Source organism: Vicia villosa, linkage group LG4 (genome assembly GCF_029867415.1).
Source record: "Vicia villosa cultivar HV-30 ecotype Madison, WI linkage group LG4, Vvil1.0, whole genome shotgun sequence".
Taxonomy (NCBI): Eukaryota; Viridiplantae; Streptophyta; class Magnoliopsida; order Fabales; family Fabaceae; genus Vicia; species Vicia villosa.
In genome coordinates this window covers 9,677,055-9,739,920 of record NC_081183.1, presented here as the reverse complement: position 1 = coordinate 9,739,920, position 62,866 = coordinate 9,677,055, and the positions used below count along the sequence as shown (strand labels likewise).

General features: G+C 32.8%; 4 long non-coding RNA genes across 4 annotated transcripts; 1 reads left to right on the top strand and 3 right to left on the bottom strand.

The window, feature by feature from the left end:
- Nucleotides 1–17,237: 17,237 nt before the first annotated feature.
- On the bottom strand, nt 17,238–17,748 carry LOC131598797 (uncharacterized). The gene is made up of 2 exons (XR_009282399.1): nt 17,518–17,748; nt 17,238–17,413 (listed from the first exon to the last, which is right to left on the bottom strand). It is a non-coding gene; the product is annotated as an uncharacterized LOC131598797 (long non-coding RNA).
- Nucleotides 17,749–26,062: 8,314 nt separating this feature from the next.
- LOC131598796 (uncharacterized) lies at nt 26,063–26,512 on the bottom strand. Its single transcript, XR_009282398.1, has 2 exons — nt 26,370–26,512; nt 26,063–26,270 (listed from the first exon to the last, which is right to left on the bottom strand). It is a non-coding gene; the product is annotated as an uncharacterized LOC131598796 (long non-coding RNA).
- An 8,076-nt stretch (nt 26,513–34,588) lies between these two features.
- LOC131598795 (uncharacterized) lies at nt 34,589–36,561 on the top strand. Its single transcript, XR_009282397.1, has 3 exons — nt 34,589–34,921; nt 35,386–35,479; nt 36,243–36,561. It is a non-coding gene; the product is annotated as an uncharacterized LOC131598795 (long non-coding RNA).
- A 665-nt stretch (nt 36,562–37,226) lies between these two features.
- Nucleotides 37,227–37,703, bottom strand: LOC131598794 (uncharacterized). Its single transcript, XR_009282396.1, has 2 exons — nt 37,492–37,703; nt 37,227–37,391 (listed from the first exon to the last, which is right to left on the bottom strand). It is a non-coding gene; the product is annotated as an uncharacterized LOC131598794 (long non-coding RNA).
- Nucleotides 37,704–62,866: the final 25,163 nt, after the last annotated feature.

The following is a 62,866-nucleotide window of genomic DNA, read 5'->3' as shown; positions in this document are numbered from 1 at the left end:
TAAACTAGCAAATTTTAATATTTTGGAAGATATTCATGTGCTATATTACATAAAAGTCACTTAGTTCATTAAACTTGGTTATAGTGGTATTTTGGAAGATTTCCGTGTGCTATACTACATAAAAGTCACGAAGTTCGTTAAACTTGCAAATTTTAATATTTTGGAATATTTTTGTATGCAATACTACATAAAAGTCACGAAGTTCGTTAAACTTGCAAATTTTAATATTTTGGAAGATTTTTGTGTACTATACTACAAAAAAGTCATGAAGTTTGTTAAACTGATAAATTTTAATATTTTGGAAGATTTTCGTGTGCAATACTACATAAAAGTTACGATGTTTGTTAAACTTGCAAATTTTTTATGTTTTGGAAGATTTTTGTGTGCTAAATTACATAAAAGTCACGAAGTTCGTTAACCTTGCATACATTGTTATTTTAATATTTTGGAAGATTTTCGTGTGCTATACTACATAAAAGTTACGATGTTTGTTAAACTTGAAAATTTTAATATTTTGGAAGATTTTCGTGTGCTATACTACATAAAAGTTACGATGTTTGTTAAAACTTGAAAATTTAATATTTTGGAAGATTTTTGTGTGCTATACTACATTAAAGTCCCAAAGTTCGTTAACCTTTCATACATTGGTATTTCGGTCTTTTGGTAGATTTTCGTCTACTATACTACATAAAAGTCACGAAGTTCGTTAAACTGGAAAATTTTAATATTTTAGAAAATTTCCGTGTGCTATACTACATAAAAGTCACGAAGTTCGTTAAACATGCATACATTAGTATTTTGGAAAATTTACGTTTGCTAAACCTACATAAAAGTTACGAAGTTCTTTAAACTTGCAAATTTTAATATTCTGGAAGATATTCGTGTCCTATACTACATAAAAGTCACGAAGTTCGTTAAACTTTCAAATTTTAATAATTTGGAAGATTTTTGTGTGCTATACTACATAAAAGTCACGAAGTTCGTTAAACTTGGTAACTATGGTATTTTGGAAGATTTTCGTGTGCTATACTACATAAAATTCTCGAAGTTCGTTAAACCTGCAAAATTAGGTCTTTTGGAATATTTTCATGTGCTATACTACATAAACTACACGAAGTTCGTTAAGCTTGCAAAAATTTTGTATTTTGGAAGATTTTCGTGTGTTATACTATATAAAAGTCACGAAGTTCGTTAAATTTATAAATATTAATTATTTTGGAAGATTTTCGTGTGCTACACCACATAGAAGTCACAAAAATCGTTAAACATGCATACATTAGTATTTTGGAAGATTTTCATTTGCTATACTACATAAAAGTTATGAAGTTTGTTAAACTTGCAAAATTTGGTCTTTTGGAAGATTTTCGTGTGATATACTACATAAAAGTCACGAAGTTCGTTAAACTTGCAAATTTTAATGTTTTGGAAGATTTTCATGTGCTATACAACATAAAAGTCACGAAATTTGTTAAACATGCAAATTTTTATATTTTAGAAGATTTATTGTTTGCTATACTACATTAAAGTCCCAAAGTTCGTTAACCTTGCATACATTGGTATTTTGGTCTTTTGGTAGATTTTTCGGTGTGATATACTACATAAAAGTCAAGAAGTTCGTTTAAAATTGCAAATTTATTATTTTGGAAGATTTTCGTGTGCTATACTACATAAAAGTTACGAAGTTGTTTAAACTTGCATACATTGGTATTTTGGAAGATTTGCGTGTACTATACTACATAAAAGTCACGAAGTTCGTTAAACCAACAAATTTTAATATTCTGGAATATTTTCGTCTGCTACGTAAAAGTCACGAAGTTTGTTAAACATACCAATTTTGGTCTTATGGAAGATTTTCTTGTGCTTTACTACATAAAAGTAACGATGTTTGTTAAACTTTCAAATTTTGGTCTTTTAGAAGATTTTCGTGTGCTATTCTACATAAAGTCACGAAGTTCGTTAAACTTACAAATTTTAATATTTCGGAAGATATTCATGTGCTATATTACATAAAAGTCACTTCGTTCATTAAACTTGGTTACAGTGGTATTTTGGAAGATTTCCGTGTGCTATACTACATAAAAGTCACGAAGTTCGTTAAAATTTGCAAATTTTAATATTTTGGAATATTTTTGTATGCTATACTACATAAAAGTCACGAAGTTCGTTAAACTTGCAAATTTTAATATTTTGGAAGATTTTCGTGTGCTATACTACAAAAAAGTCATGAAGTTTGTTAAACTGATACATTTTAATATTTTGGAAGATTTTCGTGTGCTATACTACATAAAAGTTACAATGTTTGTTAAACTTGCAAATTTTTATATTTTGGAAGATTTTTGTGTGCTAAATTACATAAAAGTCACGAAGTTCGTTAACCTTGCATACATTGTTATTTTAATATTTTGGAAGATTTTCGTGTGCTATACTACATAAAAGTTACGATGTTTGTTAAACTAGAAAATTTAATATTTTGGAATATTTTTGTGTGCTATACTACATTAAAGTCCCAAAGTTCGTTAACCTTTTATACATTGGTATTTTGGTCTTTTGGTAGATTTTCGTCTACTATACTACATAAAAGTCACGAAGTTCGTTGAACTGGAAAATTTTAATATTTTAGAAAATTTTCGTGTGCTATACTACATAAAAGTCACGAAGTTCATTAAACATGCATACATTAGTATTTTGGAAAATTTACGTTTGCTAAACTACATAAAAGTTACGAAGTTCTTTAAACTTGCAAATTTTAATATTTTGGAAGATATTCGTGTGCTATACTACATAAAAGTCACGAAGTTCGTTAAACTTTCAAATTTTAATAATTTGGAAGATTTTTGTGTGTTATACTACATAAAAGTCACGAAGTTCGTTAAACTTTGTAACTTTGGTATTTTGGAAGATTTTCGTGTGTTATACTACATAAAATTCACGAAGTTCGTTAAACTTGCAAAATTTGGTCTTTTGGAAGATTTTCATGTGCTATACTACATAAACTACACGAAGTTCGTTAAGCTTGCAAAATTTGGTATTTTGGAAGATTTTCGTGTGTTATACTACATAAAAGTCACGAAGTTTGTTAAATTTATAAATATTAATATTTTGGAAGATTTTCGTGTGCTACACCACATAGAAGTTACAAAAATCGTTAAACATGCATACATTAGAATTTTTGAAGATTTTCGTTTGCTATACCTCATAAAAGTTATGAAGTTTGTTAAACTTGCCAAATTTGGTCTTCTGGAAGATTTTCGTGTGCTATACTCCATAAAAGTCACGAAGTTCGTTAAACTTGGAAATTTTAATATTTTGGAAGATTTTCGTGTGTTAAACTACATAAAAGTTACGAAGTTTGTAAAACTTATAAATTTTAATATTTTGGAAGACTTTCGTGTGCTAAACTACATAAAAGTCACGAAATTTGTTAAACTTATAAATTTTAATATTTTGGAAGATTTTCGTGTGCTATGCTACGTAAATGTCACGAAGTTCGTTAAACTTGCATACACTGGTATTTTGAAAGATTTGCGTGTGCAATACTTCATAAATGTCACGAAGTTCATTTAACTCACAAATTTTAATTTTCTGGAAGATTTTCGTGTGCTAGACTACATAAAAGTCACAAAGTTCGTTAAACTTGTAAATTTTAATATTTTGGAAGATTTCATAAAGTTCGTTAAACATGCATACATTAGTATTTTTGAAGATTTTCGTTTGCTATACTACAAAAAAGTTATGAAGTTTGTTAAACTTGCAAAATTTGGTCTTTTGGAAGACTTTCGTGTGATATAATACATAAAAGTCACGAAGTTCTTTAAACTTGCAAATTTTAATGTTTTGGAAGATTTTCGTGTGCTATACAACATAAAAGTCACGAAATTCGTTAAACATGCAAATTTTTATATTTTAGAAGATTTTTGTTTGCTATACTACATTAAAGTCCCAAAGTTCGTTAACCTTGCATACATTGGTATTTTGGTCTTTTGGTAGATTTTCGTGTGATATACTACATAAAAGTCAAGAATTTCGTTAAACTTGCAAATTTAATATTTTGGAAGATTTTCGTGTGCTATACTACATAAAAGTCACGAAGTTGTTAAACTTGCATACATTGGTATTTTCGAAGATTTGCGTGTACTTTACTACATAAAAGTCACGAAGTTCGTTAAACCAACAAATTTTAATATTCTGGAATATTTTCGTGTGCTACATAAAAGTCACGAAGTTTGTTAAACTTACAAATTTTGGTCTTCTGGAAGATTTTCTTGTGCTTTACTACATAAAAGTAACGATGTTTGTTAAACTTGCAAATTTTGGTCTTTTGGAAGAATTTCGTGTGCTATTCTACATAAAAGTCAGGAAGTTCTTTAAACTAGCAAATTTTAATATTTTGGAAGATATTCATGTGCTATATTACATAAAAGTCACTAAGTTCATTAAACTTGGTTACAGTGGTATTTTGGAAGAGTTTCGTGTGCTATACTACATAAAAGTCACGAAGTTCGTTAAACTTGCAAATTTTAATATTTTGGAATATTTTTGTATGCAATACTACATAAAAGTCACGAAGTTCGTTAAACTTGCAAATTTTAATATTTTGGAAGATTTTTGTGTACTATACTACAAAAAAGTCATGAAGTTTGTTAAACTGATAAATTTTAATATTTTGGAAGATTTTCGTGTGCAATACTACATAAAAGTTACGATGTTTGTTAAACTTGCAAATTTTTTATGTTTTGGAAGATTTTTGTGTGCTAAATTACATAAAAGTCACGAAGTTCGTTAACCTTGCATACATTGTTATTTTAATATTTTGGAAGATTTTCGTGTGCTATACTACATAAAAGTTACGATGTTTGTTAAACTTGAAAATTTTAATATTTTGGAAGATTTTCGTGTGCTATACTACATAAAAGTTACGATGTTTGTTAAACTTGAAAATTTAATATTTTGGAAGATTTTTGTGTGCTATACTACATTAAAGTCCCAAAGTTCGTTAACCTTTCATACATTGGTATTTTGGTCTTTTGGTAGATTTTCGTCTACTATACTACATAAAAGTCACGAAGTTCGTTAAACTGGAAAATTTTAATATTTTAGAAAATTTTCGTGTGCTATACTACATAAAAGTCACGAAGTTCGTTAATCATGCATACATTAGTATTTTGGAAAATTTACGTTTGCTAAACTACATAAAAGTTACGAAGTTCTTTAAACTTGCAAATTTTAATATTCTGGAAGATATTCCTGTCCTATACTACATAAAAGTCATGAAGTTCGTTAAACTTTCAAATTTTAATAATTTGGAAGATTTTTGTGTGCTATACTACATAAAAGTCACGAAGTTCGTTAAACTTGGTAACTTTTGTATGTTGGAAGATTTTCGTGTGTTATACTACATAAAATTCACGAAATTCGTTAAACTTGCAAAATTTGGTCTTTTGGAAGATTTTCATGTGCTATACTACATAAACTACACGAAGTTCGTTAAGCTTGCAAAATTTGGTATTTTGGAAGATTTTCGTGTGTTATACTACATAAAAGTCACGAAGTTTGTTAAATTTATAAATATTAATATTTTGGAAGATTTTCGTGTGCTACACCACATAGAAGTTACAAAAATCGTTAAACATGCATACATTAGAATTTTTGAAGATTTTCGTTTGCTATACCTCATAAAAGTTATGAAGTTTGTTAAACTTGCCAAATTTGGTCTTCTGGAAGATTTTCGTGTGCTATACTCCATAAAAGTCACGAAGTTCGTTAAACTTGCAAATTTTAATATTTTGGAAGATTTTCGTGTGTTAAACTACATAAAAGTTACGAAGTTTGTAAAACTTATAAATTTTAATATTTTGGAAGACTTTCGTGTGCTAAACTACATAAAAGTCACGAAATTTGTTAAACTTATAAATTTTAATATTTTGGAAGATTTTCGTGTGCTATGCTACGTAAATGTCACGAAGTTCGTTAAACTTGCATACACTGGTATTTTGAAAGATTTGCGTGTGCAATACTTCATAAATGTCACGAAGTTCATTTAACTCACAAATTTTAATTTTCTGGAAGATTTTCGTGTGCTAGACTACATAAAAGTCACAAAGTTCGTTAAACTTGTAAATTTTAATATTTTGGAAGATTTCATAAAGTTCGTTAAACATGCATACATTAGTATTTTTGAAGATTTTCGTTTGCTATACTACAAAAAAGTTATGAAGTTTGTTAAACTTGCAAAATTTGGTCTTTTGGAAGACTTTCGTGTGATATAATACATAAAAGTCACGAAGTTCTTTAAACTTGCAAATTTTAATGTTTTGGAAGATTTTCGTGTGCTATACAACATAAAAGTCACGAAATTCGTTAAACATGCAAATTTTTATATTTTAGAAGATTTTTGTTTGCTATACTACATTAAAGTCCCAAAGTTCGTTAACCTTGCATACATTGGTATTTTGGTCTTTTGGTAGATTTTCGTGTGATATACTACATAAAAGTCAAGAATTTCGTTAAACTTACAAATTTAATATTTTGGAAGATTTTCGTGTGCTATACTACATAAAAGTCACGAAGTTATTAAACTTGCATACATTGGTATTTCGGAAGATTTGCGTGTACTATACTACATAAAAGTCACGAAGTTCGTTAAACCAACAAATTTTAATATTCTGGAATATTTTCGTCTGCTACATAAAAGTCACGAAGTTTGTTAAACATACAAATTTTGGTCTTCTGGAAGATTTTCTTGTGCTTTACTACATAAAAGTAACGATGTTTGTTAAACTTGCAAATTTTGGTCTTTTGGAAGATTTTCGTATGCTATTCTACATAAAAGTCACAAAGTTCGTTAAACTTACAAATTTTAATATTTTGGAAGATATTCATGTGCTATATTACATAAAAGTCACTTAGTTCATTAAACTTGGTTACAGTGGTATTTTGGAAGATTTTCGTGTGCTATACTACATAAAAGTCACGAAGTTCGTTAAAATTTGCAAATTTTAATATTTTGGAATATTTTTGTATGCTATACTACATAAAAGTCACGAAGTTCGTTAAACTTGCAAATTTTAATATTTTGGAAGATTTTCGTGTGCTATACTACAAAAAAGTCATGAAGTTTGTTAAACTAAAAAATTTTAATATTTGTGAAGATTTTCTGTGCTATACTACATAAAAGTTACAATGTTTGTTAAACTTGCAAATTTTAATATTTTCGAAGATTTTTTGTGTGCTAAATTACATAAAAGTCACGAAGTTCGTTAACCTTGCATACATTGTTATTTTAATATTTTGGAAGATTTTCGTGTGCTATACTACATAAAAGTTACGATGTTTGTTAAACTTGAAAATTTTAATATTTTGGAAGATTTTTGTGTGCTATACTAAATTAAAGTCCCAAAGTTCGTTAACCTTTCATACATTGGTATTTTGGTCTTTTGGTAGATTTTCGTCTGCTATACTACATAAAAGTCACGGAGTTCGTTAATTTGGCAAATTTTAATATTTTTGAAATTTTTCGTGTGCTATACTACATAAAAGTCACGAAGTTCTTTAAACTTGGAAATTTTAATATTCTGGAAGATTTTCGTGTGCTATACTACACAAAAGTCACGAAGTTTGTTAAACTTGTATATTTTAATATTTTGGAAGATTTTCGTGTGTTAAACTACATAAAAGTTACGAAGTTTGTAAAACTTATAAAGTTTAATATTTTGGAAGATTTTCGTGTGCTAAACTACATAAAAGTCACGAAGTTTGTTAAACTTATAAATTTTAATATTTTGGAAGATTTTCGTGTGCTATACTACGTAAAAGTCACAAAGTTCGTTAAACTTGCATACATTGGTATTTTGAAAGAATTGTGTGTGCTATACTACATAAAAGTCACGAAGTTCATTAAACTCACAAATTTTAATTTTCAGGAAGATTTCCGTGTGCTATACTACATAAAAGTCACAAAGTTCGTTAAACTTGTAAATTTTAATATTTTGGAAGATTTTCGTGTGCTATACTACATAAAAGTCACAAAGTTCGTTAAACATGCAAATTTTAATATTCAGGAATATTTTCGTGTGCTACATAAAAGTCACAAAGTTTGTTAAACTTAAACATTTTGGTCTTCTGGAAGATTGTCTTGTGCTTTACTACATAAAAGTAACGATGTTTGTTAAACTTGCAAATTTTGGTCTTTTGGAAGATTTTCGTGTGCTATTCTGCATAAAAGTCACGAAGTTCGTTAAACTTACAAATTTTAATATTTTGGAAGATATTCATGTGCTATATTACATAAAAGTCACTAAGTTCATTAAACTTGGTTACAGTGGTATTTTGGAAGATTTTCGTGTGCTATACTACATAAAAGTCACGAAGTTTGTAAAACTTATAAATTTTAATATTTTGGGAGATTTTCGTGTGCTAAACTACATAAAAGTCACAAAGTTTGTTAAACTTATAAATTTTAATATTTTGGAAGATTTTCGTGTGCTATTCTACGTAAAAGTCACGAAGTTCGTTAAACTTGCATACATTGGTATTTTGAAAGAATTGTGTGTGCTATACTACATAAAAGTCACGAAGTTCATTAAACTCACAAATTTTAATTTTCAGGAAGATTTCCGTGTGCTATACTACATAAAAGTCACAAAGTTCGTTAAACTTGTACATTTTAATATTTTGGAAGATTTTCGTGTGCTATACTACATAAAAGTCACAAAGTTCGCTAAACATGCAAATTTTAATATTCTGGAAGATTTTCGCGTGCTATACCACATAGAAGTCACAAAAATCGTTAAACATGCATACATTAGTATTTAAGAAGATTTTCGTTTGCTATACCTCATAAAAGTTATGAAGTTTGATAAACTTGCCAATTTTGGTCTACTGGAAGATTTTCGTGTGCTATACTCCATAAAAGTCACGAAGTTCGTTAAACTTGGAAATTTTAATATTTTGGAAGATTTTCGTGTGTTATACTACATTAAAGTCACGAAGTTCGTTAAACTTATAAATATTAATATTTTGGAATATTTTCGTGTGCTATACTACACAAAAGTCACGAAGTTTGTAAAACTTATAAATTTTAATATTTTGGGAGATTTTCGTGTGCTAAACTACATAAAAGTCACAAAGTTTGTTAAACTTATAAATTTTAATATTTTGGAATATTTTCGTGTGCTATACTACGTAAAAGTCACGAAGTTCTTTAAACTTGCATACATTGGTATTTTGAAAGAATTGCGTGTGCTATACTACATAAAAGTCACGAAGTTCATTAAACTCACAAATTTTAATTTTCAGGAAGATTTCCGTGTGCTATACTACATAAAAGTCACAAAGTTCGTTAAACTTGTAAATTTTAATATTTTGGAAGATTTTCGTGTGCTATACTACATAAAAGTCACAAAGTTCGTTAAACATGCAAATTTTAATATTCTGGAATATTTTCGTGTGCTACATAAAAGTCACAAAGTTTGTTAAACTTAAACATTTCTGTCTTTTGGAAGATTGTCTTGTGCTTTACTACATAAAAGTAACGATGTTTGTTAAACTTGCAAATTTTGGTCTTTTGGAAGATTTTCGTGTGCTATTCTGCATAAAAGTCACGAAGTTCGTTAAACTTACAAATTTTAATATTTTGGAAGATATTCATGTGCTATATTACATAAAAGTCACTAAGTTCATTAAACTTGGTTACAGTGGTATTTTGGAAGATTTTCGTGTGCTATACTACATAAAAGTCACGAAGTTCGTTAAACTTGCAAATTTAAATATTTTGGAATATTTTTGTATGCTATACTACATAAAAGTCATGAAGTTCGTTAAACTTGCAAATTTTAATATTTTGGAAGATTTTCGTGTGCTATACTACAAAAAAGTCATGAAGTTTGTTAAACTGATAAATTTTAATATTTTAGTAGATTTTCGTGTGCTATACTACATAAAAGTTACGATGTTCCTTAAACTTGCAAATTTTTATATTTTCGAAGATTTTTGTGTGCTAAATTACATAAAAGTCACGAAGTTCGTTAACCTTGCATACATTGTTATTTTAATATTTTGGAAGATTTTCGTGTGCTATACTACATAAAAGTTACGATGTTTGTTAAACTTGAAAGTTTTAATATTATGGAAGATTTTCGTGTGCTATACTACATAAAAGTTACGATGTTTGTTAAACTTGAAAAATTTTAATATTTTGGAAGATTTTCGTTAACCTTTCATACATTGGTATTATGGTCTTTTGGAAGATTTTCGTCTGCTATATTACATTAAAGTCACGAAGTTCGTTAAACTGACAAATTTTAATATTTTTGAAAATTTTCGTGTGCTATACTACATAAAAGTCACGAAGTTCGTTAAACATGCATACATTAGTATTTTGGAAACTTTCCGTTTGCTAAACTACATAAAAGTTACGAAGTTCTTTAAACTTGCAAATTTTAATATTCTGGAAGATATTCATGTGCTATACTACATAAAAGTCACGAAGTTCGTTAAACTTTCAAATTTTAATAATTTGGAAGATTTTTTGTGCTATACTACATAAAAGTCACGAAGTTCGTTAAACTTGGTAACTTTGATATTTTGGAAGATTTTCGTGTGCTATACTACATAAAATTCACGAAGTTCGTTAAACTTGCAAAATTTGGTCTTTTGGAAGATTTTCGTGTGCTTACATAAACTACACAAAGTTCGTTAAGCTTGCAAAATTTGGTATTTTGGAAGAATATCGTGTGTTATACTACATAAAAGTCACGAAGTTCGTTAAATTTATAAATATTAATCTTTTGGAAGATTTTCGCGTGCTATACCACATAGAAGTCACAAAAATCGTTAAACATGCATACATTAGTATTTAAGAAGATTTTCGTTTGCTATACCTCATAAAAGTTATGAAGTTTGATAAACTTGCCAATTTTGGTCTACTGGAAGATTTTCGTGTGCTATACTCCATAAAAGTCACGAAGTTCGTTAAACTTGGAAATTTTAATATTTTGGAAGATTTTCGTGTGTTATACTACATTAAAGTCACGAAGTTCGTTAAACTTATAAATATTAATATTTTGGAATATTTTCGTGTGCTATACTACACAAAAGTCACGAAGTTTGTAAAACTTATAAATTTTAATATTTTGGGAGTTTTCGTGTGCTAAACTACATAAAAGTCACAAAGTTTGTTAAACTTATAAATTTTAATATTTTGGAAGATTTTCGTGTGCTATACTACGTAAAAGTCACGAAGTTCTTTAAACTTGCATACATTGGTATTTTGAAAGAATTGCGTGTGCTATACTACATAAAAGTCACGAAGTTCATTAAACTCACAAATTTTAATTTTCAGGAAGATTTCCGTGTGCTATACTACATAAAAGTCACAAAGTTCGTTAAACTTGTAAATTTTAATATTTTGGAAGATTTTCGTGTGCTATACTACATAAAAGTCACAAAGTTCGTTAAACATGCAAATTTTAATATTCAGGAATATTTTCGTGTGCTACATAAAAGTCACAAAGTTTGTTAAACTTAAACATTTTGGTCTTCTGGAAGATTGTCTTGTGCTTTACTACATAAAAGTAACGATGTTTGTTAAACTTGCAAATTTTGGTCTTTTGGAAGATTTTCGTGTGCTATTCTGCATAAAAGTCACGAAGTTCGTTAAAATTACAAATTTTAATATTTTGGAAGATATTCATGTGCTATATTACATAAAAGTCACTAAGTTCATTAAACTTGGTTACAGTGGTATTTTGGAAGATTTTCGTGTGCTATACTACATAAAAGTCACGAAGTTCGTTAAACTTGCAATATTAAATATTTTGGAATATTTTTGTATGCTATACTACATAAAAGTCATGAAGTTCGTTAAACTTGCAAATTTTAATATTTTGGAAGATTTTCGTGTGCTATACTACAAAAAAGTCATGAAGTTTGTTAAACTGATAAATTTTAATATTTTAGTAGATTTTCGTGTGCTATACTACATAAAAGTTACGATGTTCCTTAAACTTGCAAATTTTTATATTTTCGAAGATTTTTGTGTGCTAAATTACATAAAAGTCACGAAGTTCGTTAACCTTGCATACATTGTTATTTTAATATTTTGGAAGATTTTCATGTGCTATACTACATAAAAGTTACGATGTTTGTTAAACTTGAAAGTTTTAATATTATGGAAGATTTTCGTGTGCTATACTACATAAAAGTTACGATGTTTGTTAAACTTGAAAAATTTTAATATTTTGGAAGATTCTCGTTAACCTTTCATACATTGGTATTATGGTCTTTTGGAAGATTTTCGTCTGCTATATTACATTAAAGTCACGAAGTTCGTTAAACTAACAAATTTTAATATTTTTGAAAATTTTCGTGTGCTATACTACATAAAAGTCACGAAGTTCGTTAAACATGCATACATTAGTATTTTGGAAACTTTCTGTTTGCTAAACTACATAAAAGTTACGAAGTTCTTTAAACTTGCAAATTTTAATATTCTGGAAGATATTCATGTGCTATACTACATAAAAGTCACGAAGTTCGTTAAACTTTCAAATTTTAATAATTTGGAAGATTTTTTGTGCTATACTACATAAAAGTCACGAAGTTCTTTAAACTTGGTAACTTTGATATTTTGGAAGATTTTCGTGTGCTATACTACATAAAATTCACGAAGTTCGTTAAACTTGCAAAATTTGGTCTTTTGGAAGATTTTCGTGTGCTATACTACATAAACTACACAAAGTTCGTTAAGCTTGCAAAATTTGGTATTTTGGAAGAATATCGTGTGTTATACTACATAAAAGTCACGAAGTTCGTTAAATTTATAAATATTAATATTTTGGAAGATTTTCGCGTGCTATACCACATAGAAGTCACAAAAATCGTTAAACATGCATACATTAGTATTTAAGAAGATTTTCGTTTGCTATACCTCATAAAAGTTATGAAGTTTGATAAACTTGCCAATTTTGGTCTACTGGAAGATTTTCGTGGGCTATACTCCATAAAAGTCACGAAGTTCGTTAAACTTGGAAATTTTAATATTTTGGAAGATTTTCGTGTGTTATACTACATTAAAGTCACGAAGTTCGTTAAACTTATAAATATTATTATTTTGGAATATTTTCGTGTGCTATACTACACAAAAGTCACGAAGTTTGTAAAACTTATAAATTTTAATATTTTGGGAGATTTTCGTGTGCTAAACTACATAAAAGTCACAAAGTTTGTTAAACTTATAAATTTTAATATTTTGGAAGATTTTCGTGTGCTATACTACGTAAAAGTCACGAAGTTCTTTAAACTTGCATACATTGGTATTTTGAAAGAATTGCGTGTGCTATACTACATAAAAGTCACGAAGTTCATTAAACTCACAAATTTTAATTTTCAGGAGGATTTCCGTGTGCTATACTACATAAAAGTCACAAAGTTCGTTAAACTTGTAAATTTTAATATTTTGGAAGATTTTCGTGTGCTATACTACATAAAAGTCACAAAGTTTGTTAAACATGCAAATTTTAATATTCTGGAATATTTTCGTGTGCTACATAAAAGTCACAAAGTTTGTTAAACTTAAACATTTTGGTCTTCTGGAAGATTGTCTTGTGCTTTACTACATAAAAGTAACGATGTTTGTTAAACTTGCAAATTTTGGTCTTTTGGAAGATTTTCGTGTGCTATTCTGCATAAAAGTCACGAAGTTCGTTAAACTTACAAATTTTAATATTTTGGAAGATATTCATGTGCTATATTACATAAAAGTCACTAAGTTCATTAAACTTGGTTACAGTTGTATTTTGGAAGATTTTCGTGTGCTATACTACATAAAAGTCAAGAAGTTCGTTAAACTTGCAAATTTAAATATTTTGGAATATTTTTGTATGCTATACTACATAAAAGTCATGAAGTTCGTTAAACTTGCAAATTTTAATATTTTGGAAGATTTTCGTGTGCTATACTACAAATAAGTCATGAAGTTTGTTAAACTGATAAATTTTAATATTTTAGTAAATTTTCGTGTGCTATACTACATAAAAGTTACGATGTTCCTTAAACTTGCAAATTTTTATATTTTCGAAGATTTTTGTGTGCTAAATTACATAAAAGTCACTAAGTTCATTAAACTTGGTTACAGTGGTATTTAGGAATATTTTCGTGTGCTATACTATATAAAAGTCACGAAGTTCGTTAAACTTGCAAATTTTAATATTTTGGAATATTTTTGTATGCTATACTACATAAAAGTCACGAAGTTCGTTAAACTTGCAAATTTTAATATTTTGGAAGATTTTCGTGTGCTATACTACAAAAAAGTCATGAAGTTTATTAAACTGATAAGTTTTAATATTTTGGAAGATTTTCGTGTGTTAAACTACATAAAAGTCAAAAAACTAGTTAAACTTATAAATTTTAATATTTTGGAAGATTTTCGTGTGCTAAACAACATAAAAGTCACGAAGTTCGTTAAACTTGTAAATTTTAATATTTTGGAAGATTTTCGTGTGCTATACTACATAAAAGTCACGAATTTCAGTAAACTTGCTAATTTTGTTGTTTTGGAAGATTTTCATTTGATATACTACATAAAAGTCACGAAGTTCATTAACCTTACAAATTTTAATATTTTGGAAGATTTTCTGTGCTATACTACATAAAAGTCATGAAGTTTGTTAAACTTGCAAATTTTAATATTTTGGAAGATTTCCGTGTGCTATATTAATGAAAATCACGAAGTTTGTTAAACTTGGTTACATTGGTATTTTGGAAGATTTTCGTGTGCTATATACTACATAAAATACACGAAGTTCGTTAATCTTTCAAAATATGGTATTTTTGAAGATTTGCGTGTGCTATACTCCATAAAAGTCACGAAGTTCGTTAAACTTGCAAAATTTGGTCTTTTGGAAGATTTTCGTGTGCTATACTAAATAAAAGTCACGAAGTTCATTAAACTTGCAAAATTTGGTCTTTGGGAAGATTTTCGTGAGCTATACTACATAAAATACACGAAGTTCGTTAAACTTACAAAATTTGGAATTTTTGAAGATTTGCATGTGCTATACTACATAAAAGTCACGAAGTTCGTTAAACTTGCAAAATTTGGTCTTTTGGAAGATTTTCGTGTGCTATACTACCTAAAATGCACGAAGTTCGTTAAACTTACAAATTTTAATATTTTGGATGATTTTCAGGTGTTATACTACATTAAAGTCACGAAGTTCGTTAAATTTATTTATAAATTTTAATATTTTGGAAGATTTTCGTGTGCTACACTACATAAAATTCACGAAGTTCGTTAAGCTTGCAAAATTTGGTCTTTAGGAAGACTTTCGTGTGCTATACTACATAAAATACACGAAGTTCGTTAAACTTACAAAATTTGGAATTTTTGAAGATTTGCGTGTGCTATACTACGCATCTTCATATCTTCAAGAGCTCACCCTCTGTTCAACTATCCTGCCGAACACACTCACGTTATCAGTATTGCTCCATTACATTAAATACTCACACAAAAAATTAGATGTTATAACATTGTGTCTGACAATAAAATACAGTTGTGCTGTACAGATTAGTACTACCAGTATATTCCATAAAGTCCATATCCCTTTCTGCAACAGATACTAGTCTACCAACTTATCTCCACCTTAAATGATCAACTGATGACCTCTTTACACTAGATGCACACACAGAGAGGTTGCCACAATCTCAACATAAGGAACTGCCACTTCTTGTACTTTGCTGAGCATAACCTTACCATGTTTATATCAGATCATGGTCTGCCAAGAAAATTTGAAATCCCTCCTGATATGGTGTTTCTCAATGTCACATAATGATTTACACTCTTTCTTACTTGAACTAGACGGATCCTCCTTATCTTCAGCTATGTTGATCAGATCACCAATCTTTTGTCTTCCTTGTCACACTCGCTTAGTGAAGTCTTCATCATGAGAGTAATCATGTATTGCCAGAACATATTACTAACATCAAGATCAGAACCTGCCCATTCTAATCCACATTAAGTCAGAACAGCCACTTCAGACAATAATGTTGCTTCTTCAAACTTCAAGTGCAGAATCCTAGACATTCTTCCAAGATAACACCACATTGTGATGTTGACATCATCCAAGACATAAGTTTGCCAGACACCAAAACTCTAAAACTCTGACTATCCATAGAGATAACATACCTCTATACTTAGAACATAAGAAAGAATTTGTGTTCATGACGCGAAACAAGACTCTATTCTCTACAAAACAACTGTAAAGAATGACCTTAGACTTAACAATGTCTGAACACTACCCTTATACCCTATGCTTGTCACAATTTGACAAACATAACCTAGACTCTAGACTTTACTCATATCCGAAAGAAGAACATGAGAGACTCAAAAAAAAAAAAGATGAAACGAAAAAAGACTCTAGAAACATGAGCAATTTATGCAACATACTTGGATTTTAACACATGTCTTGATCAAGAGATGTTATTTGAACTTCGCCAAATTGGACAACCATTTTCCCCTCGATTTCTAGCTCAATTGAGGTAATATATCATAAATAAAAAGTAAAATAAAATACACTAAATTGTAGTTGTTGGAATTCAAAAGGAGAGTTGATTAATGTTTTTCTCCTTGGTTGCTAACTAAACTGGGATAATAGGTTATTAACAAAGATAAACTAAAAAATAAGAGGTTAACAAGTGGTTGTTGGAATTCGAACGTGTCTCCTTAGTTACCAACTCATTAGAGATAATAGGTCATAAACAAAAATAAAAATAAAAATAAAAGAAAATGTGCTAAAATGCAATTGTTAAGTCATATATAAACAATAAAAAAATGAAAAGTTGTTAAAATATAATTGTTGGAATTCGAAGTCGTGTTTCTCCAAATACTTTTCTCTCGCTTGACAACTTAACCGAGAGAATGTGTAGCATTTTAAAAAAATACTAAAATGTAGCGCATCTTTGGTTTACACTTCGGTTATTAATTCACTAAGGTGAAAATTTTGTCATAGAATACATTATTTGAAGTAGTGCATGTAAGTGTCAGATATCCTTCTTTATTGATTTTTGACTAATAGATTAAACGAAAAATAATTAATGTGTAAGTTTAATTTGTTTAGTTAAGGGACTCAAATAACATATTTTAAAATTATGAAATCAAAATAAACCCAGAATATAAGAATCGAGACAGAAAAATGTATAAAACTTCTAAAATGACACACTTTTGAACTTATGAGGAAAACTGAAAGCGGAACATAAAATAACCTTTGATGTCAACTATATAAGTACAAATATTATGACCGTACAAATCAACACATTTAACATAGAATCCAATACAAACAAAAACCATCAACACACTTTGCTATAAGTTCTTCAACTCGTGGACAATCTTTTACAAATTTGCAGGGAGGGGCGATTTCTGAATTGTTCAGTAGGGAAAAATAAATATTATTAATATTCATAGGTGATAAAATCTTATGTATAACATAATAAGAAATAAAAATGGTGTGATAACTAACATACTTTTACTAGTTTCAACTAGAAATAGAGAAAGAAAGATGAACAAAGAGTAAACAAATATGAGTAATTGAGCCATTCTTGTCTCCTCTGTAATAAATAAATTTTTATTCCTTTATAAGTATAATTTCATGCTTTGTTAACTTCAATTAAATAACTTTTAGCACTAAAGTGTTGCAAAAAGCCAGTGTAAAATTGATATTAATGGTAAATACTTCTAATTAATATGTGTAGTGTATCCCCTTAGCTCCCTCAATTGATCACTTGAGCTAAGTAAAAATATATCTTATATAAATATCTCGATGATCCATAAAGTTCATTATTGTATTTTTTAAAATTTATTTAGCCTTTAGTATCTGATAGGGAAAGAATCATCAAAAGAGAAACAACTATAATAAATTATATAAAATAAATATATAAATAAAGTATGAAGTTTTGATTACATATTTATTTATAAATAAAATGGTTACACTATTACGGAAAAGGGCTACCAAAGCGCTTCTTTTAGGCTACTAAAGCGCTTTAAAGCGCTGCCAAAGCCTGTGCTGCCGTAGGTAACGAAAGCGCTTTTGAAAGCGCTCTGGTAGCCCCCTATAAGAGCTCTTTTTTCAGAAAAGCACTCTGGTAGCCCCCCCTATAAGAGCGCTTTTTCCAGAAAAGCGCTCTGGTAGCCAACCCTATAAGAGCGCTTTTTCCAAAAAACGCGCTCTGGTAGCCCCCCTATCAGAGCGCTTTTTCTGGAAAAAGCGCTCTGGTAGCCCCCTCTATAAGAGCGCTTTTCCAAAAGCGCTTTCGTAGGTTGCGTTTTTTTTATTTTTTATGTTTTTTTTAATCTTAGGCAGCGCTTTAGTAGGTGGCCCTTTAAGAGCGTTTTTTAAAAGCGCTGTCGTTGCTAAATGAGGTATTTTAAAGTGCAACCTGTAATTTTAAGCCTCCCAGTTCGACCTGTAATATTTTCGACCTGTAATATATTTTCAACCTGTAATATTTTCGACCTGTAATATATTTTCGACGATATATTTTCAACCATAGGTAGGACAATATATATATACAAATATAATACCATTATAATATCCAAAATTATATATATACATCATTATAGTTCCTTTCAAACAAACTAAATCATGTAAAGTATGATATATATACAGAAAGTTTCACATGTAACTAACTCATGTCAAACAAACTAAATCAGTAACATCAACAATATTATACTTCAAATATTGGCAACAGTATGAACAAAGTTAGTAACCATCCTAGAGTACTATAATATTATACTTCAAAAGTTTGATCGTTTCCCGGCTTGGTCCTGCAAAGTATGAACAGAACAACACGGTCAATTAAAGGCTCAACAACAACAAAAACAAACATGAACCAACATCCACCAAAGAAACTCAAACACAAAGTCATTATCAAAATAATGTATTCATAAAACTGTTCACACAATAATGTATTCATACCTATATGAATAGTTGCTGAATATAAAATTGACACAAATCCTCTTTGATTTCTTCCAACTTAAGTCTCGTGTAAGAAGTAGCATAGAAGTCGTCAAAGTACTACAGAACAAAAACATAATAGGAATGATTTAGTTAAATGTAATAAATTATAAGAAATTATCTTAAGTTATAAATTCATACCGTGATTGGAATCTCTAATTGATTCGCTTGAATGATTTCTTTCATAAACCTCAAAACATAGTATCCGCAATCTGAACTGTTTCGCTGTATCGGACACTACATAGAAAAACAAATAAGATTTTATAGTTGTCTTGTTTTATCAAGTAGCATAAATATTATAAGCAATATTGTGAAAAATAATGTACCTGCACTTTGATCCAAGTAATGTTGTTTGATTTAGTCTGGGATACCTGTGCGTCTCGTTGACTTCGGAACACTTGTATTGATCTAACAAATATATAAAAGCATATATTTAGATCAATCTCACAAATAATTAAATATATAAGTATACATGAATATTTAGAACGACCCCACTTACGTAACAATCATTGTCTTCATAGCCGGATAATTGGTCCACTCACCATCTACCGAATTCAGAAAATATACCACTTCTCTTATAGGGTTGATAGCAAGCAACAACCAGTGTGCTCTATAAATTAAAACAATAGGTTATATGAAAATTTTGCTACGCAAAAGAAACAAAGATTAGATGAACCAAGAATGAGAAACTAACCCTACTGGTCGGGTATTATACGCCCAAAGAATCAGACTTTCTGTATTGCCGGTGGACATGAATCTATCGACTAAGCAACTTTTAGACCCACACAATGTAAGATTCTTGAAAATGATCAATCTTTCACTCTTCACAAGTAACCCCTATCTAGCAAAGATATTCCTGAAAAATATAAAATAAAAAACTTAATTGAAGAGTATAAAATGACATGGATAGACAAGCATTTTTACATTGTATTTATTGAGCATAAGTAGTGCATTAATGTGAGTATACATAAAAATTAGGTCATACTCCACAGCTTAAAAACCAACAAGTTCATGGTATATTCCAATTAAGTTCAAAAGTGGGCAAAACAAGAATTAACTCATGGTTTTATCATGCTATTAGTATCCGGGCAGCCACAACAACAATAGTAAATCATGGTTTTATTGTTAAGTAAGCTAAACAAAAACACTAATTATTCACGTAACTAATTGAACAAGAAGAGGCTATTGAATCTTATCTTAACACATATTGAAATTATATAAGAATATTATAATAACAATTCAATTTGAATTGAAACTAATTAGACATGACATAATAGACACAATTTCTAACAATTTATAACAACTACTAAGCTATGTCAAGAAGTTTAATAAGTTCTCAAAGATTAGAAAAGTGTTGCTGCCGCGTATGAATTTTACAATTCCTAATCAAAACATTTCATTTATCAAAATTACTAGATTACTTATAACAACCGGAACCTTTTAATGGAGGATGCACATGAAATCATAAGAAGCATACTTTAGATGAAAACATTGAACATTCATAAACCTTAGAACATGTATACAGATTTTCTAAATCAACACACCAGGGGATTAATATATCAGACAGCTAAGTTAGAGATTAATGGGAGGAACCAACTAAAGGCAAATGAGATTACACAGAAAACTGAGATATCAGATACCGAACTTTGATTGACAAATCAAAGGCAAGATTCACCTCAAGAAACTAATACCAGGCAATTACTAATTCAACAAATTCCATAGATAGTTTATCCGATTCAACACCATCTATAAAAAACAGAATTTCCTAATTCAACAAATTCCATAGATAGTTCATGAATTCCATAGATAGTTAAAAACAGAATTTCATAGATAGTTCATGAATTCCATAGATAGTTAAAAATAGAATTTCAACTATAAAAAACATATGAATAAACACTAAAATCATGTTCATATATATATATATATATATAATTTTCCTAAGCAGGAGAGTGTATCAAAGTATTTTCACAACATATCGATTGTCGGCAGCATAACGACATAGTAATCTCTCAGCATCAAACCAGAAATCAAACATATTATACTCTCAGATTATAGTGTCTGATGGATAAAACCAGCATCAAACCAGAATCAAACCACAACATTGTTATTCAATTGAAATGAATAAATATAATTTCAGTGTTATGGAATTTACCAGGAGTTGGAGAATGGCGTTTGTGAGGGGAAGCTTGAAAAGAAGAAGTAGAGACGGCCGGAGTAGCAACAGACGGAGTTGCAGAGACGAGAGAGAGGATCTGAGCGAGGCGGCGACGGCGATAATAGGGTTTAGGTATCTGATGGAAGAACGGCGACGGCGATGGGAGGCTAGGGCTCTGAGTTCGTCGGAGAAGAAAAGGGTATGTTTGTGAAAATAGAGTTCTGAGAGAGACAAAGAACGCGTACAATTTTTGTTATTTTGTTTAAAAAATTTAATTTTAAAAGGGCTACATCAGCGCTTTCAGTAAAGCGCTCTCATACCCCCCTATACCAACGCTTTTGCTAAAGCGCTCTCATACCCCCCAATATAGCAGAACTTTTATACCCCCCCCCCCTTTACCAACGCTTTTACTAAAGCGCTTTCATACCCCACGTATATCAGCGCTTTCCAAAAGCGCTTTCCTACCCCCCTTTTACCAGCGTTTTTTCCTCTTCTTTTTTAATTTTGTTTTTACTGAGCCCTATAGCAGCGCTTTTGCTAAAAGCGCTTTCGTAGGTGTGCTGCTAAAAGCCAAATTTGGCGTAGTGTTAAATATGTTTGACGTCCTTATACATATATTAAATTTCATTTCGAATCTCTCTAAAATTTTCCTTCAAACAATGGTCCTTCCAATTTTTTCTATCCATAAATTTCATCCCTCCCCTTAAAATGGGTTAACGGCTACCTACATGGATGGTCAAAGGTCAAATTTTTTGACACTTTGCAAATACACGTTGGATTATATTTTGTAAATATATAATTATCCAAAAATATTCTCAAAAAACCCTAATTTGTTTCGCACCATCCTTCTCCCGTTCTAGTTATCTCCTTCTCCTTTGTTTTCTTCTTCTTTTTGTTCCAATTGTTTCGTTTTAATATTCTCGTTCATTTTCATCTTCTTTTGCTTTGTGTTATTCGCGTTACTTCTCATGACATCTTCCTCAAGGCGCAAGAAATCAAAATCTTCTCATTTTACAACTTTGAGCAACAGTCCAGGGAGAAGGTGTGCGTGTAATGTTTGTATGATATCGTAACATTAAAAGCATGAACCTAACAAAGGAAAACTTTTCTGGAGATGCCCATTCTGATAAAGTGATAAAACTTGGAATTTAATCATATGGGATGAAGATCTAGCACAAGGAAATGAGGTTTGTGAGTCTATTGATGAGGATTGGAACAAAGATGAGCGTAATTTGAAGGAGATGCAAGCTTTTGAAATATTGAAGGAGTTGTATAAATATCCAATGAAGAAGAGAAAGACATTGCAGATGAAGATGAAGTCTGAGGAATTTTCTGGAAAATTTAAAGTCAATATATCTTGTATTCTCGGTTATGCGCAACTTGTACTTGATATTGAAGTGTAAATGTTGATAATTCTATGTTGTTGAAATATTATTCCGAAGTTGATGTAATGTTGTTTAATTGTTAGCCAAATGTTGTTCAAATGTAATGTAATGTTCTGCAATTGTTTATCAAATGTTGTTCAAATGTTGTTCTTCAAATGACATTTATCTAAGCTAATAAAAGGTCTACAAGCTTTTGTGAGAGCCTTTTTTGTCCCATCAAAACACATACAGCATCTTTTAGATATTGGATGCAACCTGGAGCTAGAATAGTAATGTTTAACTTGAAAGTGTTTCTAGCTTAAGCCCTCCTCTACTCAGCACCATATGACCATAACAAGTTGTATTGTTTGCTAGAATCCCCTTCTGCAATTTTTCTTGCCAACTGCCTTGCCTTAAAAGCTCTACAACCTAGTATTTCAGTTGCATACTTAAGCCCCACTTCTGCTACCACCTCATTAAATTTCATTTTTGTATTATTCTTTAACCCATCAACAATGACATTTGCAACCCATTCTACTTTGCCACTTTTGTGTAAGAATTGTCTTCCATACTTGTGCTAATGAAACAATGTCTAGATCCTAAATGTTGTGATGGTTAAAACTCTACTACACAACACAGTATAGTTACATGTCTTTTTGTTCTTACATACCACCCTATACCTATCAACATCATTTTTTTTCAAGCGTCACTTCTCTTCCAATTAACATATTATGCTCTAGTATAGCTTTCTTAAATTGTTTCAATGAAGAAAATTCCATCCTAACCTTGAAATTAAAATTCTTACAAAGAGCCTCATCTTTTTTGAACCAAATTACACTAGGTATGTTATTACAACTATTATCATCTAACCCGCTATCAAGTACATCGGTCATGTACTCTTCTTCAATGACGTGCTCTTTGCACATCCCATTTGTGATAAATGTGTTATTTGGCAGTTCAGTTGATACGACATAATCTCTAGGTTACCATCAACTCTTTCATTTAAACCTTCATGTACAACTTCATCAATACCTTATTCAAAATCTTTTATGCTCTCCCTCCTCATTATCATCAAAATGCACACCCTTCAAAGATTCATCACAAGATATACCTTAAATTCACTAGAATTCTCAACCTCTTCATCACTATTATTCCCCTTTCCTTTCTCTCTAAGCTTATCCATAAAGGTGACCTCTCTTGTAACTAGTTTTGCCTTTATGTATATCTCAATCTAACAATTATTTTCAAATGCAAACATAGATAACTCCCAAGCATCTCCATCATCCCTAAAAGGTTTCAAATCTTCTTCAAAGTTACCACCATCTTGTACACCATATTTTCACAACACTAGCATCAAACTCAATATCAATCCCTTATATTAATTCACATGCTTCAAAATAGGACCAATAATGTGGATCATGACCATTATACATGCATACACTTCTCCACCCTCATATCTTAAGTTAGGATCTTTTACAAAGCAAGTCTTTGTGTAAAAAATAACCTTAAAGCTACCCATGGCCTGAATAATAATAAACTTATAGTAAAAAAAATCCAAATTAAGTCAAAGGTCAAAATAGGGTCGATTACGGTACAAATATAGTATTCAGTATATGAAGATGATGAGAACATTGTATAGAAACCCAATACAATACAGCATTCATGGGACCACATGTAGCAACCTGCCTAAAAATTAGACTTAGAGAGAGTCGCCACCTATTCTGAAGGGCGAATAGGAAACCCTACGCAGTATAGAGATCAGGGTAAGATACTATATTCAGGTCGAGGGAAGGTGTTAGGCACCCTCAACCCTTTCCTATTGGCTTTGAATCTAAGGTTACAGTTTATGGCTAAAAATTTGAGGTATCATAGACAAGGGCCTCTCCAAAGCCGCTCGATGAAGATATGCGAGGAAGGTGTTTGCAGCAAACTTCATATGACACGGTTTTCCTAAGGTCACCACAGAACATTCAGGGTCAATATCGCTTTCTCTAAAGAAGATGCAATATGAATCAACCCTCACAACGACGATCCCTTATTCATCACCGTCCAACATGACATCTTGGATATCAAGTGCATCTTGATAGATCCAGGTAGTTAAGTTGATGTCTTATTCTGGGATACCTTTTAGAAGTTACAACTCAATCTTGACGACGTATATGGGTTTCTAGCCTCACTTACTGGAGTATTGGGGGAATGGATACATATTATTGGTTATGTGGCTTGGGAAACCACTTGCGGCGAGGGATCTTACACCAAAACCATTAACGTTAGCAACCTCATGATGGACACTCACTACAACAAATAACACTTTTTATGACGAAGCTATCATCTACAACATGCTAACAACCGAGAGGATATGTCTTGGGATCGCAATGTTTTATTTTTTTTTAGTAAGATAAACAACATGTTTTATCGGTATTATAAAAAACTCAGGTAACACGACTATAAGTTAGCGCCTTTTTTATCCACAAAAATTAATAAAATTGTTATCTCATTTTTCTTGAGAAGCGATGTTATATAGCTATAAGGAACCTTGCTTCGAATCCCCGTTTCCACGTTTAAAACTTTTTTCAAGGATTTATCACTTGGCGCCTTTTTTAGAGTGCTTTTTTTGGCATAAATTCCGTGAAGTTGGGTTGAGTAGACATTGTTGATTTCATAATTTTCAACACAGTTACCTATCTCTTAACAATTGATTGTTATAGCAATCAATGATGGATTAATGAAGAAAAGAGAGCCATTCGCATTAGACTAGATGACTTCATCATGACAAGCTGGCACATCGGAGGCATTCATCCAGAACTCTTTAACAAGATTAGTGTATATGGGGCCATAAAGAATGTGAAAGTAATCATTCCACCTTTGTTTGTTAACACCTTTCCTTAATTTAAAATGACTGAAATCATTGATATCTACATACTTTTTATTGATAACGAACAACCGATTTGCATCCATTTTTGAAACAATTAGACTTTGAAACAAGGAAACAAGGCACAGAGAGTTCGTAATGAGATCTTTGAAGATGCAACGACACGTTTAAATACCTTAAAAGCCTTGTTGATAATCCAAAAGAGACGTTACGACTTGAATATAGGTGATAATTAATATTCTAGTGATATGATTCCAATTCATGCGCGCCACGTCGGTGTTCTAACCTTTCTTTTAATTGTATTTTTATTTGTAAATTAAATGTTCTAAACCATCGGTTTTCCAAAAAAAAAAAACCAAGGGAAGATTTAACGTTAAAATTTATTATTTTTTTATTTTTAAATTAAATGTTCCAACCCGTTGGTTTTCCAAAAAAACGAGGTAACATTAAGCGTTAAAATTTATTTTAATTGTATTTTCTATTTGTAAATTAAATGTTCTAACCCGTCGATTTTCCTAAAAAACTATGCAACACTTATCGTTAAAATTGAGGATACTTAATCAAATCCTTGTCATCCATTTCATGACTATCAACGCTTAACATATTACCAATAGTGATCTGCCTAAAACATAAATAACTTACATTATAAAAGCATTCTAAAACATCATGTAATGCTTGAAGCTATTATTTTATTTATGTAAGAGTCTTTAAGATATAAAAGAGCCTTTTACATAAAATTATTTATTTATGTAACCATTTATTTATTCATATCATAATCAAAGGGCAATAATCACAAATACCATCAACACATAATGCAAAATGTCCTCCAACCTCTGGACATTCAGTGACAGATTTGCAAGGATTGCGAGTTGCTACATTAACATAAGAAAAAAAGAATATTATTCAAAGGTGATATAATATTGAGTATACAATAAATTTGAAAGTTTTTAAAATTGTGATAACTAAAACACCTTTGCTTGTTTCAACAAGAAATAGAAAAATAATGATGAGCATTGCATAAACAAATATGAGAACTTGAGCCATATTTTCTTCTTCTTTGCATATAATAGATATAACTTTTTCTTTTTATAAGTAGTAATTTCATTCTTTGTTAATAAATAAATAGTTTTACCATCACAGTGTTGCAAAAAGCCATTTATAATATTGAAATTAATGCTAAATATCTTTAATCAGTATGTGGCGTGTACGATATTTTTGAAAATTAATATTTTACACAATTATAAAATAAAATAAAATATAAATTAATTAATTAATCAGAACATAAAATCATATAAGTAATAATAATATAGTATTTAGTGTTATATTTGCAAATAACCTTTCCTAGGGCAACAGTTTTGGACCGTCTAAGGAAAGGGCAAAGATGCGAGGCTGCCTGAAGGGAGGTATCACCTCGCCCCTATGTTTTCTTCACCTCTAAGGAAAAGAAACGCGGGGTAAGACGTGTCTTGGGTAAAGAGAAAGTCAAATTTTTTATTGACCCACTTTTCTCTTTGGAACAAGGATTCAACTATCCACTTCTTACCTAGGTGGGCGACGACCTTTCTTAATAAAACCATAGGAATCAGGATTTAATATAAATAAAATATCCCTGAAAGGGACAAGGTGTAACTCCCCGAATAATTTGATTAATTATTTAATTAATTATTTTCTAATTAATAGATGAATTTTGAAGTGAATGTAAATTATTGGGGTTTAAGTTATTTTGTTGGAATTAATTAATTAGTGATGGAGATATAACGAAGCGATTAATTAACTGGACTTGTTCGGTGGTTGGTAGTAGAAATGTGGGGGTGTAAGTTAAGCCCAATTGAAATTTGGAGTTAAGCCAAAAAGAGATATTAAGTTGTGAAAGGTTTGATTAAATTAAGAGAATTTGGTTAATGAAAGTGGTGTTGAGAAATTAGAAAAAAGTTGGAGAACTTGAATTTGCAGAGGAGAGGAAAAGAGGTTGCCATGAAGAGAAAAAAATGGAAGAAGAGGCAAATGGTTGGAAGGTATGGCGAAGCTAGGATTTGATCGGAGAATTATAGAGCGGCCTCCAATCCAAGGTAAGGGTGGGGTTCTAAATCTATAACAGGGAATATGATTAATGATGTGTGGGGTTTTAGGTTGTTAAAATTTATATTGCGATTGGTATTATTGTTGTCTGTGTTAGTGTTGTTATTGAAGGTGTTATTGCTGCTATTGTGATGTTCTTTTTGGAAATCGATAAGGAATTGATTATGTTATGTTGCATTCATTGAGTTACTGTTGAGTTATTGTTGCTATTGCGATTTGTCGTTGAATTGCGGTTGAATTATTTGTGTTGATTTATTGAGTTACTGTTGAGTTATTGTTGTTATTGTATTGTGTTGTTGTTGTGATGATGCTATGACCGAGATGAAAGAGTTTATAATAATAAACCTGCGACTATGTGATGTTGATAACTTACCTCTATTTATTGGTAAAAACAGTGATATAGGCGTATGCCTCGCGACAAGTTTTTGTTGTTTTTGAGTATGTCATGTTGCATTCATTGAGTCACATACATTTGCATATTTTGTGACGGCCTGGATTGGCAAACTGTGATGAAGGCTTATGTCTTATAACCAAAGTCATAGATTATTAACAAAGATAAAATAAAAAATAAAAGATGTTAACAAGTGGTTGTTGTAATTCGAATGTGTCTCCTTAGTTGTCAACTCAACAGAGATAATAGGTCATAATCAAAAATAAAAATAAAATAAAATATGCTAAAACACAGTTGTTAAGATTCAAAGGCGTGTCCTCTAAATACTTTTTTTCTCGGTTGGCAGCTCAACCTAGGTAATAGGTCATAAACAATAATATATAAAAAATTAAAAGTAGTTAAATATAATTGTTGGAATTCAAAGTCATGTCTCTTTAAATACTTTACCTCTCGCTTGACAACTCAATCGAGGGGATATGTAGTTTTTTTTAAATGTGTCAGGTCTTTGATTTACACTTCAGTTGTTAGTTGACTAAGGTGAAAAAGATTTTTCATAGAGTCTATTATTTGTAGTAGTGCACGTCAGTGTCAGATATCTTTATTGATTGATTTTGACTAGTAGAATAAACAAAAATAATTAACGTGTAGGTTTAATTTGTTTAATTTTTTTCTTACAAAGTTTAAATTTTTTAGTTAAGAGACTCAAATAATATATAAAATTATGAAATCAAAATAAATCCGACTATAAGAACCAAGACAGAAAAATGTATTAAACTTTTAAACTGACACACTTTTGAACTAATGAGGGAAACTAAAAGCTGAACATAAAATAACCTTTGAAGTAAATTATAAAAGTACAAATATTATGACCGTACAAATCAACACATTTAACATAGAATCCAATACACACAAAAACCATCAACACACTTTGATATAAGTTCTTCAGCTCGTGGACAATCATTTACAAATTTACAAAGAAATCTAAAAAATTCCTATTTTATTCTTATGGTGGACTTTGAAAAAGCGTATGATTCCGTTAATTAGAGATTTCTCAACTACATGTTTATCATATTTGATTTTGATGAGTAGTTAATGAGATGGATTAGAGCTTTTTTGTTTCCTGGTAACATTTGAGGTGTTAGTTAACGGGTGTCCAACTCAAGTGACAAGCATTCTCAGGGTCTTGAAGAAAGGGGATCCACTAGCTCATTTCCATTTTTTGCTTATGACTGAGGGGCTTAGTTACTAGGGAGAAGGATATTGGTATTTAAATTTACTATGGGTTTAAGGTGGGATCATTTAATTTAATGGTATTTCAAATTTAGTATTCATATGATATTTTCCTAGTGGCAAATCCTACGCTTAAAAATATTTGGGTATTAAGGTGATTTATAAAGAGTATGAGCTTGTGGCTTTAGGTTAATTTCTCTAAGAGCAACCTCACATGGGTTAATATGGACCTTGTCTCTCTTACTTCTGAATGAGATTTTCTTTACTGTGAGATAGAAACCCTTTCTTTTAAGTATCTTAGTCTGTTAGTTAGGGATAATGCTAAGTTGGAATCCACTTGGGAACATTTAGTCAAGTTAATGTCCGTGAGGATTCATTCTTAGAAGCACATATATGTTAGTTTGGGAGGTAGGGTTGTTCCCTAATCTGTTATTAAATTGTTAAATAATATGCTAGTCCCTAATTTGTTATTCTTAAAGACATAAATAATATGTTAGTTTCTGTACGTTAGTGTGTTTTTGTTTTAGTCCCTAATCTGGATTTTTTTAAATAGTCCCTGAATGTTAATTTTTTATTTTTATTTTAGTCCTTAAATTCAAAATTCGCAGGAAAATCCACAAGTACCTATAAATTTTTCTGCGGATTTTAAATCTATTGGTTTTCTGCAGATTTTCCTTCAAATTTTCATATGAATTTTAACTTGAAAGACTAAAACCAACAAAAAAAAATTAACATTGAGGGACTATTTTCCAAAAAATCCAAGTTAGGGACTAAAAACAAAAACACGCTAATTTATAGGAAACAACATACTATTTAAGCCTATTAAAAATTAATATTAGTAGTTTTTTTTTACAAATTAATATTGGTAGGTTAAACATTAACACTAATTAAGATTTGAATTCTAACTCTTTCGGTGATTTAATAGTAGTTATGTCTGTAAAAAAACGTTATTTTATACTTTCAATTGTTATTTTTTTATTAATAGGCACCTAATTACCTTTTCATTTGTTCAACAGTTTAGTTTATTAAAGTAAAAATACTACCACAATAGAAATAAAATTATATGCTTGAAAAAAGTTGAATTATTTTTAAAAATTTGGATCCGGCCAATATTCACAAACACCGTCAATGCAATTGGTTTGTAATATTCTCTTTTTTGTCGGATTTATTCCGCTCTTGTGTATCAAGGTTGGAGAACCCTTAGTTCTCCCATTAATATATTTCTTGCTTACACAAAAAAAATCAATGCACTTTACAACATGTTCTCTAACCTCTGGACAATCATGGACAGTTTTGCAGGGATTGGCCGTTGCTACATTGTCAAATAAGAAGAAAAAAATTATTTAAAGGTGATAAAATATTGAATATACAATAAATTAGAAAATTTTTAAAAAGTGTGATAACTAAAATACCTTTACTTGTTTCAACAAGAAATAGAAAAATAATAATGAGCAATACATAAAAAAATATGATAATTTGAACCATATTTTTTTCTTCTTTGCATATAATAAATATAACTTTTTTCTTTTTATAAATAGTAATTTTATTCTTTGTTAACAAATAAATAGTTTTTACCACTACGATGTTACAAAAAGTCATTTATAATATTAAAATTAATGTTAAATATCTCTAATTAGTATGTGGCATGTACGATATTTTTGAAAATTAATATATAGCACAATTATAAAATTAAATAAAATATAAATTAATTAATAAGAACATAAATTCAAATAAGTAATAATAATATAATATGTAGTGTCATATTAGCAAATAACCTTGCCCACAACAAAAGTTTGAAACCGCCTTTAGAGAGGGCAACAATGTGAGGCTGCCTGAAGGGAGGTATCGCCTCGCCCCTATGTTTTCCTCGCCTAAATGGGAAAGAAATGCGAGATAAGACGTGTCTTGGATAAAGAGAAAGTCGTAGTCGTTACTTAGCCACATTTCTTTTAGGAATAAAGATTCAACTATCCATCTCCTGACTAGGTGGACGACGACCTTTCCTAATAAAACCCTAGGAATCAAGAACAAATATAAATAAAATATCCCTCAAAGGGACAAAGGGGCTCTCTCAAGTAAAATTCCATCAATACCACCCAATAATAGTTAGAGAGCACTTTGCTTCTAGTAGTGCTAACATTGTCAATCTAATCGCCTGTCTGCAACCTAGTAGTGTCGGCTGCCAATAAGACCTCTCACCTCACGTGAGTTGGTCCCTTAATTTGCCTAAAAAACCACCGTATAGGGCTACTTGTCATCGTGAGCTAACCCTCACTCTCAAATATTTAATATACCTACCAGTTCTTCCGAGTCTCCCTACCCTTGTTGGAGGGACACACACATCTGTACTTTTTGGACAGTATAGTGGCGCCCACTCTGGGTCCCGGTAAAATTAAATTGGGCCACACCTCTAACTCTGACCCCATCATCTCTTTTTCCTCTCAGGAAACGACTGACAGGGTCCTACATCACGTAATAAACACCATCGCCGGAGCTATCTTAGGGAGGGGCCTATCCAGAGCCGCTCGACAAAGATTCACGAGGTAGGTGTTCGCAGCAAACGTCCTATCCCTCGATTTTCCTAAGGGCACCAAAAAACGTCCAGGATCAATATCGATGTCTCTAAAGAAAATGCCCTATGCATCTACCATCACGACAATGATCCCATAGTCATCATTGTCCAACATGACAACTTGGATATCAAGCGCATCCTCTTGATAGACCCAGGTAGCTCAGTCGATGTCTTATTCTGGGATGCCTTTTAGAAGTTGCAACTGAATCTGGACGACGTACATGGGTTCGTAGGCTCTCTAACATGATTATCGAGGGAGCTGGCGTCAATACTATTAATGTTAGCAACCTCATCGTAGACACTCACTACAACAAATAACACTTTTTATGACGAAGTTTTCATCTCCAACATGCTAAGAACCGAGAGAATATATCTTGGGAGAGCAGTGTTTTATTTTTTTAATAGGATAAACAATATGTTACATCGGTGATATAAAAACCGAGGTAACATAGCTATAAGTTAGCGTCTTCTTCATCCATAAAAAAATAATAACCTGGTTTTCCCCGTTTGTATGAGAACCGAGGTAATATAGCTATAAGGAACCTCTCTTTGAATCCCCGTTGTCGCATTTAAAACTTTTTTCAACAATTTATCACTTGGCGTCTTTTTCTAGATGCCATGTTTTTTTTTTGTTAATTAATAATGCTCAAAAACTTTGTTATCAATAAACAAGAATATGAAATAATAGAAAAAATAAATATTTCATTTATAATAAAAAAAACAGCACAACAAATTCAAACTTCTCAGTCCACTCAACTTCCACATTATCCCTAACTATCCCCACCTTATAGAAAAGTTCAAAAAAAACTCTTCCATAAGGCATGAGGAAATTTATTTCCTCCCAAGAAGTATTTATCAGTTCCTTCAAGAATTTGAAAATGGTCAGAGGAAGATTAACTTTGATGTTGTATGTGAGGAATAACAAGAAATGTTTGTCATACCAAGTAAGCGTTTCCAGGTCTTTCTCTTTTGGGTGAAGATTTGCCACTAGAAGTTGAAACAAAAATTTTACAATAGGGAGTAGAGAAGCATGACTAGAGAGCTTTTTTTTTTTGGCATAAATTTTGTGAAGTTAGGTTGAGTAGATATTATTGAATTCATAATGTTAAACACAATTATCCTTCTCTTAACAGTTTATTGTCATAGAAGTCAGTGGTGGATTAATGAAGAAATGAGAGCCATTGACATAGGACAAAATGAATTAATCATGACCAGCTGGCACAACGGAGGCATCCTTCCATAACTCTTTAACGAGATTAATGTATATGCGACCGTGAAGAATGTGAAAGCAACCATTCCACCTTTCTTTGTTTACGACTTTTATTAGTTCAAAACGATCGAAATTATTAAAATTTACATACTTTTCATTGATAACGAACAATCGATTTGCATCCATTTTTGAAACAATAGGACTTTAAACAAGGAAACAAGACACAGAGAGTTGGTAATAAGATGTTTGAAGACACAACAAGACGTTTAAATAGCTCAAAAGTCTCCTTGATAATCCAAAAGAGAGGTTATGACTTGAATAGAGCTGATCATTGCTATTCTAGTGATATGATTCCAATGCATGCGCACCACGTTGGTCTTCTAATTAACATTTCTTTTCATTGTATTTTTTATTTGTAAGTTACTTATTCTAACCCATCGGGTTTCCAAAAAAACCGAGGGAACATTTAGCGTTAAAATTTGTTTTAAATGTATTTTTTATTTGTAAATTAAATATTCTAACCCGTTGGTTTTCCAAAAAAATGAGGGAACATTTAGCACGAAATTTTGTTTTAATTGTATTTTTTATTTGTAAATAAAATGTTCTAACCCGCCGGTTTTCCTAAAAACCCACTACACCATTTTTGACTTTAGGCAACGGAATAATAGACCGCGGCTTAAAAACCGTAGCCAGAAAGGCAATAGACCGCAGTTTTTTACATGTTGACAAGTTTTTAGATTTTTGAAAAAAACCGTAGCCTATTCACTTTCAGCTACAGTTTAGAAAGCGTGGGCATAAGTTAACCGCCGCCTATTCTATATAGACTGCAGTTTTTTAGCTGTTGATATTTCTAGCCACATGCTATAACCGTGGCCTATTCTTTTTCAACTACTAAACGTCGTCTGTGCCTAACGACTTGTCAACTAAATTTATATTTACATTTTTTTTTTTATTTTATTAATTAGCATATATTTGTTGTCCTTCTCCTTTTTATTTTATTAATTTAATAACTAATAAATGTTTGAATTTGTTTTTATTGATTTAAAAAAAGAAATATATTATTAAATAAATTTTTAATTTATAATATTTTATAAAATTATTAGAAAAATAAAATAAAATATTTTTTTACAAATAAATCTAAATATTAGATTAAAAATTAGAAAAAATATATTATGTAATATATACAAACTATATTTTGTGTTATAGATAAAAGAACATAAATAAATAAACTTATATTTTTTTAGTGTCCCAAATATTTTTATTTAACATTTATTATATTAATATTTATATGCTATTTATTATAACGTAAAATAGTAAACTATACTTTTTAAATAAAAACTGTATAAATGTCATGATAGGTACATCTTTTTGGTTACAACTTACAAGTGATAGGTATATTTGTAAAATTGTAACCTTGCATTTGTTTTTATGAATGAAATATTTCACGAAAATTTTAATTCTGTGATGCTGTAATAGTTAAGTACCTAATTAATAGCAACTTAAATACTGAGATGGTATATTTTAACAATGCATTTATTTTTTATTAATATGGAGATGTTATATTTATTAATAAATACTTTTATATTAAGAATATTATATTAATATTTGCATGGAAAACAAATTACATATTTCCTATTTAAAAAGAAGTGTTCTTAAATTTTTCTCTATTCAGGTTTATGAATAAATGATAAATGAATAATTATTTAATAAATTTAGAAAAAAATAAAAAATATAAATGTAAATGGTTTCTTTGTCTCTCTCGCTTCCTCATTGAACCCTAGCCGTAATCGTCTTCCTCTTCCTCGAGCGCCTCCATCATTCCAGCCATTTTCTACTCAGTACCCACTTCATCTACTCCGTCCCTTTCATGTACGACAACAATCTCATCACCATCCCTTTCATTTTCTGGATTCGATCCCTTTCCTGTTCTTGCCTCCATCATTGAGTGGATGCCTCACAATCACAATAAACTCATATCTTCTCTCTGTCTTCACCGGAACTAAAATCGATATCATTCAAGCTTGATTCGTCACTGTTCAAGGTATTCTCCTTTCATTTCCTCCTTTTAACTAACCCTAACAATCTCTTAATTTCGTTTTTATGACTCAACTTTCATCGATGAGTCAGGTAAGAACTAGTAGTTCAACTAGGAGAGAAAGTAATTGCTCTGTCTTGCATTCTCTTGAGGTTTCTTGAATTTTCATGTAAACTCATATCTTCTCTCTGTCTTCAGCAGCACTTATTTTATTTGCTAGATAGACAAAAGACTCAATTGTTACAGAAATGGGTTTAGGACAGGCTGACTATTGACTATTGTATTATCGAGTGTTGGTTAACTAATTTTTAATTTGAAATTTTACTGAGTTATTAGTTGATAATTGGATTTGGGACTTTTATCCTATTTTAAAGGTTACTCATGCTTAAGTTTGTGATATGATTATTGTTTATAATTAGGGTAAATGTTCTTTGACATGTGTGTTTTGTGGTATTCCCGGTTTTGTTCAGGATGGAGAAAAGACTTGTCCTCTATGTGAATGGATTTGAGAGATAAGAAATTGAAATCTTGTAGATGTGGTTATGAGTTTTGATTCTATATGAGGTTTGTGATTTTAAATTTCATTTGTCAATTATTTGGTTCACAAAATTTTTATCTATTGAATTCGGATCCTCTTAACCCTTGTTAAGGTTTATTTTGTGCAGGGAGAATTTATTTTCTCTTAACTTTAAATAAGGTAGAAATGGTGGTTAAAATTAAGTGTTAATTCTTCATCTTTTGAACACCTTAAGAATTGTTTAATTTTAAAATTTGCTTATTTCCTTTTAAGTAGTAAGTGCGTATTGTTGGATCTTAGTACTGCTCCTTGCAACCGTCTACTAATGACGGGCAGCAGAGCCATGTAAGAAAATTAAAAAGCATCTTTATCTAGGTGAGGAATAGGTTCATTTCAAATGGCCATGTCTTGAATTTCCTTGCTCCTAGCACATAACTTAGTGGCTAAAATTGTATCATCTCAAATAGTAATTTTTGGTTTCAACCAAACTGAAGAGGGATTTGATCATATTTAATTAATTATTTTGGTTGAATTCTCACATGGTAAATTTTGAACTTTAATTCCGGCATTGAGGTGGTACATGGAGAAATTACTCATTTTGTTATGTTGTCAATGTGATATTTGAATCAACTGTGAATGGTGCATCTATCAGTAACCATACAAACACTAGTGGCTTATCAATGATTTCCAAATATTACAACACACGTAACTAATAATGAAATGGAAGCAAAAGATAATTTATAATTGTGTTATTTATTGAAATAAATTTGATAGTTTCCAATTTCAATATAATTGTTTTTGTAATTACAGGTTATAAATAAAGGCTTCGAATTACTGAAGGCATCTGTACTTAGTTTAAAAAACCGAAGATGAACAAGGCTCTCACTATCAGAACCAAGAATTTCATGACAAACAAGCTCCTCAAGAATTTTTTTTTGGGTTATATTGTAGTCTTGTAGCTTTCTAGTTGTCTTTTGTAAAACTTTTATATATAGAAATTAGCTTATCATTTTATAGGGTAAAAAGAATTAATGTTTTATTTAATACTAGAGATTCTATTACATTTATATTATTAATTAATGTTTTAGAATGATATATTTGTACATAATAGAAAGTAAATTACACTTCATATTATTTATTATTGTATTAGAATCATTACTTTATATAAGTGTTTGTAATAAATTTGATTTTGTCATTAATTGAAAATATTATTAAATTAAAAATAGTGTATAAATTAATGCAATATTGAGATAAAGGTTAGACAACGGTTTTAAACTCGTTACTAATTAGATAAGGCTGTAGACTAAAGTTGACTTAGAAAACCGTGGTATAATCAATAGACAACGGTTATATAAGTGTAGCTTCATCGAAACCGCAGTCTAAAACTAATTAGGAAAACCGTGCCCTTTTCACATATATAGGCGACGGGTTTTCTCACGCGTGGGCTAAAGTGAAAAAACCGTAGTTTATAGGAATAGGCAACGGGCGCATATTCCACGCCTAGATAACCGCGGGCTAAAGGTTTTGGCTACGGTTTTTACAGATCTAGCCACGGTTTTTGAGCGTTGCCTAAGCTCAGTTTTGTTGTAGTGACCGAGGGAACATTTAGTGTTAAAATTGAGGATATTTAATCAAATCCTTGCCGTCTATTTCATGATTATCAACGTTCAAGACATTACCAATAGTGATGCGCGTGAAACATAAATAACTTCCATTAGAAAAGCATTCTAAAACATCATGAAGCGCTTGAAAATATCCTTTTATTTGTAAAAGTCTTTAAGATTTGCAAGAGTCTTTAAGAAAAAATCATTTATTTATGTAACCCTTTTTTTGTTAACCCTTTTTTTTTTTTTTATTGCAGAAACAAATGGCAATATTCACAAATACCATTAATACAATGTGCAATATGTTCTATAACCAATGGACAATCATCGACAGATTTGCAGGGATTGATTGTTGCTACATTGTCAAATAAGAAACAAAAAATTATTCAAAGGTGAAAAAATATTGAATATAAAATAAATTACAATTTTTTTAAAAAGTGTGATAACTGAAATACCTTTGCTTGTTTCAACAAGAAATACAAAAATAAAGATGAGCAATGCGTACATAAATATGAGAACTTTAGCCATATTTTCTTCTTCTTTGCATATAACAAATATAACTTTTTCCTGTTTATAAGTAGTAACTTAGTTCTTTGTTAATAAATAAATAGTTTTTACCACTACGGTGCTGCAAAAAGACATTTAAAATATTGAAATGAATGCTAAATATCTCTAATCAGTATGGGCGTGTACAATTTTTTTTGAAAATTAATATATAACACAATTATAAAATTAAAAAATATATAAATTAATTAATGAGTGAAGACTCATTTTGGTCCCTCACAAAAACCGCACAATCCAAATTAGTCCCTCACAAAAAAAGGACTTGATTTATTCCCTTACAAAGTTTAACCGGACCATATTAGTCCTTATGTTAATATTTTTATTAAATCGGTTTTTTCATATTTTTAAACTGTGCCTGGACTGCCACGTTGGCTTTTATTTTTTATTATCATTTTTTAAATACTAAATTAATTTTTAATTATAATTTCATTTTTAAACAATTCTTATTTAATAATATCACTAAGGCAAAATTGTTTTTTATAAAGAATCGAACCCAATACTATTAAACAATATTTTAAGTTTTTACCACTAGGCAAATATGCATTCATGAAAAATAGTTTCCAAGATTTTTAATAATATTAAATAATTATGAATTTAAAACAAAAATTATAAATTTATATCAATGGGGTTTCGAACCTCTTTGATTTACTAATTTCAAATAATACACCAATTTAAAAATAAAATTTATTAAATGTAAAACCTCAATATATTTAATCAATTAGAAATAAATTAAATTATATGTAATTGAAATTAAATAACACACAAATAAATATTTATTTATTTCAAATTAATTCAAATTAAATAATAATTAATTAATTTAATAGTAATTTAACTAATTATTAAAATATTTAATATATTTAAATTAAATAATAAATTAATTTTTAAAATTATTTAGTTAATACAAACTAAACAGTAATCAATTAATTTAATAGTAATTCAATTAAATATAAATTTATTTATTTTTATTTGATTAATTTTATTTAGGATTTATATTTTATTAATTTTATTTTTAAATTTTTGTATTATTTAAAATTAGTAAATATTTATTTTTTTGTTATTTGAAATAAGTAAATATTTGTTCTGAATTATTAACTTAAGTATTCATTATTAATAATAATATTAACAATATAAATTGACTTGTCTAATTGTAAAGTGACTATCATTTAACTTGAACGGATTTGAATTTGAGACCCCGTTGGTACAAATTTTAACTTTTTTTTTGTTTTAAATTATATATTATTTAATATTTCGTAAAATTATAAGAATAATTTTTCATGAATATACATTGGACTAGTGGTAAGGACTTAAGATATTAGTTAAAATTCATAGGTTCAATTCCATATAAAACACAATTTTGGCTTTTTTGATATTATTAATTCATAATTGTTTAAAAATAAAATTATAATTAAAAATTAATTTAGTATTTAAAAAATAAAAAATAAAAGTCAACGTGGCAGTCCAGTCACGGTTTAAAAGTATGAAAAAAACCGATTTTATAAAAATATTAACATAAGGACTAATATGGTCCGGTTAAATTTTGTAAGGGATTAAATCGAGTCCTTTTTTTTGTGAGGGACTAATTTGGATTGTGTGATTTTTGTGAGGGACCAAAATGGGTCTTCACTCTTAATTAATAAGAACATAAACTCAAATAAGTAATAATAATAATAATATAATATGTAGTGTAATATTTTGAAAAAACCTTGCGCATGGCAATAGTACTTGGGACCACCATAGGAAAGGGCGACGATGCGAGGCTACCTGAGAGAGGTATCTCCTCGCCGTTAGATTTTCCTCTCCTATAAGGAAAAGAAACACGGGATAAGACGTGTCTTGGATAAAGAGAAAGTCACAGTCGTTACTGACCCACATTTCTCTTAGGAATAGGGATTCTACTATCCACCTGTTGACTAGCTGGACGACGACCTTTCCCAATAAAATCCTAGTAATCAGGAAGTACTATAAATACAATATCCCTCAAAAGGACAAAGGGGCTCTCAAGTCATATTCACTCAATACCACCCAATAATAGTTAGAGAGCACTTTGCTCCTAGTAGTGCTAACATTGTCAATCTAACCGCCCGCTTGCAACCTAGTAGTGTCGACTTCAACCAAGACCTATCACCTCACGTGAGTTGGTCCCTTAATTAGCCTAAAAAATCACCGTATTGGGAGACTCGTCAACGTTAGCTAACCCTCGCCCTCAAACGTTTATCAATCATACCAGGGCTTTTGAGTCTCCCTACCCTTGTAGAGGGGACACACACACACATATGTACTTTTAGGACATATGGTGACGCCCACCGTGGGGCCCGCTAAAACTAACTTGAGCCAAACCTCTCACTATGACCCCATCATCTCTTTTTCCTATCAGGAGATGGCTCAAAGGGTCCTACATCAGGTAATAAACACCATCGCCGGAGGTATCTTAGCGAGGGGCCTCTTCAGAGCCGCTCAATGAAGATATGCGAGGCAAATGTTCGCAGCAAACGTCATATCCCTCGATTTTCCTAACGGCACCACAAAACATCTAGGGTCAATGTCGCTTTCTCTAAAGAAGATGCCATATGCATTAACCCTTACGACAATGATCCCTTAGTCATCATGTCCAACATGACAACTTGGGTATCAAGCGCATCCTCCTAATAGACCTAGATAGCTCAATCGATGTCTTATTCTAGGGTGCCTTTTAGAAGTTACAACTAAATTTGTACGACATACATGGGTTCGTAGGCTCCCTGACATGATTATTGAGGGAATGAATACAGATTTATGGTTGTGTGGCCCGAGAAACCAGCTGCAACAAGGGCGTTGGCGCCAAAACCATTAACATTAGCAACCTTATCTTGGACACTCATTACAACAAATAACACTTTTTATGACGAAGCTTTCATCTCCAACATTCTAAAAACCAAGAAAATATATCCTAGGAGCGTAAAATTTTATATTTTTTAATAAGATAAACAATATGTTACATCGGTATTATAAAAACCGAGGTAACACAGCTATAAATTAGCGCCTTTTTTATTCATAAAAAAATTAATAAACCTGTTATCTCAGTTTTCTTGAGAACCGAGGTAGTAAAGCTATAAGGGGCCTTGCTTCGAATCCCCGTTGCTACATTTAAAACTTTTTTTAACGATTTATCACTTGGGATATTTTTCCAAATGCCTTGTTTTTTTGTTAATTAGTAATGCTCAAAAACTTTGTTATCAATAAACAAGACTAGGTAATAATAGAAAAAAGAAATATTTCATTTATAATAATAAAAAACAACACAACAAATAAAACTACTCAACAAATTCAAACTTCTCAATCCACTCAACTTGAACATTATTATTAATTATACCTACCTTATAGAAAAGTTCCAAAAGAACTCTTCCATAAGGCATGAGGAAAGTCATTTCCTCCCGAAAAGTATTTATCATTTCCATCAAGAATTTGAAAATGATCAGAGGAAGATTAACTCTGATGTTGGAGGTGAGGAATAACTAGCAGGGCCGGTCGAATGGCTAAGCGACCTTGGCTAGAGCTTTAGGCCTAAAAAGTTTGGGCTTCAAAAAGGCCTAAATTTTTTTCCAGTTATGAAAATATATAATGATACATTAGTCACATATATTATCATTAGTCATAATGCAATGCGAGGCTTCCTAAAGGGAGGTATCGCCTCACCCCTATGTTTTTTCTTGCCTCTAAGGAAAAGAAATATGGGATAAGACGTGTCTTGGATAAAAAGATAGTCATAGTCGTTACTGACCCACATTTCTCTTGGGAATAGGGATTCAACTATCCACCTCTTGACTAGGTGGGCGACGACCTTTCCCAATAAAACCCTAGGAATTAAGAACTAATATATATATATATATATATATATATATATATATATATAATATCCCTTAAAGGGAAAAGGGGGCTCTCTCAAGTCATATTCATTAAATACCACTTAATACTACTTAGAGAGCACTTTTTTCCTAGTAGTGCTAAGATTGTCAATCTAACATCCTGCAACCTAGTAGTGTCGGCTGCCAACAGGGCCTCTCACTCCATGTGAATTGGTCCCTTAAATATTCTTAAGTAGATATCAACTTAGCATTTTTCAGAACCAACAAACTAATATACTTAAAAGAAAGGGTTTCAATCTCACGGTTAAGGAAATCTCATTCAGAAGTAAGAGAGACAAGGTCCATATTAACCTATATAAGAATGCCCTTAGAGAAATTAACCTAAAGCCACAAGCTCATACCTTTTAGAATTCTTAGCGAAGTATATTAACTCATTGACAACCACCACTCCGTCTACCAACAATCTCCATTTAATAAAAGTCGATTTATTAGGAAAATGAGAATATCCATCACCAACCCAAGTCTATTGGCCAACACTTTTGACACTAGCTTATGCAAAGATATCACCAAAGAAATCCACCTAAATTCACAATAGAGACAAAGATTTAGCCATGTGGATCAAAGTCACAAAGTAGAAGCAAAATTATGAGGTAAGACGAAAATAAATAAAACTGGTTAAACATGATCCCTAAATCATCTCTCATGAGATTTCATAACCTTTTTCAAAAAGGAAAAATTGAACACATTAAGACCATGATTTTTGTTACCATCACACTAGAGTGCATTATCTAACTCTTAAAGTCTAAAGACAACCATCTAAAAATGATTGTTATCTTCAAAAAGAGAACAAAATATAACACCCTCAAAATTTAAAGTAAAGAAAAGCTCTCACACGCATTACTTTTTTATATAAAATATTTTTCGTTACAAAAATTATAATTGAATTTGACTTTTTAATAATTTTTAAAACAGATTTCTTAATCCATCCTAAATATATTTCTTATTGGCCATTTTTGATTACTAGTTATTAATACTGAACCAGTACATTATTGTTATAAGCCATGATCTTGCAATTGGCCTTAATCAATTTTATCAAATTTGATATCAATTATGCATTTAAAATAATAATTCTATGTAATTTTAAAGCGATCACAATTGATTGCATATTTAGATATAGTTTCCTATATATTAATTAATAAAGACTTGTCAGATGTCTGCAAATTCTAAATCAAAGATTAAAAGGTTAATATTTTAAGTTAAACATTCCGACGGGAATCAAGAAGGTGGAGGCAGGAGCTTTGATCTCATCCTTCTTTTTCTGAGTTTCCAGACAGGGTTAAAGCAGTGGATATTTTTGAATTGTTTGGTTGCATAGGCGAGACCGTAGAGGTGGTTATCCCTATGAAGAAGAGAAAATTTGGCAAGCGCTTTGGTTTTGCTATGTTCTGGGATGTTGGAGATGAAATGGTTTTTGCCGTGAAAGTTGATGACGTGATTATAGACGGTAGGAAAATCCATGCTAACTATCTGCGTTTTGAAAGGAATAAGGGGGGTCAGAACAAAGGGGTGATAAGAGAAGTAACTTTGGGTATCCAGCGCAAAAGGCAAATGGTGGTCTGCATAATGCATTTAGGAAGGAAAACATATCCTTTTCAGATGTAGTTTCCAACAAAGCTGCTCAGATTCCATCTTTTGGGGTTTTCTCCTCTAGTCTTTTATGTTTTGATTCCGACAAGGAAGAACTTTCAAGACTGAGGAAGGTATTTGTCGGGGTTATTTTGAATTCGAGTATGTCTTATAATATTCAGTCTTATTTTGAAATCAAAGGGTATTTTTCCATCAAAGTGACTCCTCTAGGAGCCAATTTGTGTTTAATGGAGGAAGTGGAGAAAGGAACCATCAGAGACTTGGTTAAGGAAGGTTGAAGCTGGTGGAGTCAATGGTTTCTAGATATTAGAGAATGGAGGGAGGAGGAAGTTGATCAGGAAAGAGCTACTTGGCTCAGGGTGTATGGAATTCCATGCCACACATGAAACTTCAACTTCTTTGAATTGTTAGCTAAAAGAGTGGGGAAGTATGTTTGTTGCGGTGTTGATAAGTTGAACTCTGTAAACATGGATATTGCGAGGATTTTTGGTGAGAACCTCAACGACTACCGTGATGGATGAAACCTTTAATGTCAATATTGATGGCACCCTATTTCGCATTAAAATTTTAGAAGACTCTTATGAGTTGTTGAGGATAATTTTGAATCGGAAAAATGTTAAGAAGAAGGCTTTATCTTCATCATCTGAATTAGACTCTGAGTTTGACTGGAAAAACAAGGAAGAAAAAGATAACTTAGCTAAGGAATTTTCTGACTGTGACTCTGTTTCTTCTTCACATATAGACGGTACCGTTCTTTATCCTTTGGATAATGTTTAATCTAAGTTCCTAGACAAGATTTCTTCAGGAACAGGAGAAATCCTTTCTCCTCATTTATAATTGGATCTTGGGTGCTTTGACGAGGCTTTAGCAATAGTTAGGGAGACAGAATCATAGTTCAAAGTAGGAGGTGGGGCCTTATTGTCAACTTTGTTGTTTCCAGAAGTAATCAAAAAAGGACTTTGCTTATTTGTTGATACCTTTTTCAAAAAAAGGAAGGTTTCTTCTGCAGACAAAATTATACCTAAGAGGGTCACTAAAGTGAAAAGTATCTATGAAGTTGGTAGGTCTTTACCTATTAAGAAAACTTGGCCCAAGCAAAGGCTCTTAAAAGAAATCTTCGATTCTATTTATTCTTTTGGGCCTCCCTCGGGTTAGGAGCAAGAAGTGGGCTCGAGTAAGGTCCTTATTGAACCCTTATCAGTTTCCGTCTATGCGGAGGAAAATAATTTCTCAGCAGGGGAAATTCTTTGTGGAGGAAATATCTCAGATTGAGATATGATCCAGAATAATTCCAAATTCTTTGATCTTATGGGATCTAATGTTGGAGACAAAATTTGGGTTGTCATCTCTAATCTTGAGGTGGCATCTAAAGGTGAAAAGAGTAATTATTTAAAAAATATAGAAGAGTTGGAAAACAAGGAAAGATGCAGGAAACAAGTGTTAAAGGAGCCTATTAATCTGTTTCGATGATCGTTGGCTCTTTCAACATTAGGGGAGCTGGTAGTCGTTTGAAGAGAAAGTGTATCAGTAAGATCATTAACGATGGAAATGCAGATATTTTTCTAATTCAAGAAACAAAATTGGCAGACATAGACTTGGTGGTTGCTAGCAGATTTTGGCATAAGGCTAACATTGGTTGGTCTTTTTCTAGTTCTGAAGGTTGTTCGGGTGGTATGTTAACGCTTTGGAAGGACGGTTATCTCGAAGTTGTGTTCAATTTTAAAGGAACATGATTTCTTGGAATCAAAGTTCTATGGAAGGAAAGATTTCATTACATAGTCAACATTTACCCCCGTGTAATCTTCAAGGCAAGAAAGCCTTATGGAAAGATTTGTTGGCCCTGAGAATCAAATTTGTAGATGGAGAATGGCTTATGGGGGCGATTTTAATGTTGTGAAGGAAGGAGGGGACAAAAAAAGGTAGAAGTGGGTTTAGAAACTCTGAGGCTAGGTCTTTTTCTTCTCTTATTGATCCTAGTATGCTGTTAGACATCCCTTGCAATGGTAAGTTTAGTTGGTTCAGCAAAGATGGAAAATCCATGAGCAGGTTAGATCGTTTCCTTGTAGATGATTCTCTTATAGATATGTGGGAATTGTGGTACAGCATATCGACCCTAGAAGTGTTTCCGACCATTTTCCGTTGTGGATTGAAATCAACAAAGAAGACTGGGATCACAAACCTTTCATGGTTAACAATTCGTGGTTTGAGGACAAGAACTTTATTCTTTTTGTGGAAGAAGAGTGAGGGAAAATTAAAATCGAAGGAAGAGGCGACTTTATTCTTAAGGAGAAACTCCGATTACTTAAGGGGAGCCTTAGGAAATGGAACTCCGATATCTTTGGGAGAATCGATCTGGACATAAAGGATGGCTGCTCTAAAATCAACTTGGCAGACGAGTTACTCTCTTCTTGCAACGAGGAATATGTTGAGGAATTGTCGCGGGTAGAAGTGAGGCCACTAACAAGACATGGTTGAATTTGAAGATCAAAGAGAATATGATTTACCAAAATTCTAGAGTCAAATGGGATAGAGAGGGAGACACGAATAGCAAGTTATTCCATTTTGCTTTGAAATATAGGAGAAGGAGTAACTTTATCAACAACTTAATTACTGACAAAGGTGTGGCGGATAAAGTTGGAGACATCAAAGAGTAAGTTAGGAGACATTTCGAGGAAAATTTTTCGAATGATGACCATTCTCGTCCTTCTCTTGAAGGCCTTTCGTTCAAGACTATTTCTCTAGCAGCCAAAAGGATGTTGGATGAGCCTTTCTTGGAGATGGAAATAAAGGAAGCATTTTGGGGATGTGAGGGTTCGAGAAGCCCGGGACCCGATGGATATAATTTCTTTTTCAATAGAAAATATTGGGACTTTATGAAATCTGATTTTCACAAATTTTTCAACGATTTTCACGGTTATGATAAACTGTCGAAGGGTATAACATCCCCATTCATTACTTTAATTCCAAAGAAGCCTTTCTCTCGTTCTCTCGATGATTTCAGGCCCATTTTCTTGGTAGGCTGTCTCTACAAAGCTCTCTCCAAGCTCCTAGAAGTTAGGCTGAAGAGAGTCTTAGACTCAATTATTTCTCTTTCTCAGTCTGCTTTTGTTCTCGGTAGGAATCTTCTAGACGGTGTTTTAGTTGCAAATAAAGTTGAAGATTTTGCTCATAAAGAGAAGAAGGGTTGTTTGCTTTTCAAAGTCGATTTTGAAAAGGCTTTTGATAAAGTTAGTTGGGATTACCTTAAGTACATGCTGAAGAGGATAAGTTTTGGTGATGTTTGGTTGAAATGGATCGAGGCAATGGTTTGTACGAGTTGGATGTTCGTGCTTGTTAACGGTAGTTCTTCAAAAGATTTTAAGGTTGAAAGAGGATTAAGGAAGAGAAAACCTCTCTCCCCGTTCTTATTTGTGATTATAGCTGAGGGTTTGACGACAATGGTTAGGAAGGCTGTCGAGATCGACGTTTACTCAGCTTTCAAGTTGACCAATAGTTGTGTTGTAGGCATATTGTAATTCGCAGATGATACTCTCCTTATCGCCAACGGGGATTGGAAGCAATTGTGGGCTCTAAAGGCGGTCTTGAGGGGATTTGAGTTAATTTCTGGCTTGGGGTGAACTTCTACAAAAGTAGGATCATAGGGACCAATTTATCTAACCATTATATTTCCGCTGCTGCCAATTTTCTTTGTTGCATGATAGAAGACAAGTCATTTTCCTTTATTTTCATTGTTATTGGATCCAACCTAAGAATATCCTCTTGGTGGAAGTCGTTAGTTCTGAAAATTAAGGAGCACCTCACTTCTTAGAAAGGCATATTTCTTTCTCTTGGTGGTAGAATTTCCTTGATCAGATCAGTCCTGTCCAGCCTTTCCATTTTTCAACTATCTTCCGTCAAAGTTCCTAGTAGATTCCTAAAAGAAATCGAGCAAATCTATAACAAGTTTTTGTGGGGCCATAACGAAGTTAACAAGAAAATAACTGGATTCGGTGGGAGTCGCTTTGTTTACCAAAGGATAAAGGAGGATTGGGTTTTAAAAGCTTTATGGAATTTAAGTCCGCCCTCCTTTTCAAATGGAAATGGAAGATTTTGAAAGGAAGTAACTCTCTTTGGTCGGATATTCTGACGGCTAGATACGGCAATTGAGGCGTCAAATTTTGTTTGGTGGCAATCATGGTAGGGGAAACTCAAAGTCTGTTTGGTGGTTTGACTTACTGAGTAAGAATCGCATTTTTCAACTCCTTTTTTGCAGCAGAACTGTACCTTCACCCTTGGCACCGATTCATATATTCCTTTTTGGACCTCTGTTTGGACATCAGAAGTTTTTCAGAGATTTTCCCTGATTTATTCAATGCTAGTTCGCTGAAAGACTCTTCTGTTGCGGGGATGGGTACTTGGACTGAAAAAGGGTGAGAATGGGGGAACCTTGGGATTTTTTCTTTGTCCCCCGATCGGCTTATTTCTTTGCAGGAACATCGGCTTATTTTGTTAGAACAAGATTTGTTCTGATCAATATTCTTAGTTTTGATGATAACAAGGATATGAATTTTGTGTGAGATAATGTGGTACTCTAATACATTGCAATTTCCCTTTCAGGAAATATATAAAGAGTATGCACAAATCAGCGCTCAGAAGCTTTGTCTCAGAAGGTTCAGCATGCAACATTAGAACATGGTCTGGCAAGACATCAGAAGATGGTCAAGGCAGAATCAAAACATGGGTCTATGGAAGCATCAGAAGAACTTGAGATCAGAAGCAGAAGCACTGAAGTTCTCATGGTATCACGCTCAGAAGTACTTCAAGGTCAGAAGACAAGAAGATGCTATGCACCAAGCTGTTTGACTCTGATGATATTCAAATGTTGTATACACAAACATCAGATCAGAAGAAAGTACAGGTGGCAGGCTACGCTGACAGACAAAAGGAACGTTGGAAGCTATTAAAGGCAACGTCAGTAGACATAGCGTGAACAAGGCTCGAGGTAGTTGACAAAAGCGTGAAACATTAAATGCAATGCTGTACGGAATACGCAAAGCATTAAATGCTCCCAACGGTCATCTTCTCAAGTGCCTATAAATATGAAGTTCTGATGAGAAGCAAGGTTACCAATTTTCTGGACGAATTTACAAACATTTAACTTGCTGAAACGCTGTTCAAACTCAAAGTTCAGAAACTTCATCTTCATCAAAGCTTACTACATTGCTGTTGTAATATATTAGTGAGATTAAGCTTAAACGTTAAGAGAAATATCACTGTTGTGATCATAGCTTTTCAGAAGCATTTGTAATACTCTTAGAATTGATTACATTAATTTGTAAGTAACTAGAGTGATCAAGTGTTGATCAGGATACTCTAGGAAGTCTTAGCTTGTGTCTAAGCAGTTGTAATTAGAGTGATCACGTGGTGGTCAGGATACTCTAAGAAAGTCTTAGCTTGTGTCTAAGCATTTGTTCCTGGAGTGATCAGGTTGTGATCAGGATACTCTAGAAGACTTAGTCGCGGACTAAGTGGAAAACCATTGTAATCTGTTGCGATTAGTGGATTAAATCCTCAGGTGAGGTAAATCACTCCGTGGGGGTGGACTGGAGTAGTTTAGTTAACAACGAACCAGGATAAAAATAACTGTGCAAATTGTTTTTATCGTTCAAGTTTTTTTGACTACACTTATCCAAACCCCCCCTTTCTAAGTGTTTTTCTATCCTTCAATTGGCATCAGAGCGCCGGTTCTAAGGTGCAAGCACTTAACCGTGTTTAGAAAAGATTCAGGAAGAGAAAAACGCTTCAGTAAAAGATGGCTGGTGAAGTTCAAACAAATCCAACTGCATCTACATCTGGCTCTACTGAGCAATACAATGGTAACAATGGTTACACTAGACCACCAGTATTCGATGGTGAAAACTTTGAATATTGGAAAGATAAACTGGAAAGTTACTTTCTTGGTCTGGATGCTGGTCTATGGGATCTTCTGTTGGATGGTTACAAACATCCTGTTAAAGCTACTGGTGTAAGGCTCACAAGAAGCGAAATGACTGATGATCAAAAGAAAGAATTCAAAAATCATCACAAATGCAGGACTGTTTTGCTGAATGTTATCTCTCATGCTGAGTATGAGAAGATATCTAACAGGGAAACGGCCCATGACATATATGAGTCCTTGAAAATGACTCATGAAGGAAATGCTCAAGTTAAGGAGACCAAAGCTCTTGCACTAATCCAGAAGTACGAAGCCTTCAAGATGGAGGATGATGAAGACATTGAGAAGATGTTTTCAAGATTTCAAACTCTGACTGCTGGATTAAGAGTTCTGGACAAAGGCTACACCAAAGCTGATCATGTAAAGAAGATCATCAGAAGCTTACCCAGAAGATGGGGTCCAATGGTGACTGCATTCAAGATTGCCAAGAATCTGAATGAAGTTTCTTTGGAAGAGCTTATCAGTGCCTTGAGAAGCCATGAAATAGAGCTGGACGCAAACGAGCCTCAGAAGAAAGGTAAGTCTATTGCATTAAAATCTAATGTTAAAAAATGCACTAACGCTTTTCAGGCTAGAGAAGAAGATCCTGAAGAATCAGAATCTGAAGAAGAAGATGAACTGTCCATGATCTCCAGAAGGGTAAATCAACTCTGGAAGAGCAAACAAAGGAAGTTCAGAGGCTTCAGAAGTTCAAAGAGATTTGAACATGGAGAATCTTCTGGTGACAGAAGATCTGACAAGAAGAAGGCTGTCTGCTATGAGTGCAATGAGCCTGGACATTACAAGAACGAGTGTCCAAAACTTCAGAAGGAGAATCCCAAGAAGAAGTTTCATAAGAAGAAAGGTCTTATGGCAACATGGGATGATTCTGAATCAGAATAAGAATCAGACTCTGAAGGAGAGCAAGCCAACTTTGCGCTGATGGCTACAGAAGATGATGGATCAGAATCTACATCAGAATCAGATTTTGAAGAGGTATTTTCTGAACTATCTAGAGAAGAGTTAGTTTCCAGTTTAACAGAACTTCTGGAACTCAAGGCTCATCTTAGTATCAAATACAAAAAGCTGAAGAAGCAGTTTGAATTTGAAACTAAGAAGCTGGAAGTGGAAAATTCTGAACTGAAGGAAAAAGTTTTAAATCTATCCAAAGATAGTGGATCTCCTTCTGAAACAGAAAAATCCATTCCCAGCATAAATCATATTCTGAAAGAATATGACTCGAGCTTCAGAAAGTTCTTATCTAGAAGTATTGGCAGAAGTCATCTTGCTTCTATGATATATGGTGTTTCTGGAAACAGAAGGTTTGGTTTTGGCTATGAGGGTGATACCTCACATAAATTTGAACCTATTGATGATCTGAAGATCACATACAAGCCATTGTATGATCAGTTCAAATATGGCCATGCTCATGATATTAGGCTCACTTCACATGCACAGAAGTTTAACACTGTTCACACCAAGAAGCATGTGACACATCCTAAGAAATATCATGCTGACAAACTTAAAGAATATCATGCTGTTCCTCCTGTTAAATATTTTGTTAAACCCAAGTTCAATCAGAACTTGAGGAGAACTAACAAGAAAGGACCCAAGAAATTGTGGGTACCTAAGGAGAAGATAATTTCTGATGCAGATATCCTTGGCAGCAAAGAGGACAAAAAGCAAAATGTCATGGTACCTAGACTCTGGGTGCTCGCGACACATGACGGGAAGAAGGTCTACATTCCAAGACCTGGTGCTTAAACCAGGTGGAGAAGTCAAGTTTGGAGGAGATCAAAAGGGCAAAATCATTGGCTCTGGAACCATAAGTCTTGGTAACTCTCCTTCCATATCTAATGTACTTCTTGTAGAAGGATTAACGCATAACTTATTGTCCATAAGTCAATTAAGTGACAATGGTTATGATATAATCTTCAATCAAAAGTCTTGCAAGGCTGTAAGTCAGAAGGAGGGCTCAATCCTATTTACAGACAAGAGAAAGAACAACATTTATAAGATTGATCTTTCTGATCTTGAGAAGCAGAAGGTAACTTGTCTTATGTCTGTTTCTGAGGAGCAATGGGTCTGGCACAGAAGATTAGGACATGCTAGTTTGAGAAAGATTTCTCAGATTAATAAACTAAATCTGGTCAGAGGACTCCCAAATCTGAAATTCAAATCAGATGCTCTTTGTGAAGCATGTCAGAAGGGCAAGTTCTCCAGACCTGCATTCAAGTCTAAAAATGTTGTTTCTACCTCAAGGCCGTTAGAACTCTTGCACATTGATCTGTTTGGCCCAGTCAAAACAGCATCTGTCAGAGGGAAGAAATATGGATTAGTCATCGTTGATGATTATAGCCGCTGGACATGGGTAAAGTTCTTGAAACACAAGGATGAGTCTCATTCAGTGTTCTTTGAATTCTGCACTCAGATCCAATCTGAGAAAGAGTGTAAAATCCTAAAGGTTAGAAGTGATCATGGTGGTGAATTTGAGAACAAATTCTTTGAGGAGTTCTTCAAAGAAAATGGTATTGCCCATGATTTCTCTTGTCCTAGAACTCCACAACAAAATGGAGTTGTAGAGCGAAGAATAGGACTCTACAAGAAATGGCCAGAACCATGATCAATGAAACCAATATGGCTAAGCATTTCTGGGCAGAAGCAATAAACACTGCATGTTATATTCAGAATAGAATCTCTATAAGACCTATTCTAAATAAGACTCCTTATGAATTGTGGAAGAACAGAAAGCCCAACATTTCATATTTCCATCCTTTTGGATGTGTATGTTTTATTCTGAATACTAAAGATCATCTTGGTAAGTTTGATTCTAAAGCACAAAAGTGTTTCCTTCTTGGATATTCTGAACGCTCTAAAGGCTACAGAGTGTACAATACTGAAACATTGATTGTAGAAGAATCAATCAATATCAGGTTTGATGATAAGCTTGGTCTTGAAAAACCAAAGCAGTTTGAGAATTTTGCAGATTTTGATATTGATATATCAGAAGCAGTAGAACCAAGAAGCAAAGCTGCAGAAACTGGCAGTCTCAGAAGCAATGGATCAGAAGATTAAGTTGCTGCATCTTTAGAGAATCTCAGGATTTCTGAAGAACCAACAGTCAGAAGATCACCTAGACTTGCCTCAGCTCATTCAGAAGATGAGATCCTTGGGAAGAAAAATGATCCTATCAGAATAAGATCATTTCTAAAGAATTACAATCAGAAGCAGTGATCAGAATCAGAAGGCGTAAAGTCTATTCAGGAAATTACAGCTGTCATCTATCTTCGGATGGTGAACGCGTGTCTGTACGGTTAGTACAAAGCGTGCAGTTGAAAAGACGCAGACCTAGGTAACTGTGTTAAATCATTTCATTTACCACGTTCTCTCACCTAACGTCACTTATCAATTAATGAAAATTGATTTCTCTTGATTCTATAACTGTTCATTTTCTAATCTTATTGCATTTTTTTAAATCCGTCTCTATATATTCTTTTCAAATCATCTCATATATCTTTTTCGCTCCGTGCCTCTCTTTCTTCTTGCATACTTTCTTTTGAAACCTTCTTAGTCGCTTCTAAAACCCTAACCGAAAACCCAGAATTTGTTCTTCCTAGTTGTTCATTCTGTTTCAATGGCTGCTTCTTCATCTCAAAATGTTGGTTCATCTACTCTTCTCCATATTCAAGATGAAGTAAATCAGGAACTCACTCCAGTTGTTGCATGCTCCATTCCTAAGGATAAATTAGAAGTTCTATGTGAACTCATGGTTGATTTTGATAACATTGAAGAACACGAATTTCATCTCAAAGAAGATATAATTTTTCAAGGATGGACTTCGTTGTTTGCTGAGTTCTGTGGACCAGTCTACCCAGATCTTGTCAAGGAATTCTGGGTACATGCAGTTGTCGCCCCTAAATCAATCTTGTCCTTCGTCCATGGAAAGTTTGTGGTAGTGACTGAGAACATCCTAAGGATGATGTTTGATCTGAGAAACGCTGAGGGAGCTTTTGAAATCGATCAAAGGGTAAATTGGAAAGATGTTTTATCTACTCTCTACCCAGACATAAATGAAACAAAGAATGTCAAGGACTTGAGAGATCTCTACAAAATCTGGACCAAGATTCTTCTTGGGTGTTTTTATCACAGGAAAGGAACACATGCTTCTGACTTCGTCAACAATGAGCAAAAATACATTCTGTACTGCATTGCCACTAAGAAGAAGGGTGATGCTATCTACATTATCTTCAACCATATGTGGAAGGCTGTGAAGGAGTCCAGAAATGCCTTCAGAGAAAAAAGTTGTACCATCATTCCGTTTGGTAGAATTATCTCAAATCTTCTGGTTCATTCCAAGATTGTTGAGGACCTGGAATCTAAAGGTATTATCAAAGACCTTGCTGTCACAACTGGGGCCTGTCTGAATGCCTTCACTTTAAAGAAGATGAAAGTGATTAAGGCTATCATTAAGACTCCCCAACCTCTTGCTGGAACAAGAATCAGAAGAGAACCAGTTCTAGCTGAATTTGAAACCTTCTTCAATAATGAGGTACCAGAAGTCAGAACTAGGTATCTAAAGTCACAAAAAGAGGATAAAAGTCTTAAAGATCAAGAGAAAGGTGCTCCAATTATAATAAATCGCAAGAAGGAAGAAAGGACCAAAAGAAAGTTTGATCATCCTTCTGGTAATCGAGTGAAGGTTGTTCAGAAAGTTGCTGCTACCACTGAGAAAGAAGTGGTTCCTGAAGAAGTCATTGCAAAGGTTGTTAAGGCTGTTTCTGTTGATTTTGAGAAGAAAAAGAAGGAAGCTGATGTTGAATGCAGTATAGGGCAAGCAACGAAAAAAGATTTGGAAATATTGATCCGGGATTTATCGTCCTCAGAGATGGAGAGATGCCATTCAACAGTTTCTACGGTTTCGAACTTTGGATTGAATGAACAAAAAGTAAACAAAGATATAGACAAGAAAAGAATAAACACATTCTTAGAAGAGAAATAACTTATCAGGAATGTAAATATATTCACTCTTCACAAACATACACTTACCAACCCGTTATACTCAACCTACGATACTCATCTATGTCATCACGTATCTCTCACATAAGTGTCCATCTCTAGAGCACAAACGAGATCATCTCACAACTAAGGTTATCTCTAACGCAAAGTCATGAGAACATCCGTGTTCTCGCGTCGGCGATCTCTCGCACGCCGCTCAAACACGAAAGCATTACGAACAGATACAAACAGTGAATGCTAGCTCTAAATCTATCTCTAGAGTTCAGAACCAACAGAATATCGTCCTAGATAAAGATTCAAGCAGTTTATCTCTAAAGCAACTCAAATCTCCAGCACAGAGCAAAAATCCAGAACAATATCAACACAGATTTATAAAGCAAGTTAAATATAACATTATAATCGGTAAATATACATAAGATTCGAGTAACTATACAAACAAACCCAACACAAAATAAATACACAAAAAATAGAAGAGATAAACCAAACATCTCGCGGGTTGTCAGCTCCGGTTGATGAGAAATCCACCTCCGATCTTCCAAGTGCATGACCCAGTGTTGTTTTCTAAGCTAATCTTAATCTAAGAATGAAAATGATGGAGTTGGAACCAAAAACTCTCCAAAACCATAACCCTAAAATGGTTCAAATGAAGAAATATAAACACATTTTCTGCTACGGCCGCTTAGCGGCCAAATCTCGCTTAGCGGACTACACGTATTACAAAAATATCAAGAACAGTAAACAGGCCTCCGCTTAGCGGCCAGAGCTGCCGCTTAGCGGCCAGGGAAATTTGGTTCGCCCCTGGAAAGAGCGCTTACACGCCGCTCAGCGGCGCTCTCTTCACAAAACTTGCTTATTTGATCCAAAATCGCGCAATCGGAGCCGTGCCTTCGACACTTTATTCCTCGAGGCTCCAATAAGCATGAATACCTATAAAAACAAAGGAAAAACTATTAAACGGTATATAAAACATATAAAAACTAGATAATGTGAATATATACACAAAAGTGGGGATTTTATTACAAAATCAGAAGGAATAAAATCGATAAGTGCCACAATTATATACTCAAAATAACAACATTTTGGCACTTATCAAACTCTCCCCAACTTAAAACTTTGTTTGTCCTCAAACAATGTCAAATAAATCAAAGAATCAAAAGTAATAAACCAAAGAATCGTGAATCAACAAGTTTTGAAAACCAAAAACAAATGTATGGCTCAATAGAAAAACGTATAAACAAACTAAATACTTAGCACTATCCTACAACGACAACATGTAAATGAAACTAATCCTAAGTACAAAAAGCATACAAAACATTCTAGCACAATACATGCTCATTTCATGAATCACACCTAGCAAAATTTCATCAATGGTAGAAGAACACACAAAGGTGAGGGACTTTTAACACTCATCCAACAATCTTGCAAACAAAAGATTAAATTATGCATTCATCTAAAAATCACATTGAAGATACAAAAGCAAGAATCACAAGGACTTTTCAAGGTTGTAATGTGGCTTGGTTAACAAATAATGGATAAGTCCTAAGGCTAATCGAAACAAAAACTTGCCTAAACCTAAGGGAGTGATCAATCCACCAAAGATTCAAACAACAAAATCTCGATTAAACTTCTTCCTTAACCACAAGTTTCTCAAACCAATCACAATACTTATTAGCACAATTATTCGCTTCTCTTTTCTTTTTGTTTTTCAAAACTTTTTCTCCTTTTTTTTTCTTTTCTTTTCTTTTCACATTTTTTTCTTTCTTTTTCTTTTCTTTTTCAACCTCATAGCAACAACCAAATAAGTGCACAATCATTTTTCTCCCCAACTTGAATTCAACCACACCATCATGTGAATACTCCCTACTTCTAAGGCAAGGTAAAAATTCATACCAAAAATCATGGTTGAGGGTTCAAGAAAACAAAGAATCAATCATCCATGCAAAAATGAGAACTAAACACTCAAAGATAAGCATTTAGAAAAAACAACATGGATATTGACAAAAAGGCTCAAAAGGGTTAACAAATGATCACACACTCACAAGGTGAATTGACTATTTGGTTATGGTGGTTGTGCTCAAAATGAAACAAAATGCCTTGATCCTTTTCATGCTTTCATAAAATCAACATAAACAAAAGATTAAGCATAATAAAATCCAGTTAAAACAACGATTGTGGCATCCAGCATATATGAACAATGGAAAGCTTCCTCACATTTATGGTTTGGAAACTAAAGTGATTCAATCAACAAGCAAGTAATGCAAAAGAATGAATGGTATGGTAGTTGTACAAATCAAAAGTTTCCTAAACATGCTATGCTATAGAAAGTGATAAATGAGTACCATGAATGATACAACTTCAAAAATAATATCCTACCATACATCCGCAAGTTGAAACACTCAAGCTTTGGAAAATCACCTCAAAAATCTTCGAATTACCGAACAAAATTTGAGTATAAACAACCAATAAAAGAATTAGAAAAATAACACTAGTATCTACTACTAAATAGCCTTGGTGAAAGTGGGAAAAATGAGTGAACCAAGTGGAATGGGAACCCCACTGGTACAAAGCAAGAAAAACAGAACTTTACTGTCATCGCTTAGCGGAGCTAGGCTCGCTTAGCGATGACAGAAAAAACCAGAAAAATCAGAACAGAAATAGTTGTTCCAATTTTCCTCCACTTCACCTAAATACCTCATAAATATAAATATAAACAATATTTACAACCGTTGGGGTGCCTCCCAACAAGCGCTTGTTTTACGTCGTTAGCTCGACGCCTTTATTGTTTCGGTGTTTGGAAAGTAGCTTCCTCTTGTCATGCCATGGTGATGTCTCACCGCACAAGCCTAAAGAAAGTGTCCTAACCAACCACTCAACAAACGTTACGGGTACAAATATATACAACAATGATACAAACATAAAAGAAAACACAAGTATAAAAATATGTACACAAACAAACACATATATACAAGTATGAACACATACATGTATTATTATACAAAAAGAGAAAAGTTGGTGAATGTTGGATACACAAGTTGAAAAGTGAAGATTTGTAATTAAAGAGCTCATCCGAGATCAACATGTTTCACCAACATTCACCAATAAAAGTATACTTATATGTAACATATACAAGTAAACTTATATGGTGAACATAAACAAGTAAACATGTACAAGTAAATATATACAAGTGAAACTATACAATATATACGTTATATACAAAGCTCAAAACCACGAAAACTATTGCGATGCAATCCACAACCATCCCCGGCAACGGCGCCATTTTGTTGAATGCAGTATAGGGCAAGCAACGAAAAAAGATTTGGAAATATTGATCCGGGATTTATCGTCCTCAGAGATGGAGAGATGCCATTCAACAGTTTCTACGGTTTCGAACTTTGGATTGAATGAACAAAAAGTAAACAAAGATATAGACAAGAAAAGAATAAACACATTCTTAGAAGAGAAATAACTTATCAGGAATGTAAATATATTCACTCTTCACAAACATACACTTACCAACCCGTTATACTCAACCTACGATACTCATCTATGTCATCACGTATCTCTCACATAAGTGTCCATCTCTGGAGCACAAACGAGATCATCTCACAACTAAGGTTATCTCTAACGCAAAGTCACGAGAACATCTGTGTTCTCGCGTCGGCGATCTCTCGCACGCCGCTCAAACACGAAAGCATTACGAACAGATACAAACAGTGAATGCTAGCTCTAAATCTATCTCTAGAGTTCAGAACCAACAGAATATCGTCCTAGATAAAGATTCAAGCAGTTTATCTCTAAAGCAACTCAAATCTCCAGCACAGAGCAAAAATCCAGAACAATATCAACAGAGATTTATAAAGCAAGTTAAATATAACATTATAATAGGTAAATATACATAAGATTCGAGTAACTATACAAACAAACCCAACACAAAAGAAATACACAAAAAATAGAAGAGATAAACCAAACATCTCGCGGGTTGTCAGCTCCGGTTGATGAGAAATCCACCTCCGATCTTCCAAGTGCATGACCCAGTGTTGTTTTCTAAGCTAATCTTAATCTAAGAATGAAAATGATGGAGTTGGAACCAAAAACTCTCCAAAACCATAACCCTAAAATGGTTCAAATGAAGAAATATAAACACATTTTCTGCTACGGCCGCTTAGCAGCCAAATCTCGCTTAGCGGACTACACGTATTACAAAAATATCAAGAATAGTAAACAGGCTTCCGCTTAGCGGCCAGAGCTGCCGCTTAGCGGCCAGGGAAATTTGGTTCGCCCCTGGAAAGCGCGCTTACACGCCGCTCAGCGGCGCTCTCTGCACAAAACTTGCTTATTTGATCCAAAATCGCGCAATCGGAGCCGTGCCTTCGACACTTTATTCCTCGAGGCTCCAATAAGCATGAATACCTATAAAAACAAAGGAAAAACTATTAAACGGTATATAAAACATATAAAAACTAGATAATGTGAATATATACACAAAAGTGGGGATTTTATTACAAAATCAGAATGAATAAAATCGATAAGTGCCACAATTATATACTCAAAATAACAACATTTTGGCACTTATCAGCTGAGAAAAAGAAGAAGAAGTCAAATAACAATGCTGAGATTGTTGAAGTTGTTGAGAAGAAGAAAACCAGAAAAAGGAAGATGATTCTTCAAGAATCCGATGAAGAAAATGTTGTTCAAGAGGCTGTGCATCAACAGGAAGTTCTGGCGAGCGTCAGAAGGAAAGAAATCTCTAGCGGCAAAACAAAGATTGTTGATGAGCCGAAGAGTAAGAAGCAGAAGAAGACTGAGGCTGTGGTCAAAGCTCTTCAGAAAGCATCCAAAGGTATATGTATTTCTGAACCTGATTCTACTCCTGCTGGTATTTCAGAAGTTGCACCAATAGCGGTTGCCCCTATCCCTGAACCAGAAAAAGCCACATCAGAATCACCTATAACTGTCCATGTTCTTACACCTCCATCTTCTCCTGTAACCATTCCTTCTTCTCCACCCACCATCAATCTTGTTCTAGATATACCACCCCTTCAAACACTCTTTCCACCTCACACAAATATCTCCATCTCTCAACCTCCTCCCCATGCCAACGTTGAACCCACTCATTCTACCTCTCAAAACAACCATAGTGGTTTTGATCTTCCAACCTCTGCATCACATGAACAGCTGCTCCGTGATTGCAACTACACTCCCAAGCCTCGTCCTGAAGCTGAAGTGGTAGTGTTAGATTCTGATACTGAAGCAGAATCTTCTTATAGATTGGATAGAGAACCTCAACCTTATTTCATCCCCCAACCCTGTCTTTTCAAAAACCAAAATAAAATCCCGCCTTGTCTACCCTATTGGTGTAATTTTTGAAAAAGTAAAGAGGAATCTCAGAAGTATCTTTGACACCTTCAGAATTGTTGAAAGTTCTGGCTTGAATGACGTCGCTATGCGGAAGTTCTGGAGAATCTTACGCAGAAAATCAGATGCTCTCTTTATGGAACTTTAGGAAGCCTGTGTAGAAGCTGCTCCACGGCCTCGTGGAATTCTGAGAAGCTATGAAGACTTCTGGTTTGCTCGTCTCAGAGGAAGATATACCTTGGAAGAAAAGCCCTTTGTGGATGAATTGGAAGAAGCAAAACTGGCTGTTGCATTGGAAGCTAATCCTTGCAGGGAAATTGTGGTCTGGAGACCTCAATATCCAGTTCTGCTCGGGGATTTCAAGACCCTCTTTGACTTTCTGAGGGAAAACCCTTCTAAGGAAGATCCAAGCTTGGTCATTCCAGAAGTTGTTGACCCACCAGAAGTTGAAGGTCCTTCTGCCCCCAGGAATCTAGCTTCCATTCTTCAGGCACTTGAGAATGGAGATTCTGAGATTCCGGCTGCAGAATATGAAGATACTTCTATGCAAGAAGCAGATGCTGAAGATCATGTTGATGAAACCATTCCTGTTGAGGAAAATCCTGTAAATGATCTGACTATGGAAGCCACGGATCTGAATGCCATCCTTGTGGATATAAGCTTTGAAGCTTCTTCTGATGAACCTTCCCGTCTTGCAAGGACTCTGGAAGTTCTTCAGAAGAACCAGGATGAGCAAAGCTCAGTCAATGCTGAGTTTAGAGCTTTCATAGAGAAGCAGAATGAGCACAACAATGGGGTTCAAGAGATGCTGGCCAAGATCTTGTCAAGGCTAGGGTCATCTTAGATTGAGTCTTAGTTGTTTTGTTTTTGCTTTTGCTACATCTGCTTTGTGCATCTTGTCTTCCTTCTCTTCGTGTACTTCTGTACTTGTCTGTTTGAACTTCAATGAAAATCATCTTTTTCTTTCGTGTGTTTCTGTTTGTTTTTGATCTGAATCTTTTATGTTTTTGATGATATGACAAAAAGGGGGAGAAATATATGATAAATGATTTGATTTAATCAGTTGCTTTACTAACAGAACTTGCAAAGTTCTACACTTTAAGTTGTGCTGTTGCAGGAATTGAAGATTCTCTTTAAAGATCAACATGAGAAGCAACAAGATGAATCAAGCTCTTGGATTCTTGAAGCAAGCTGAGTGCTATGAAGCTTCAGAATCAGAAGCAAGAAGGAAGAATGTTCAGATATTCTGATGATAGAATATGATCTGATTCTGAATGTCTATTTGTTCTGATACATTCTATATGGCTTATATGGCTCTGATACATATTATGTGTTCTGAAACATATTTTATGTTCTGATTCATTCATGCTGACTTTTGTCGTTTAGTTTTGTTCTGTAACATTTCAGGATGTAGAGATGCTCTGATGAAGCTCTGGTATATTCAACAATGTTCTGATACATTATAGCATGAAGTGATGAAAGAAGAAATTCAAGCTCTGAAGCTGTCCCAATGGAAGCAGGAATCAGAAGCTGTGAATGTTCTGAAGATCAAAGAAATTCAAGTTCTGAAGCTGTCCGATGGAAGCAGGAATCAGAAGCTGTGAATGTTCTGAAGATCAAAGAAATTCAAGTTCTGAAGCTGTCCGATGTTAGCAGAAATCAGAAGCTGTGAATGTTCTGAGGATCTAAAGAAATTCAATGTTCTGAAGCTGTCCTATGGAAGCAGAAATCAGAAGTCATGAATGTTCTGAAGATCAAGCACTGTGAACGTCTCTACTGAAATACTCAGGGAAGTCTTTTATTATTAAAATTCTTCTAGTATTAATTTCAGGGGGAGATTATTCATCTCAGGGGGAGACATATTCACATGCTTATGCTATAGCTGTGTAAATTGTCTTTAGCCGTCTGCTCTTTCGGATTGCAAATTCATATCATTTATATATGTTTTTGTCATCATCAAAAAGGGGCAGATTGTTAGAACAAGATTTGTTCTGATCAATATTCTTAGTTTTGATGATAACAAGGATATGAATTTTGTGTGAGATAATGTGGTACTCTAATACATTGCAATTTCCCTTTCAGGAAATATATAAAGAGTATGCACAAATCAGCGCTCAGAAGCTTTGTCTCAGAAGGTTCAGCATGCAACATCAGAACATGGTCTGGCAAGACATCAGAAGATGGTCAAGGCAGAATCAGAACATGGGTCTATGGAAGCATCAGAAGAACTTTAGATCAGAAGCAGAAGCACTGAAGTTCTCATGGTATCACGCTCAGAAGCACTTCAAGGTCAGAAGACAAGAAGATGCTATGCACCAAGCTGTTTGACTCTGATGATATTCAAATGTTGTATACACAAACATTAGATCAGAAGAAAGTACAGGTGGCAGGCTACGTTGACTGACAAAAGGAACGTTGGAAGCTATTAAAGGCAACGTCAGTAGACACAGCGTGAACAAGGCTCGAGGTAGTTGACAAAAGCGTGAAACATTAAATGCAATGCTGTACGGAATACGCAAAGCATTAAATGCTCCCAACGGTCATCTTCTCAAGTGCCTATAAATATGAAGTTCTGATGAGAAGCAAGGTTACCAATTTTCTGGACGAATTTACAAACATTTAACTTGCTGAAACGCTGTTCAAACTCAAAGTTCAGAAACTTCTTCTTCATCAAAGCTCACTACATTGCTGTTGTAATATATTAGTGAGATTAAGCTTAAACGTTAAGAGAAATATCACTGTTGTGATTATAGCTTTTCAGAAGCATTTGTAATACTCTTAGAATTGATTACATTAATTTGTAAGTAACTAGAGTGATCAAGTGTTGATCAGGATACTCTAGGAAGTCTTAGCTTGTGTCTAAGCAGTTGTAATTAGAGTGATCACGTGGTGGTCAGGATACTCTAAGAAAGTCTTAGCTTGTGTCTAAGCATTTGTTCCTGGAGTGATCAGGTTGTGATCAGGATACTCTAGAAGACTTAGTCGCGGACTAAGTGGAAAACCATTGTAATCTGTTGCGATTAGTGGATTAAATCCTCAGGTGAGGTAAATCACTCCGTGGGGGTGGACTGGAGTAGTTTAGTTAACAACGAACCAGGATAAAAATAACTGTGCAAATTGTTTTTATCGTTCAAGTTTTTTTGACTACACTTATTCAAACCCCCCCTTTCTAAGTGTTTTTTTATCCTTCATATTTTGCCTCTTTATAGCCCTTCTCATTCTATTCTAGATTTGATGGTGTGGCAGCTTAATGTAGCTAACGGTTACTCAACCAAAAGTGGTTATAACCTCATATTTTCCAAGCAAATTGCTCTTGATCAGCATGATGTCGACACCAAAATTTTTAAAGTTGTGTGGAATTCTTTTGCCCTTTTTAGGATCAAAACTTTTGGTTGGAGATGTGTGCTAAAGAGGCTCCCTTCAAAAGACTTGCTGCTTCGTAGAGGCGTTTTC